General features: G+C 39.5%; 6 protein-coding genes across 10 annotated transcripts; 3 read left to right on the forward strand and 3 right to left on the reverse strand.

Moving 5' to 3' along the window:
- The first annotated feature begins 9,661 nt into the window (after nt 1-9,661).
- Nucleotides 9,662-14,389, forward strand: hpdb (4-hydroxyphenylpyruvate dioxygenase b). The gene is made up of 14 exons (XM_061037713.1): nt 9,662-9,730; nt 9,827-9,853; nt 10,048-10,110; nt 10,438-10,542; nt 10,836-10,878; nt 11,425-11,507; nt 11,597-11,686; nt 11,800-11,903; nt 12,014-12,091; nt 12,572-12,734; nt 12,822-12,893; nt 12,983-13,105; nt 13,582-13,698; nt 13,842-14,389. The coding sequence occupies exons 1-14, from the start codon at nt 9,728-9,730 to the stop codon at nt 13,950-13,952; spliced, it is 1,182 nt and encodes a 393-aa protein (XP_060893696.1). The 5' UTR covers nt 9,662-9,727; the 3' UTR covers nt 13,953-14,389.
- LOC132974769 (histone-lysine N-methyltransferase SETD1B-A-like) lies at nt 14,154-23,743 on the reverse strand. The gene is made up of 13 exons (XM_061039044.1): nt 23,598-23,743; nt 23,358-23,462; nt 22,294-22,564; nt 22,089-22,201; nt 19,976-21,637; nt 19,038-19,173; nt 18,518-18,934; nt 17,021-18,031; nt 16,203-16,369; nt 15,993-16,118; nt 15,453-15,572; nt 15,100-15,237; nt 14,154-14,996 (listed from the first exon to the last, which is right to left on the reverse strand). Exons 1-13 carry the CDS (start codon nt 23,733-23,735, stop codon nt 14,823-14,825), a joined length of 4,578 nt encoding a protein of 1,525 aa, XP_060895027.1. The 5' UTR covers nt 23,736-23,743; the 3' UTR covers nt 14,154-14,822.
- Nucleotides 23,744-26,417: 2,674 nt separating this feature from the next.
- On the reverse strand, nt 26,418-30,963 carry LOC132973979 (calcium release-activated calcium channel protein 1-like). Its single transcript, XM_061037721.1, has 2 exons — nt 30,606-30,963; nt 26,418-28,942 (listed from the first exon to the last, which is right to left on the reverse strand). The coding sequence occupies exons 1-2, from the start codon at nt 30,717-30,719 to the stop codon at nt 28,394-28,396; spliced, it is 663 nt and encodes a 220-aa protein (XP_060893704.1). The 5' UTR covers nt 30,720-30,963; the 3' UTR covers nt 26,418-28,393.
- A 3,810-nt stretch (nt 30,964-34,773) lies between these two features.
- kdm2ba (lysine (K)-specific demethylase 2Ba) lies at nt 34,774-44,681 on the forward strand. 2 transcript variants are annotated; one of them, XM_061037723.1, is made up of 10 exons: nt 34,774-34,923; nt 38,666-38,893; nt 39,032-39,175; nt 39,969-40,055; nt 40,443-40,721; nt 40,825-41,639; nt 41,794-41,957; nt 42,049-42,210; nt 42,348-42,566; nt 43,496-44,681. In XM_061037723.1, exons 1-10 carry the CDS (start codon nt 34,870-34,872, stop codon nt 43,675-43,677), a joined length of 2,334 nt encoding a protein of 777 aa, XP_060893706.1. In that variant the 5' UTR covers nt 34,774-34,869; the 3' UTR covers nt 43,678-44,681. The 2 variants fall into 2 exon arrangements, with proteins under 2 accessions (XP_060893706.1, XP_060893707.1); XM_061037724.1 differs by having other exon boundaries at nt 34,776-34,923; nt 38,669-38,893.
- A 1,051-nt stretch (nt 44,682-45,732) lies between these two features.
- Nucleotides 45,733-52,781, reverse strand: rnf34a (ring finger protein 34a). 3 transcript variants are annotated; one of them, XM_061037725.1, is made up of 8 exons: nt 52,629-52,781; nt 51,570-51,788; nt 50,258-50,644; nt 49,465-49,524; nt 48,615-48,816; nt 48,436-48,465; nt 48,196-48,243; nt 45,733-47,627 (listed from the first exon to the last, which is right to left on the reverse strand). In XM_061037725.1, exons 1-8 carry the CDS (start codon nt 52,632-52,634, stop codon nt 47,440-47,442), a joined length of 1,140 nt encoding a protein of 379 aa, XP_060893708.1. In that variant the 5' UTR covers nt 52,635-52,781; the 3' UTR covers nt 45,733-47,439. The 3 variants fall into 3 exon arrangements, with proteins under 3 accessions (XP_060893708.1, XP_060893711.1, XP_060893709.1); XM_061037728.1 differs by lacking the exon at nt 51,570-51,788; XM_061037726.1 differs by lacking the exon at nt 48,196-48,243.
- Nucleotides 52,782-56,731: 3,950 nt separating this feature from the next.
- On the forward strand, nt 56,732-60,304 carry c5h5orf34 (chromosome 5 C5orf34 homolog). Of its 2 annotated transcripts, XM_061037729.1 has the most exons (11): nt 56,732-57,017; nt 57,566-57,655; nt 57,731-58,096; nt 58,168-58,412; nt 58,513-58,611; nt 58,757-58,877; nt 59,001-59,092; nt 59,174-59,243; nt 59,338-59,435; nt 59,545-59,591; nt 59,725-60,304. In XM_061037729.1, the coding sequence occupies exons 1-11, from the start codon at nt 56,814-56,816 to the stop codon at nt 59,904-59,906; spliced, it is 1,614 nt and encodes a 537-aa protein (XP_060893712.1). In that variant the 5' UTR covers nt 56,732-56,813; the 3' UTR covers nt 59,907-60,304. The 2 variants fall into 2 exon arrangements, 1 of the variants encoding a protein (XP_060893712.1); XR_009673085.1 differs by lacking the exon at nt 59,725-60,304 and having other exon boundaries at nt 59,343-59,435.
- The last annotated feature ends 2,676 nt before the right edge of the window (nt 60,305-62,980 follow it).

Below are 62,980 nucleotides of genomic sequence, written 5' to 3' on the forward strand. Positions count from 1 at the left end.
TAGAGAGAGACAGGAAATGATTTAAGAGAGAGTTGGGGATGACATGTCACAAACAGCGTCAGGATTGGGAGTCAAACCTGCGATGACTGAGACAAGGAGTAAAGTCTCTGTAGATGGGACACCAGCTGAGCTACCTCATTGGTTGATAATAAAAGATGTAGAATTTCACCAGGCTTGTCCTTTAATAACTCTTATAGCAGCATCGCTCAGCATCCTCACTCTGAACTCTGAGAGAAACACCTTAAAGCAGCACACAGGTGTCACAGAAGCGTGCGCTCCGTCCTCAGTGTGAGCTGCCACACCCAAATGGTGCATCCGAACCACAACACAACTGCTCGCTTCCCCTCAGATGTCCCTGCTGTTCATCCCACCCAGGCGGCAACAAATGCACCCTGTCCTGGGTTCGTGTGTGTGTGTGTGTGTGTGTGTGTGTGTGTGTGTGTGTGTGTGTCCTTACAGTCACGTAAACAGAGATCTGACACATTCCACTGGTTGTCAACACTACTTTCTCTGTAGCATTCATCCACCTGTTGCCAGACGGTAACACACACACACACACACACACACACACACACACACACACACACACACACACACACACACACACACACACACACACTCACAATCAGACCCATAATCACACTTAAGACGAACGGCATTAGGTCAGGAAAATGTATCACACAACATGCAGTTAGTAAAAGTCTCTCTCCATACAATCCTTCCATTAGTTGGTTTAACACAGAGCAGGGGGTGGGGGTGTGTGGCTCCACCTACTTTCACCTGAAACTGATGTGTGACAGATCAGTGTCCCTCTCCCTGCCTGTTTGTTGTACCTCTGAATGTGGAGCTCAAACACAGACTGTAGACCCAAACACTTTCCTCATCAGAGGAAGTTAAGGATGATGAAGTGTGGCTGCAGTTGTTCCTATGTGTGAGTGGGTCTGTGTTAAGTGTTTGTGTGAGTGCATGTGGGTGGTTCGGTAGGTGGGCAAGAGTGTGTGTGGTACATTGTATGTTTGCTTTAGCAATTAGCCATGGGGGTTTATACATAAATACTGACCAGAGTTGGAACAACATAACTTTATTTCGGGTTGCTGAAGGCGGATCTAAAAGTGAAAAAGGTGATGTCACGTATCGCCACGCACCAATCAGAGTTCAGCACCTTTGCATGGGGGGTTGCATGTTTAGGCTGTCAGTCAGTTTTGATTAAATCAAACACACACCACCTGAGAGTTAATCATTCAACAGAAACAGTTTTAATTTCTCGAAAACGATAACACATAATGAAATCATATCCATGCATGATAATAAATTAAACCTGGAATTACTACTCTTTTAAATATACAAATAGACTTCCTCTCTGATGTAGTCTTATACACTTACTGCCAGAGACTAAACGAAGAAAATCCACCTGCATCTCAAATCCACTGTGGAATATGAATATGATGCTTAACATAAAACAACAGATTGGTTCAGCTCTATATGCCTTCCAGCTCTCCTTTAATGCAAAGTGATGCTTTGAATATAGATCAACTTGAAAGTTGCAGTTCCAGGTATAGCTAATGACTCTCTTGACACCTTGTGTTGCAATGCATGCTCCTTATCCCCTAATTCTAGCTCCAGTATAGGTTTTATCAGCTGTAATATTTGCAGGGCACTGTTTGTACTTCCTTTGTTTTTACAAAATCTGTCGTTATGGGATGTAACAAACACATTTATCCTCTTTAGAAAATGAACATTAGCACACAGGTGTGTTTTTCTATGAGAACAGACTTTAAAGCTCCACGTTGACAGCTTTGTGACGAGTAACTGTCCAGAGGATTAAGGCTCAAACTGTACAGTTAATAACATAAAGAGTCTGAGTCTGAGTTTGAGCACAGGATCAGTCTAGACAGCAGAGCCCCTGAGCCACAAAAAAAACCAAGTTAGTCCAACCTGACACAGACACCTGAAAGGTCTGTCAAAACAGACCCTTAATCCTCTTCCCCATTACAATCATGTCATGGCTGATTTACAGTCTTTCACAGCTTGAAGGATTTTTTAATACATTGATGTTGAGATCCTTTCAATACAAACACGTTATTGTTGTTGTTACAAATGGTTCTTTTAAAGATGAGCTATTTTGTTCCCATTGATCTCGAACGCTCCTCATCCTAAAATAATGGAGAGGCATGTTTATAAACTCTGAAAGCCAAAAGAATTTGAGTTTCTATTAAAGCTGCATGGAGCATTTTGTCATTATTTGAGTATGTGAAAAGAAAACCATTACACTTTTGATAATTAACTGCTAATTTGAGTTGTTTAGTATAAATGCCAACATTATATTGGTTCCAACCCTGCAAATATAAATATTTTAAATACTTTTTAAAAGTTTTATACAGTAATGCAGTGTGTTGAATATTTGAAGGTTTTAAACTTTTCCTTAGTCTTAATCTATGAATGACATTTTTACCATTTACTGTTATTTAGAGAGAAAATTGATGATGAAACCATTTGTATGTTGAACTCCAATATATGGAAACAGAAGAGGCTTTAATGTAAATAATCACACAAACTTGCTCCTAGGTTTAATTTCCATGAAGCTAATTATCTTGTGATCTTTTTTTTGCAGCGTTAGTGCTTCTTGATGTAAAATGAAACAAGTGTCAACTCATCTGTTTCTGCAGTCATTGAAAAGCACATTTGCCTTGAATCTGTGCTGGTCATCAATCAGTGATGTTTTTCACACAACTTGGACTCAGAGCCAAATCACCATGATTCTTATCAAGTCTCTAGAAGTCTCCCTGAAGATTTGGCGTAACATGTCTAATCATGCCTCAGTAAAGTGGCCTAATACTCAAGTACCAATACACACTAACAGCTCCGTCTCTCCCCTCTCTGTGACGGCTGTAAATCACTCAGAAATCACTATTGAAATCAGCTTTTCTCAGTAATCTGTCTGTCCTGGAAGTGGCCTCTCGAGGATCGTTCAAATTCTCAATAACAATGTGAGAGAACATTTACATGAGATCAGTGTTTCCATGGTAATGATGTTATCTTTTGGCACATTTGAGGAGGTGATTAGGAAATCAGGGCTTTCAAACTGGATCCATCCCCCATCTTTGTTATTCACTACTGTACCACCCGTTACACCACTAACTTCATGGGACTGCAAGGACTTTAGTCAGCTTAGTGAATATAAGAGGATCTATAGCACGCTGTAAAACTTCAGCTAACGTTCAAATATATGGAGCAAGAACATTTACAAATTTACACAAACAGTGATATCAGATGGTTGCATGTGTCTTTGTCCCATTCAGTGGACCCTACAGTATATTAAACATGTTTTAATATACTCTGTAGGGGCCCCAGCAGAGGGAACTCATGTGAAACACAATCACAATTAGAATAGATCTTATTAAATTGGATAACACCAGTTCAAGTGTTAAGCTAACACAAATACATGGCAACAGTATTTACATGATCAAAATAGCACATTTCTAGTTAATGGTGGCAATCGATGACACATGAAGGTTATTGTTGGCAGGTGGAATCATAAATACTGCTACATTATACATTCACACTAGATATTAGCTTATGTAGTTATCCTGTTTCCCCAAAATAAACATGATCTGCTAAAGGAACGTCATAGCCCTCGTAACTCATTGGTTTAGTTTGAATTACAACTTGTGAAATATTTTTTTAAAGATTGAACTTCTCCTTTTAAAGGAAGAATTTGTGACATTTTACACATAAATACAGCAAGATCAAGTCTATCCTGTGTAAATGTCTCTCTGAGTCACGACTGTCTACAATGAGGGAGGAATGCGAGTCCCTCAGCTGTACTGTTGTCAGAGCCGTGTTTACATCATGTTAACGTGGACGGGACGAGCTTGCGTATAAAACTGATTCAAGAAGAACAACATAGCTTACTCGCTGCTTATTTGGATGTCGCCTAAGTATGATTAAATCAGTCATTCCGTGTCGAGTTATATGTGCAATGTGAAGCTATGATTTAATCAAAGCGTGCTAACATTAGCCTGCTAACACAACAGTGCAGGCCACAGGCAATTGCAGCTCCAGCAAAGGACAAATTGTTTTCGCCCCTGTTGCTAAATGGTGCTTAATTATAGTGCGTTCTAATTCATAACTCCTTTGTGTGAACGCGAGTGGAGAGGGGTTGGAGGTGTGTCGCTGGAGAAGGATGGAGGCTTCAGAATAGCGCAGGTGTCGCCAAACATGTAGCAGTTTGTTTTCGTTTAATGCTGGTGCTCAAGGGCGACATCTACTGGATCTGAAAATCACACATTCTTCCTTTAAGGTTCCTCTAACACTTCAATAGTTCATTTAGGCTCTTCTGTATGAAAGTCACACTTTATGGTGTTTTTTATTCGAATGGGACCTCATGAGCTAATGTTAATGCTAATAGGGGTCCGTCTTAGTTGTGACTATCTGGTTGTGTGATCTATCTATCTATCTATCTATCTATCTATCTAGTTTTCTGTGATCCCTGGGTGAACATTTGAAGGACAAACCCTGCATGCTGCATGTCAATAAGCCTGCTGCTGCTGTTGGTGGACATCGTTAGGCGAGAGATGTTGCTTCCGTGCTCAGCGTGGTTTGGCCAGACCTGAATGTGCTGGGCTCTTGTCCCCTCCGGATATGGTCTCTCAGGGCTCATCGTCCCTGAGACACAAAGCTCCTCTTCACATCCTTCTCTATCCCGTCCATTGTGAAGGCCCCGCCTCGAGGCACACGGCTCCTGAGCCTGCTTCAGGGCTAAATGCTTCTCCTGTCACTTGCTGGTCCCCGTGCCAGTTCAGCTGCTGGAAATACTCAGGTGCTCAGGTTCCCTCGAGGAAATATCAGAGGTAAATGATGCAGTTTGGATCGCCTGAGCTTTAGTGATCAAGAAGTAAGCACTGTTCTGAGATATATTTGGGAGTATATCAGTTGCAAAATGTTCATTTGGACTGTGTGCTAAATGCTTTAATCCTTTTGACCTTCAACAACAGATAGAAAATGACACCATATAACATTTTACCAGCACTGAATGGATGCATATCAATGTATCTAAAGTGGGATGTCTGTCCTTTTCAGTAAACGTGGTGTGTGATTTAAGAGTATTTATAGCGAACACCAGGCATCATCTAGAATCATTCACGTGATGGACAGATGGTCAAGGTATTTAAAAAAAGTAATTTGCATACTTTACACTTCTTTTATCCCTCCATTTTAGTTCCATGTCTTCTTTCCTAAGTGCTGAGCAGCAGCAGCAGTCCCGCTGTTTGTCCACTGGGAGGCAGCAGACTGCTGAACTCAGTCAGAGAAGCAGATTACTGGTCTTCAACGTACAATGGAGACCTCTTCACTCAGAGAATCTACTCGTTTTCATCACATAGAGATTATGCAGTTTACTTAATTACGAAGTGTTTCTCACAAAAGTCTTCTAGGGTTCTTGTTTCAGCTTCAACAGTCATTAGGTGATGTTATAATGCGTCCTCACTGTCTGTAAAGAATATGCCAGGGAAGGTTTTTTGATCTACACGCGATTCAGGTGAAAACATTTAAGTGAACTGCTGCCATCTAGTGGTCAGGTTATACAAATACTTTTACTCCCAGTCACACTTTGTAGACCTACTAAAGTTTTCAACTGATGATTTATTATTTAATATATTATTATGATTACTTGAATTCTTGGTTTCTCCCAAAAATATTTGACCTTTACATTAAAGATAACTTTTTGCATGTCGAATTTGAACCGGTCAACATATTTCAGACATGTTGTTCGGTCTTGTTATACTTGTTATAAGTTGAGTGTTTATACAGATTCCTGTTAAGAACAAACTAACTGAGTTCAGGATGCCTCATAGTGCCTCGTATTTAATGAAAGCTAGTCGTTCAGCAAGGGCTCGTCGGAGCACAGATTTTGACTGCTGTTTTGCAGTTGCCATTTAAAACATCAACAACTTCTGTATTTCACTGAAGTAAGTCATGACAGTAGAGCAGTGTGAAAAAATGCCTGCAGATAAATAGCCTCAGCTGTCCTTCATTATTTTTGTCTGATCTTCTACAACTGAAAATATCTTGTCCCATTAAAATCATCACTTGTCATAAATCCTTTAACCAGTTCAGATGTGTACTTAAATGAATCACTTAATAAACTCTTTCAAAAGCTTGATCCCCAAAAAACTGAAATGAAAGTGAAGTAACACCTCAGACATGAAATCTTTACATGGACAAAAGTGTTTCAGGTGGAGTACCATAGGAAAAAGTAATGAAAACAAGTAAAATGTTCTCTTTATAATTGAATGTTTATGATTCAGCTGCAGAAACTTATCTGGTACAAACAAGTCACTTTTCTGTTTTAGCTTTTGTCTGGAGTGGCTTCTTGCGCTGGTGCAGTGGGGGGCACGTCGGGGGAAGCGGCCTGCGTCTCTGAACCGGCCTCTGGCCTGGCTGTGAGGGCCATGGATCTCTCCACAGAGGTCGAGAGCTTTCACCCTTCGAGGAGCTCAGAGTCTCTGATTTGGCACGAGGGCCGACGATGACGGGGATGCACGTCGTAGGGATGATGGTGGTCATGGTCCGGGTCAGTACTCTTCCTCTTCTGGAAGCCAGAGATGGAGCTGCTGAAGGTTTCTGTTTCTTGTCAGGACCTTTGCTCTCTTGTTGCTCTTTGAGTTGTGTCTGCTGTGAGGTTTGGGGTTGTTGGCTCTGCAGCTTGCACTCCAAGTCTTTCAGAGCCTGGTCTGTGTAGGCCTGCATGTCATTACGCACCTGAGAAATCTGCACTGCAAAGTCCTCCCTTAAGGCTTTTTCTCTTGCCTCAAGCTTCTCTTCAAAAATCGCACACATCTCCATCTCCTTCAGATCCATCTCATCTTTGCTGTCAAACATCTCAGCCGGTTTCTTCTCCTCACTGCTGACATCTTCACCTCCAGCTTCACTGTTCACCTGTGCACTCTCTCTGTCTTTGACTCTTTGCACCAGCTCCACTATGCTGCTCTTTGGAGCCTTCTGACCCACCTGAGATCTGATGCGGTCACGTACCTGTCGGAAAACAGCCTGCATCTTTGCCGCTTTCTCTGCAGCGACGCTGTCCTCCAAACGTTCATCTTCCAGACTGACGGAGGAGATCTGCTCGTCTCCTGCAGCAGAGACATCCTGCTGCTGCTCCTGGTGTTCACCGTTCACCAGTATCTGTGGATTGGTTTTAGATGAGAATTCACTCATTTTTACTTCTTGTCCTGACAAGGAGGTCTGCTTTCTTCAACTGAGCTACTATGATTACGTGAGCAGTGTTGTTGTGTGGATGGTTTTATCCCCAGTGAAACTCAATACCAGGGGAATCATGCAGCGTGATGTATGCAACATAGAAAACATTCTAGTCAGAAAATAGTTTTTCAAGTTAAAGGCAATAAAATCTGAAATCTATCAAAACAAACATTTTCAAGCAGAGGGATGATTAAGATTAATGATATGAAAAACAACTTCTTATCTGCAGATAAGAAGAAGAATTAAGATATTTAATGACCCCTTTAAGTTGCATTTGAAAGAGACTACAACAAAACCTCAAATATTACACTATTTAATTCTGCACATTGTGTTCCTCCGTCTCTCTCTGTGTGTGTGTGTGTGTGTGTGTGTGTGTGTGTGTGTGTGTGTGTGTGTGTGTGTGTGTGTGTGTGTGTGTGTGTGTGTGTGTGTGTGTGTGTGTGTGTGCGTGCGTGCGTGTGTGTGTGTGTGTGTGTGGACTGTGCCCCATAACAACAACAGAGCTCCTGGTGACAGGGTAAAAAACATGCATCTTCAGGGACGGTCTCCGAGGGAGCAGAGAGGGGCGGCTTGAAACCCTAATGAGCGAGCTGCTAGTAGATTACACAACTAACGAGTCTGTGTTAGTCTTGTAAGGATGTTTCACACCCACACATGAAAAGTGTGTGTAAGACTTAAACAAATGTGAATTGTTTGTACACAACAAGGAATACAACATACTGAAGAGTTACTAAATAAGCCTTTCTTTTCTTTTGATAACCTAACTATATAGTCTATATAGTTAGTTATATATAGTCAAGTCACAATCTCTTCTGAGTCTGACTTCATTTTCAGACTGTTCAGCAGTTTTTCCTGAAAGCTTAGACCTTTTAAAAATGTGTTTTGTGATTTATCTATCAAATTTAGATAATTTGACGTTATCTTTTATGGATATTTTTTTTTACTTTTTATGCTTGTACATCTACTAATGCTCTGACTCTATACTGCAGCCCATGCAAACCAGTGTCCTTCTTGATTAAGTCATTAAAATAAAATTACTTTTCTGCTCTTCTGTCTGGGTTGCTGGTAAGATTTTTTTTAGGATAAATGTTTAAATAGTCATTAAGTAAGACTTTCTCATGAACTTCTCATAGTTCTAAACTATTGCAGAGTTTATCAGGGAACAAAATGGAAACATTTAGAAAGTAATGAGAGAGGGTACGTTCAAACCAAACATGACAGAGCTTTATTGTCTGTTTTTTCATCTTTGGATTATAGTCGGTGCAGCAGCAGTGCTGTTCAATGTTTCACTCTGCTTTTCACACTAACTGAGTGTACTTTTATGTTCAACATTGTGGACGTATCATAGGGTACATAGATCCAAGAGAAAACTGCAATAAACAATACGTGTACGGTATATGTTTCTGTATATGGCTGCCAGGCTGTAGTACTGCAGCATATCTCAAGTATGCTGCACATGTATTAAATAACATCTACAACTAACCTCCTGTACAATATCTGGTCTGTTTTGAAAAAGATATTTTTCTAAATTCCCGATATCCTTTGCAGTCTTGGCAAAAATGTATAGCAAATTAAATATTATAGTTTGGTTCTGTCATTTTACCACATTTCTTCTGTCCTTCACATCACTCACATTATGTTGTGCATCGGTGTGCACAGAGTGAAGTCTTTCAGCTGCACACTGGTCACCAGCTGAAACCCATTAAGTCAGCCTACAACGTCCACACACAAAAAAAACAAAGCTTCAACCTCCTTTGGATGTATCACATTTTTTTAAAAATACACCACATGAGCTTTGTATCCTTTTTCCCTATACTTAACTGAAATAATCAAAATGAGTGGAATAATATCCGTGGATGAGGAGTGATGGGATGGGGGCATTTTAAGGCACATCACGGTTCACACAGCTCAACTCCAGTGAGCCAATCAGAGTCCATCAAGAGTGAGCCTCCTCTCCCGACTAAACACTAACATATGGACTTCTTCTTCTTCTTGAAAAGTGCAGCTGTAAATCTGACCCTTTAAGGAGAACCAGTTCTTCTCTAATCAGTGCAAATAACACTTTGGATTTGTTTATATTTAATCCTGATTATTTTTATGAATTATGAAAGAAAAAAGTCGTAAAAATAAGCTTCAGTGATTTTTTGGAGTGCAAAATAAGTTATCCCTAGTCTCTCAGCAGGAACATTTTACGCACAATCAAAGGGACAGGAATGAAGTGTTGAGGTCTAATCTGAGCTGTGGTATGTTGACATGTTTTCCCGAGTAATCATTGTATAACAGCAAAAATGCAACAAGCATCAATACTTTACCTCTTCTTCCTCCTCCTCCTTCTTCTCCTCCTCCTCCTCCTCCAACTTCTCCCCCCTCACTGGTGGGTGTGGACTCAGTGAACATCAATTTCAGCGTTTAAATTCTGAACTTCATTGTACATTTCATACTGACAGCCAGGTTAGGTCACCGGAGCAAAATGGTGAGTTACCCTTCACTGTTGAGTCGTTTTAAATGGCTTGCACTCGTCTTTTTTATTTGTAATTGGTTGACTTTTTGATGTTTTTCTTCATTTCAGACAACATACACAGATAAAGGAGAAAAGGTAGGTAACCTTAACATATTGCTTCCACTACTGAGCAGAGATGAAAAAGTATAGATTCAGCAATTATGCAGACAACAATAGAGAATGTCTTTTCCTTTGGGTTACTTGGTAACTTATTAACTTATTACAATAAAAGTGTGAAAAAAGAAGTAACTACTGTCAGTGACTACATTATCATTTCTTCCTGTCTTTAGCATGAGCAGGGCAGGTTCCTCTGCTTCGACCACTTAACATTTTGGGTTGGAAATGCAAAACAGGTAAGACACCTTTCTACTTTTTTGTTTAAGAAAGACTTTTTATTCAAGCATTTTTCCTCACAGATGGAGGGGTAGATGTTAGACACAGCAAGGCTATTGGTTCTCCTGAGGGGTGGCGGGGACTCAGTGTGGATAACCACAGAGCACTTTGTACATTTTAACACAGCACTAACTGAATACATCTCCACAAGTCACCAGGAGGTGGCGCTATGAGAATGTACAAGGCACTACCATATATATTTATGTATATTTTACCATATTCATGTATACTCTATAATATAACAGGCATTACTTGCTGCTGAATAAAATATAAATCATCTTTTTCAGGCTGCTTCATTTTACTGTAACAAGCTGGGATTTGAGCCTCTGGCTTACCAGGGTCTGGAGACAGGCAGTCGAGATGTGGTGTCCCACGCAGTCAGACAAGGAAAGGTAAAGAATACACAGAACCTGGAAGTTAAACACTTTAAACTGTGAGAACACAAATACATCTGAAGATTGTTTTAACTGTGACAAAACAAAAGTGTCAATGAGGTTTGAAGCAGGTTGAATTGATGTTTTACCAAGTGTTCACATTTGAAAAGGAAATGTGTGAAATGTAATGTCATACTGTATAGTTCTCTTTAGTATAAGGGATTATAGAGCAACATTTAGAGTTATCACATTGTAATTAAGTGGTAACAATCAAATAAATGGAACCATGTTTTTTCTGTTGTGTTTCACAGATCATTTATGTGTTCTCCTCCGCCCTGAATCCTGGAAACAAAGGTACAAAACTGATCAGGAGCTTTGTTCTCAATGTCATCAAACCATCTAAAATGTCATCATAATAAAAACAAGATCAGTGCAGTGCAAGTGTAAACTGAGTTTTACCCAGAATATTAAATCATCTAACAAAGCATCATTCGGACACAAAAAAATAATTGTGTGAGATTTTTTTTCTAACAATGCAAATCTCTATTTTATTATTGAACACTAATGGTTAGCAGGCCAGTGGAATTCCATTCATTATACTTGCATGTAATGGTCAGAAATCAAGCGCTATACTCCAGTGAGACATGATGAAAAATGACAGAATTATACCAAAACATCCTGATGTATTCTGACAAAAACTCTCTAGTGTGCAGAACAATACAAGTTATTTGTATCCAGTTAGTGGTGTGGGCTTTGCAACAGTCAAGTAGTATAATATTCATAAATACATTTTACTTACATTTAAGTTATTTTAGGTGCTGAGAAAGACACTTAACACATTCATTTATTAAGAATTGTTGATTTTGTGCAGCTAAAGAACATGTTGTGATCTTTTCTCAGAGATGGGAGATCATTTAGTGAAGCATGGGGATGGAGTGAAGGACATTGCATTTACAGTGCAGGACTGTGACTTCCTTGTGCAGGTAAAACTAACATTTTTAAGGTTGCATTTTTGCTATTGGATTCATATGTTCAAGTACATGATGCACTTTTCACACATCCTCTTCCACAGAAAGCCCGAGAGCGAGGTGCAGTTATTATAAAGGAGCCGCACACGCTGGAGGACAAGCAAGGCAAAGTCCGGCTGGCTGTGCTTCAGACCGTAAGAGACATTAGTCAGTGTGAATCCTTTGAACTAGGTGTGAATATTATGGTCTCTTTTTCAATTGAACACATCATGAAATTGACTCTCAAACTTTGTTTTGTTTTCTGCAGTACGGTGACACCACACACACATTTGTGGAGAGGACAGGTTACACCGGCTTGTTTCTGCCAGGCTTCAACCCCCCTCTGTTCAAGGACCCTCTATTATCCAAACTGTGAGTGTGAATCAGTTATTATGTTTCCTACAAGACAAATAAAAAAAAAAAGGGAGTATTACAACAAATGCAGTAACTCATTGTTTGCATGTGTCTGTTTTTCCACGCAGACCAAGTGGAAAGCTGGACTTCATTGATCACGTTGTAGGAAACCAACCAGATGATGAGATGGTTCCTGTGGTTGAATGGTAATTTACATTTTCTACACCTCTCTGTGTTGTGGTCTGTTGTGTTGGGATGTGATGGTGTGATGGGGGACAGGAGGGGTCAAACGGTGTCCAATTCTTGCATAACTCTGCTTTACTGGCGTCAGGGATCACAATGACTTTGCATTTTTTTAAGTGGGTCTCCAGCAGTTCTCTACATCTGGATCTTGTTTTTAGCCCATCATACAGGCATGAAAGGCGGAGGGGGAGGCAGCGCTCTAAATGAGGGAGCTCATTGGTCAATCCTAGAAAGAGGGGAGTAACAAAAGCCTGGAGCATTTTTGTGAAGAACCTCATGGAGCCGGCTCATAGCTCAAAATGTCAATCATTTTTGTTCAGTAGTCCACAGTGAAAAGCATAATGGCTGAAAGAGTTTGAATGATTATTTATTATAGATAATGTTTTACTTTTGCAGCCATGTTCAAACTTACATGTCTTATTCTATGGTTTCTGATCCTTTAGGTATCAAAGAAACCTCCTCTTCCACCGCTTCTGGTCGGTGGATGATAAGCAGCTCCAGACAGAGTTCAGTGCCCTTCGCTCCATCGTGGTTGCAAACTATGAGGAGACGGTGAAGATGCCCATCAACGAGCCGGCCATGGGGAAGAGAAAGTCTCAGATTCAGGTGTGATCACACACTTCAACAAGAAACAATTAGTCCCTCAGTAATGGTTAACTAACAGGCAGCATTTTCCTACATTTTCTTTACCAGGAGTATGTGGAGTACTATGGAGGTCCAGGAGTGCAGCATATCGCCATGAACACATCAGACATCATCACTGCAGTGAGTTTACTAAATATTCTTTAGCTTTAGTGTGTAGATTTATCCCTGAAGCAGCCCTGATGATGCTCTGATGAATCCCTGATTCACAGATCCGTAACCTGAAGGAGCGAGGGATGGAGTTCATGTGTGTACCGGACACTTACTACGACCAGCTGAGGGAGAACCTGAAAAACTCAAAGGTCAAAGTGTCAGAGGATCTGGATGTTTTGCAGGTCAGAACTAAGATCTTACTTTGACTGAATTGGAGGAATGATGCAGAGGGAACCTTATGTTTCAGTGTTTAGTTTCACAGTTGGATCCATTATGATTTTTGATCAATGGAAGTAATATAGTATTTCACAAATATACATTAAATGCTTATTGACAACACTGCTTTCTGCCTCCTCTTGTTAAACTGTTTTATCAAGGTATACATACAAACCATTAACTAGATGCTTACTGAAGCACATCAGTAGCAGGCAGACTCCTCTTTAGTCATTCAAAAGCATTTAACAGCTCCTTATTTTTCCTTATGTTCTACAAATACTTAAACCAATATGCATGCTAACAAGCAACCTGTTAATGGTGAAATGTACCTTAATGTTAAGTTTTTTTGTTTGTTATTTTACAACAGACATTCGCTCTAATGTAAGTAAAGTTTATTTTTAAAGCACCTTTCAAGAACAGATGTGATCTTATTCATTTCCAGGAGTTGAAGATCTTGGTGGACTTCGACGATAACGGCTATTTACTTCAGATCTTCACCAAGCCGGTTCAGGATCGGCCAACCGTGTTCTTGGAAGTCATTCAGAGACACAACCACCAGGTGAGGGCGCCACTGCACGGATGACAACTTGTGCAAGAGGGAACAGACAGTGCATGATTTGATGTCTTAATATGACAACACAAGTGATCACAGTTCGTACTAAAAAAAAAAAAAACTTACTTAAGTACATCCTTTCTTGACAGGGCTTTGGTGCAGGAAACTTCAAGTCTCTTTTTCAAGCCATTGAAGCGGACCAGCATGCGAGAGGAAACCTGACTGTCCTGACACCAAATGGAATTTCAAGGAACATTTGATACATGTTTAATCAGCAATAAATGTACTTTAAGAGTCTGTTTGTGGACTTATTTAGCTTTTAATTGGTATAATCGATCTTATATTGTTGGATACACAATACATGGAAGTGCACACAGCATGTTTATCAAAGCTGTTATTCTTTTAGTCTTTGAGTTACATGTTTTTTTTTACAATGTATCATTTAAAGAGATAAATGTGGATTGAACATGACTTCATTATAGTCTCTCCTGTTTCTTATTAAACATAATTTTCTTGATGTTCTTTTTACAATTGTAAAAAAAAAAGAGAATGTCACAAGTTTAACATTCATAATGCCAAACTATATATAAAATGTTGAAGAGAAAATCCATATTATCGATACAAGCTTGATTCAAGCAAAAACACAATTCAAGCTCTCGTAAATGAAAGACATTTTTGTTGTCATTTGAACAAAACAGACAATTAATCCTAACCGAGGGCTTCTGCATGATGTCCTTCCCTCCCACAGGATTAAGACAACAATATGGATGTTGACAAAGTGTTGCCATGTTTACGTAGACTGTAATGTGAAAATAAATGTGGTGATTTGTAATGTTTAGCCAGAAAATGAGGATGTTGTTTTTCACAGTAGTTGTAGGTGACACATTAAAAGTCATGTCAAACCTCCACTGATAAAGCTCCAGGTGTTTGTCCCATAAGGAAACCCTTCATCACTGAGCAGCAGCACCACTCCTCTGCTTCCATCAGCTCCAGTTTGGCCTCCAGACACTTAATGACTGCTTATTTTTCACATATTAAAAATGGATGCTTTCAAACATCTTCAGTGTCTGTGTTTACATTGTGCACTACCTCCGGGCTACTTTGGCTCTTGACATAATCAGGACACTTCTTCAGTTCAGGGAGCCACGGCAGCTATCTGCTCCACATAAACAAGGAATCTTTGTGTCCTCAATGGGAAACTTGTAGTCGTACGTGATCTCTTCGTCCACGCTTATCTGCTGCCTGGAGTAAATCACTATCTTTTTCTGAGAGTTCACAGTGATGATCTTTGCATAACAGTTGGGCTGCAAGACAGAATAAAAATCAGATGCAAGTCAAGCTTTGAGGATCATTTTTAACTAAATAGTGATCTCATCTAATCCTTTCTGATCTCCCTCCTTTACTTACATTGCAGCTGTGGTTGATAAATCTGGCCAAATTCCCACATTTAGTAGCATCAATGATGGTGTCCTGATCAACCCGGAACAAATAGCTGCTCCCAATGCCCTCCTCCTCGTACCTCTGCTCCCTCATGTCAGCAATGACCTGAAAGAAACGGATCACAGATTGTTATTCATCACTGTAGCTCATCTCACACTGCAGGAAAGTACCTCAGACAACCAGAGGACCCAAGATGAAAACTGAGCTAATCAGATGAAATACTTTTGGGAATAGCAGCTTGATTAAAAGCCCATCTGTGTTTTTTATCCAGATGGGTGTGTTGTGAACTTTTTTCTTGTTATCAGTTAGAGTTGTCTTACCTGTCTGACGATTTGGCCCACATACTCAATCACCATCTCATCCGCTGCTATGGGCTCCATCGCGAACAAGCCCCACTCGTGGATATGACTCCAGGTGAAACGAATTCTCTTCTTCCGGAACTGATTTAAAGAGATATGAGGAGTAACATGACCAAAAAGACGATCCATCCATCCATCCATCCTTATGCTGTTGCATATTTGTTATTTCTAAATCTTTGCTACCTGTGTTTTCATTATGTGTCTTTATGAAGCCTTTTGTAACTAAAAAAAGCTGTGAAATTTAAGGTTATTGTTATTATTATTACTATCATTATTATAATAATTACTTACTTTTGAGTTGTTTTATTTCAGGCTTTTTATGCCTTTTACTTGAGAGACAGGAGAGAGGATATAGTCGGACATTGAAGAGAGAGGGTGGGGAATGACATCTTAGATTCTAACCCAGGCTTCTGCTTTGAGGACAACATCCTCTGTACAAGGGGTTGACAAACTAATCACTAGGACACCCCTGCCCCTACTTTTGAGTTTAACCTGACTTACCTTTAGCTGGTTGAACTTGACCAGGTCACTGTCACAGCTGAACGAGGACAGCAGACGTCGCTGTTCAGACCTGAAGTCTGATCCAGCTCGCAGGGAGGTCGGCTGCTGGGCTGGGATGCACTTCCCCTGCAGATATACACACTGACATTATGCATTGACTGGATGATAATATCTGGGCACTGGATCATCAAACCCTACCCTCTTTCATACCTGAGTACTCCTACATGGAAGCTCAGTGGTCAGCTTTGTGTTGATGAGATACTTTAATTTATCTGTCTTGCTGATTCTGTAGAATCCTTCGCTGCGAGCAGAGCCAGTCCTGTGGTGGGGAAGCCAGGGATTGTGTTCATCACTTGTCTCAGGAACAACTTTGGTCAGTGAGAAGCGGTTAAGGATGTCAAATACAGTACATTAATTACACAGCACTGTTTACCAATCAAATAAGGTTATTCATGTGTTAAATGATGCTTTAAAAGCAGAACTTTCGATGACTCCACAACACAGTTTTTATACATTTCCAGTTACTTAAGACGCTTTCACACATGCACTACGCTTGTAAAATGTCATGTAACACTGTCCAGGTGGGGTGCATGTGTGAACGCAAATGACCAAATCTGTGAACTCTGACTTTATGCCAACTTTTTTCCTGCCAGCCCAATAGTAAAATGCTGAGTGGGCCCATGTGAGACCACAGCAGGTTGTAGTCTATGGGAAATAGGGAGGATGATACCATCGCTGAGTGAGGTTGTTCTGCTTTAAACTCTCACTTCAATTGCCTGTTTGTTTTCTTAAAAATTCCTCCTCCTGCACAAGCTACCTCCCCCCTAAAAAAAAGGCGTATTTAAGATCACGAGAGTGCATCTTACACAGATGATCTCCTGCTGTGACGAGCATGTCCTGTGTGAAAGGAAAGGCAGTTCCTGGAAATATTAGTTTATATAATTTCTGACACGGTCCTTAAATTAATGCTTTAAATTGAATTTAATCTAATATGCAATTAAAAAGTAAAACCATGTCATAAAGGATATGAGGGTGAGGTATCCACAGGGTGTCATTCAGCCACCCAAAGCCATTATCCTCCTCCTGTAACCTTTCGTATGTGCACTGCAGCAGCCTCGAATCTTCCTCATCCAGGCCCTCCTTCCAAACCCGATGAATTATCCTCCTCTCCTCACGGAGTGAACTCCACCTGTTAGGACGGCAACAAGAGGAACGAGGCGGACCTGTGATTCTTTTCAGGTATTTCTGTCTTTTAAAGATTCTCCTCTTTAGCCTCCTCAGATGTTTTCTCCTCAGTGAGGATTTCTCTGTCTCTCTCCTATTCTCCTCATCTAGAAGTCCGGGCATGTTTTCCAGTCCCTGCAGAGGCTTCATCCTCACACTTGACCTGACCCACATGGGCCTCCCATCAGCAGAGTCAGATGAGGACTCAGATGGGCTCAAGGGAGAGGAACCCATGAGGGACTCGCAGAACAGAGGCTGTGAGGTGGTTGTTTGAGTTTTCCTTCTGTGGACTATGGCTCTTGGAGGTAGGATTATGTCCCGTCCTGGAGTCTTTGGGGCTGTGATGTATGGGTTGGATGGCACAGGAGGGGCGCTGCAAAGATTTTGGCACATCACTGTGCTACTTCCTGACAAGATGGTCTCTCTGCCTGGTGTTGCTGGAGCTCTAACTGAGCTGCAGAGAGTCCATCTTCTGTCCTCTCTACCAGGAGTTTTAGGCCTTTCCTGATATGATGGGTATGATGGCAGGGGATCAGAGGGAGCAAGAACAAGCTCAGAGCTTGTTGGAGAGAGAGAGAGGACTTCTTCTGCAGAGTCCTCCCTTTCCAGTACTTCCACTATCCCCCTGCCCGGTGTTTGTGGTCGTTCCACCTCCTCCACAGCTGGAGATGTTGGCTTACTTCCTAACAGAAGGTCAGGGTCACTGTCCAATACGTAGCCTGAAGGGGTTAGAGGCCTCAGGTTTTCTATGTTCTCAAGTGGCTCTATCCTCCATTCAGGGCTCTCCATTTCCACATCGAGGTGTGGCTCTGCTGCTGCACAGATAAATCACAAAAAAAACTTTAAAATAACAAAACATTAATACATTTGGAAGCTTCAGATTGTTTTTCTCTATTGCTTTCTTAAAGCTACAGAGAGAACCCCTGTGCTAAAAGCTTTATGTCTTATCAATTAGCTTAACCTGTCCTTAACATGCATAGGTTGTGTTTCTGACAAAACATAACCCTGCTGTCTTTTAACAGCCAATCATGTCACATCATTGTGAATGTTTTTTGCAGAAAAATGGAACAAATTCGGTTTTCTGCGGCATGCTGTCAAATAGCCTTGACGACACAGACCCATTCAGGCTTTAACAATAATTATAGATAATCAATCTTGTTGCTGATGGTTTGATTTGGAGGTCATATAGATGCATCAGAATTAATTTCAGTCTTTTTGAATCCCTATTTAGTATATTTCTTAACTGTCCTAAGGTATGAAATATTTCCATTTACTGCTCAAAAACATACAAGACTGATAACCTGGGAGTCCAATAGGCGACAGGGGATGAAGAATCTCCTGGGGTTTGCTGGTTTGGAGCTCCATCATGGTATCTAAATCACATATTTCTTGCTGAAAGGATGTGAACTCGTTCTCCTCAGTTTCTTCCCTATGAGATGGAGTAGACCAGTCCTGCAGCTCCAGCTCCAGCTCCAGCTGAGCACCAGGTGTTAACGGGGCAGAGGGTGTGACGGGTGGTTCAAGCTCCATTGACTCTTCATCTGACGATATAATGATACAGTCACCGCTCCTGTCGTCCCCACTGCCCTCTGTGTCTTCTTCGGGACTGAGGTCTGAGTCTGACGAGTCCTCGAAGCTCTCTGAGGTGAACGAGTCAGAGGAGTCCAAGTTTGATGAGCACTCGCTTTCCTCCGACAAGCTGCTCTCTGAACAAGTCTCTGTAGTAGAAATAATAGAAAAGAAACAAAGCCATACTGTACTTAAAGGTGTGTGATCATACACAAGTGTTCAGTGTTGCAACTGAATGACCTTTAAACATACCACTGCCTAAACTCTGTTCTCCTTCACTAGTTTGGCAGATGACAGCATCTTCATCCTCCGTGTGTTGTTGTGCAAACTCCTCATCTTCCTCGGGTTGATTTCTATCATCACTTGCGTCATGATCCTCTCTGTTGGACTAATCGCAACACCAGTTATTGACTCTTTCATCATTTCAATATACAGACATACTTTTTAACGCAATATCTCTATTTACCGTGATCTGAGGATCATCATCAACTGGCAAAATATCCTCAACTTTGTTTGATGTTATTTCTTTATCTTGAAGTGTGCCTTCTTCTGAGTTCCCCTCATCTCCATCATCATCATCTTCACTATCCAGCTCATGTGGTCTTGCATGTCTGCGTTTGGCTCTCTCAGATGCAGGTCTACATGTGTTCACCCCCTGCTGCACTTCTAAAAACCACATGGAAAGAGCACCGCACACATCAAATCAAGCAACAGGCTACAATAGAAAGTTAAAGTTAAATGAAGCCTCACTGTGTTATCATACTCACCAGACCGTTCATGATTAGAACACAAAACATTATCTGTCTTTTCTGATGAAGCTGGATCATCTTCTTTTTTCCTTTTTACCTGCACAACAAGATATCATTTTGCATTACATCATGCCATGCATAACTCAGAGATCAATGATGAGTTTACTTCATGTTAAGGTAATCAGAACAGCTACCTTGAAGGACGGCAGAGGAGGTTTTCTGCCTTGGCCCCTGATGTGACTGACTGGATCTGTTAGTTTGGTTCTCTTTTCAGCACTCAGTGACCCATTTTTCAAAGGAGAAACTAGTATCTTAGTTGTAAAAAAAAAAGTAAAAATTAAGAAACTTTTGGCTCCAAAAGTGCATTAACATTAAGCACACAAAAATGACTCCTTTATTTGATTTGGTTGACCACAGTGAAAAAACAAGTAAAGAACTCACCTTTGTTTTCTCCTCTAGACAATCCCACCAGTCCTCAAACGCCTTGAAAGCGACACCTTCAATCATTCGTCGTGTTATGTCCTTCTTAATGATGGACTTCAGTTCATCCATAAATACTTCTAGAACTTTTTCTATTGTGACCTTGTGAGGATTTTCCCGCAGGAGTGGGAAGCCTGGAGGTGGCACAAAGGGGTTAAACCTGGGAAAAGGTGGAGCTGGCCAGGGAGGTCGAGGTAAAGGTAAAGGTGTGCTGCCAGGCCTGAGAGCAGTCCCCTTATCCAAACCTCCTATAGGCTGAATGGGTAAGGGGAAGGTGGGCGCAGGAGGGGGAACAGAAGGAAGCAGCATTAAAGGTGGAGGGGGTCTTAGAAAAGGTAGTGGAGGGGGGATTGAAGGAGGGGGAGGAATGGGGATGGGGGGGTGATGACCTGGAGGTGGGATCCAGCCTGGAGGTGGGATGGGGATGGTACCATTTGGCAGGCGAGGTGGGACAGGTGGAGGAAAGGGAGGGATAGGGAAGGGAAAAGGGGGGACTGGTGGATGGCAAGATCCGGGTCTAATGACAGGAGGAGCATGAAGAGGAGTGGTGCTCTTAAGAGAAGAGAAAGGTGGAGGCAGAGGACGAGAGAGGATCTCTGGTGTGGGTGTCAAAGCTCCAGGTGGTCCTTCGTCTTCATTTTTTGCCCGATGTTCATTGTTTATGTGAGCCCTCCTTTCCAAATGTTTGAAATCAGAAGGATTTGGAGACTGGGAGTTCCTTGTGAGAAATGAAACAGCATCAGCAGTTTCATCGTCTTCATTTTCTAGCCAAGCTGAACTGACATCCCCTGTGTTGTTGCAGAAGTGCTGATGGTCTGCTTTGTAGGATCCACAAGGAGACCCTGGTGAGCAGGGCGATGCTGGGCTGTCCTCAGAGTCCAAATCTGTCCTTCTAACAAAGTATGAAGGATTAGTATTCTGGCTGTTTATTAGTAAACTTTCAATGCGAGAGTCCAAACTCTCAACCTCTGGATGAGGGCTGACAGAGGAAAAGTCAGCATCAGGTGGAGACAAGTTTGTTATGTAACTACTTTCATTATTTGCTGTCTGCTGGTTAGCCGTTAATTGAATGCTCATGATGCTGAAAGACTTGTGGTTTAAAGACTTGGATGTAGTGCTGAGTACTCCTCTGGACTCCTCAAAAGGGGAGACAATGTCAAAGGAAGGCTCTGTATCATCCAGAGAAGATGATTTCTCATTTTGACCCCACAGTGTGAGCTGCTGCCTGCTGGTTGGTATCTGAGTCGTGTTTGGTGTGTGTGTTGGCTGTGGTTGCCAATGCTTTAAAATGAAGTTGGCATCTGAGACTTCGCCGGATCCCCTGTGATACCTCGCAGGTTTACCATGGCAGAGCTCTCGTCTTATTGACGGTTTGTGAACACTATATGTAGAGGGCTCCCCCAGGAGGACTGGAGTCGCCTGAAGACTGGAGTAGCAGGAGTCCTGGGAGAGAGGAGTAGCAGACAAGCAAGGAGTGCGGGGGGTTCCCTGAGAACGCGGCGTGAGCCCAAAGCTGCAGGGTGTATCGTGCCAAATACCCGAGTAAGCGGTGTCCAAAGACAAGGGGGTAGCGATGCTGGTGGGGCTGGAGATACTCGCCTGTCTCTGGGCAGCTGTGCCCCCCTATGTGGATGCAGAATGGATGGATAAGAAAGGCAACATGACATGAATACAGGGCATGAAAACAGACACATTTGATCATGTTTTTTTTACAGATGATATTATTATGTATCTGTCCAGAATATGTGTTATTTCTCCTGTGTTGACCAAATTCTTGATGATTTAATTACATCTTTTGGGGAATCCAAGGTAAATAATTCTAAATCTGCCACTAAAGAAGGTTTTCCATGCTTATTTTGACCTTAAAATGAATTGCTGAGGGAGTGGGACAATGATTGTAAATTTTAATCTATGTTCCAATTTGTGGTTTTTTTATACAAAAGAAAAATACAAAACACATTTGTTTTAAATAACAGATGGGAAACATGATGCCTAACAAATGTATTTGTTTAAAAATACTAAATTCCATTATTCCTTGAAATTCAAATCAGAAATGATAGCAGTAAATGTTTACCAGTAAGCTGTCGATTAAGCTTTGAAGAGCTCCCTCACTGCTGCCCACTGGCAACGTCCACGGAGTGTAGAGGCCATGTAAGAGGAGCTGGAGGTATCGAGCCCTGTTTTCTCCTGAGGAAGGATATACGTTTCAATGATCATACAATTCCACAAAATGTCTACTGAGTACATAAATTGCAAGTTATTCATAAAGCCAATGTTACCTTTGGGATCGATTTCCACATGAATAATATTTCCCATCACTGATGTCTGATGCAGGTGCTGAACAGCTTCTTTAGCAGCCTTCACTGTGTCGAAGACGACCTTTGCGAGCCCTAAGTGCTTGTTGTTCTTTGGACTGAAAAATATTTGCACTTCTTCAACGTTCCCATGTTTTTTGCACAAATTAGTCAAGAACGCCTCCCTTACATTGTCGTTCAACCTGGAGAATGTCACTTCTTTGGGAGGAACAGGGTCGATATACCACCCATCAACCTGAAAAGAAAAGGGTAAACAACTATTGTCTCTCTTTTTTAAAGGTTTATTTTTTGGAGCTTTTTATGCCTTTATTTAGAGAACAGATAGTGGATATAGTCAGCAATCGGGGAGAGACAGAGTGGAGAATGAAATGAGGCAATTGTCCCGCTTGGAGGGCCACAGCCTCCATACATGGGGCAGGTACACGATTTTTCCATGCAACTTTAGAAATTTTGCTAACGTCATATCAGAAGTTAATACTGTTTATTTACACATCCAAACGTATTAGATACTTGTTATTGGAAACTATACCTACCATATGGGAGCCTACGTGTCATGAATTAAACGCAACAAGACAAAATAAAGCTTTATGATGCCTTTAGAAATGGATTAATATAATGATAATCACAAGGAGTTTGTCACTTGTGCTTTTTCAATTGCTGTATTATCTTTGAGTTGGAGAGCAAACAAGCATTTGAAAAGTGTTGCTTTTCTAGTTAATGTGATAATAATTGATCATTTTGATGAGCATTTATCAGTATTAACTGAAGTTAAGAACTCAATATATCAGGAAAATTATATGTAAATAATCTATAATTTAAAATTATCACCTATACAAAACGGGTTATATCAGCTCTTAACCATTTAGCCGGTGAATTAGCAATGAATGTATTATTAATCTGACAGTGACCATTCTTCTGATTTAATTACTTTAACTTTAAAACTTTTTTTTTTTTACAATGCAGTAGGCTATTAGTAACAAAAACAAACATTAAGAAAGGGTTTGGAATTCTCCAACCTACAAAATTACCTTAAATTTAGGAAGTAAAAGGTCAGTCTTGATGAATTTGCTCCACAGGCGGCAGATACGAGGATCTCTGAGTGTAACCACAGGAAACAGCCCTAAGTCCTCCACCTGTTCAGGTAAACAACATCCATTATTGTGATGGAAAACGTGCCGTTGTTCAGGGCAATACAAAAGCAGGAACATATTTTTACTGGCAATTGTCCATGCAGCACAAACAATAAACAGATATTAAAAAGTGCTCACGGGTATGTTATAATATTGTCCATCATAACGGTACACTTTGTACAGTCCTTTTGTCAATGCGGGATCAATAATCAACTTGCAGCTCGTCCAGTGCTGAGGCTGTGTCTCTTTTTCAGAAGTTTGTTTGTCGATTTCCATTACATTCGTCAAATCCTGGAAAGACAGCAAAATAAACACGGTAAGTTGTCATTTGTTCCTGGGTAAAGAGGCTACAGCTGTTAGCTGACATCAGCAGCCCACTGGAGGTTAACACGCCCCGACAGGTGATGGAGAGCATCACCTGTAACGTTATCCTTCTCTAAAGATAACAGGCTGTCAAATAAAATACTTACAAAAAAACTCAAAGAAAAAGTACTTAAATAGTTCAATCTTCCCCACCTGTACCAAAGGAGTATCCTCTGATGGAGTAACATTGTGAAAAAGCTGTTGTTATTTTCGGTCTCTTCGCAGTTGCTTCGCCCTTGTTACAGATTGTATCCATCCGCATGCAAAAAGAAGTCCTAAAATAGATCCTAGAAAGGCGGAAGAACACAAAATGTGAGAGGAAGGTAGGTTTACAGGTAGATCTAACAGGTGTGAATTTTCTGCTTCAGCAGAAGAGTGTATGCACTTTGTTTTTTGTTTTTAAATGAATTATCGTCACAAAAATAAATAAATAGGCTAAATCTATAGAAACCGTGAAGGCCTTTTATTTGTATTATCACAGTTTATCATGACATAAAACTTTGACTACATGCTAACAATAGCCTACATCAAATTAAAACATTCATCTTTTTAAATGTAGCACGTTGGAATTATTAATTGGATATGTTCAATTAAAGTTTTAAGCATTTCAAATGGAAGTGAAATAAAATGCCTTAAGATTAATGTTTTATAGTTTATAAAAGGTAAGTAAAGATATCATTACATAACATAGATGAAATATAATTTATACCAAATGCAAAACATATCGTGCAGTATCTGATTATTCGAATGATGAAAGGTAGATACAGTATATTTGGACTGTGTATTTTTGATAAAGATTCAATTCTATGTCTATAAATTATTAGTATTTCAATGTATTTCAATAGTTGTAAATTTGTACATTGTACTTTTATTTTATTCCTATCTATTATTTTATGCACGCTCTTCTTGTCTTTTTACTGCTGCAGCGCTTGAATTTCCCCACTGGGGATAATAAACGATTATCTTATCTTATAATGAATATAATAGGACATAATGTGAACAAATAAATCACTATCATATGAACCAGATGAAAGTATTTTACATTTTATATAAGTCAAATAAAAAAAAAAAACACTAAATAGCACAACGATGAAAACAATTGCATATAGTATAAGAACATGACATAATATTGATGTATAGTTAGTTATATTCTTTATAGTTATATAAAATACTGTAGAGGAGGAGAGAATGTGGAGGAGCTGATTAAGTGAAGGTGGGACTATTTATAGATGTGTTTAAAGGTATGAGTGTTTCACATCAACATCTCTATCATGACTGTGTAATAACTAATGCAGCCTCAGTTTCTGTTTATCTCTGGGTGATCTCTTCAGTAGATACAGTGCCAGGACCAATATACACTTGAAGCTTCCTTCCTCATCAATCCTAGAAAAGCTAAGCATGGCCGACAAAGCATCAGGAGGAGCAAACAGAGGTAACAGCAGCCAGAGAGAGGAGTTCAAGCCTGCTATTTCAGGAGACATTTGTGCAAGATTTTCATTTGAAACTAAAACCCATTTAAATCTTTTTACTCAAACAAACATCAGAGAACAGGTATTGGTGGACAAAAAATAATTCACAGCCAGGAATATATCTCTTCTGTGTTTGATTTTTTTTGATTGAAGGTCCAACAACCTGCAAGTAAGTTCTTTTTTTTTCTCACTCATGACTCAGAAACTTCCTTGTTAAACAGGAAGCCCAGGTCCGTGGAAGGCATGTAGCAACATTCCTCTTGATGAGGGAAATGTGTACATACCCATTTGTCTTCAGTTAATCTAAAGATAATTATGTTGGTTATCCGAGAGCCTTTCTTTACTTTAGCTTTCAGGATCATTGGTCTTAATTTAATAACATGAGTCACTGATTTTTTTGGTTGTGGCTGAGTTTGTTAGTCAGGATCTAGGTTGTGACACTTGTTAAAGTTCTAGTTTCCATTGCAGGTTTAAATCTAATCAAGATAAGTATTATCTCCTGTTGAATTTATCCAGACACATTATTAACAGATCTGTGTCCAACAGGATTTAACATATCGTCACAGACATACAGTATGTTTCTTCAGTGTTTTGGTTGAGCACGGCTTGGCAGGTTTAAATTCCCTTTAACCTACTCCAATTGATGTTATTAGTCTGAGTATTTGAGCAACACACAGGAGAAATAACACCTATTCAGCTTTAATATCGGACTCGGGTGACCTTCCATCTTGACCTTTGTTTTATTTTGAATTTGCAATCTTCCCATAATATGACACTTTCACCAATAAAATGTTTTCATGAGGACAGAATGATGTAATGGTGCAGGAACACTGAAGCTAAACAAACTCATGGAGACTAACCATGCTCTCTTACAAACGTAAACGTCATACTTTTGACAAAACATACCGTTTGTTACTCAAGAGAATGGCACACACGTGAATGAGTCACAGTTCATTTGGATGCCCGTTGCTCTTACAGTAGGCTAACCTCACATTTGTGCGTATTTCCTGTGTGGTTTTCCTTTTGAGCTCATAGTTTAAAACACAAGATAAATAATGTTTCCTTATTTGGTTTGGGTTTTGTTTGTGTTGTTTCTAATGCAAGTCTAAAATAAATAACACAAAAATCCTCTGGTCTGTTTTATTCTCAAACAAGCAACTAAAAACATCCTGGTGACAAACCCGCAGCTCTGTGGGCTGCTTACAACACACACACACACACACACACACACACACACACACACACACACACACACACTAAAAGTTCACTTTTAGCGTGTGTATGAACACAAGCAGTGATACTTCTCTATACAAAGTAACACAACACTGGATTAAATAAATACACAGCAAAGGTGAAACAAAGAAACATGTCCCCTCTTTTGCACTTATCTGTGCTGAACGGTTGAAGTGGCAGTTCACATGAGAAGAGTCCCAGAGTGTGAGCAGGTGACGAAAACAAGGCTGACACTAATTTATTCTTTGTTTTTAAAAAATGTTATCGCTTTAGAAAAACCAAAAACAGCACTTTGGAGCAACAGTAAAAATCCTTTAAAATGATGGCTTGTCAAAGATATAACCATTGTTCATGTACAACCTGAATACATAGTTTGGAGTCTGTAACATAACAATGACACAGTATAAGATTCATGTATGTGGACGGTAAACAAATAATATTGCAATAATGACCACAGCATCTCCATCATTTAAATACAGTTTAGAATAGATATACTGTGTGTTTAATGACCTGATTAATGATGAACAGAATGTATACATTCTCAGGTGTAGTGACAGGTTTAACATACAGTATTTAAAGAGTTTATTAAAGGATGGTAGCCTATATATCAATAAGAATATGCTGTCATCATAACACTGTGACATGTTTGTACCTATGTAAAGAATCGTTTCTCAAAGCAAACACATGCAAACAAACTCAGCAATGTACCACAGGACAAAAAGAACAAACCAAACTTCACACTTAAACATCTTTGGGCCTCAAAATGTGTAACCTAAACAACATGTCAACATGCTGTGACCCGTGATCTACAAAAAGTACAAAGCACAAGTGTTTCAATACGTGAGTGCTTTATACTAACGCTCTAGGAGTACAAAGCCAGTAACTATTTTATACGTAAGCGGATAGTAGAATTAAAAAAGCAATGGGAAATGTAGCAGAGATCTCTTTTTTTTACCCAAGATTGATTTCATGAGAAGATGACTCCTCTGAAGGAAGAAAATGAATCTCAAACACATAAAACAACAACCTAACTAATTCTCCCTTACTATAAATAATAAAAAATGGAGGACAACAGAAATAGAGGAAGATATATTGAGTTTTCAGAGGACTGGAAATCTAGGTGAGGGAAATTGAATGTAAACATTTGATAGACCAAAACCAACCGTTAAGAGCTACGTAAAAAAGAAAAGTCACTAAGAAACGCTTCAGTGCAATAACACATTTTGGGTTTACAGCATGCATAGCCTTTCTGATGATATTAAAACAAGATCATTGAATAATGTATTGATAATTAAGGCTTGGTTCAGCTCCATTCAAAGCCTCATCTGAAGCCAGGTACATGTGACAACTAGAGACACCAAGTTTATCAACCGTATGAACGTTTCAACATGAGGTTGCAATGGAGCTAAGTTCAATAGTTAACCTCCATCAAAAAAAGAAAATTCAGCCTTCACATTCTGAAAATATTTCACCTCACAGACAGAGGGCATTTAAACCAGCTCTGTTCTTTTGTGTGGAAGAAGCATGCTGTCACTTAATCATTGTCACTGTTTTGATCTGATGGGATGTCCTCAGGTTCACAAGTGACACAGATTTTCCCAAGTGTCATGATATGCCACCATTAAAACCACTAAAATACAAATGCCTGAGAGCAAAAGATGTACCTTCAGGAAAAAGGTAAACTACTTCCTAAACATGCACCATCCAAGCATTGGTTTGAAAACTGTAACACTCCACATATGACGCTTTCAAATTAAAAAAATAAGCCCAGTCCATAGACATTAAAAAATAAAGCTTTACAGTAAAAAGAGATTTCCGGAGAAAACCCTTGCTCAATGTCAGCTGCAGTTATATTCTCATTGGCTCTTATCAAGGGAAATGGACAGAAGACTTCAGGTCTTCGTTCTCGGTCCGGTGATCGAGCTGGTTCTGCAGCCGGATGACTTGCTCCAGCTCTCGGATCTGACGGTCCGTTTTGTGACTGACGAGCGTGCGGTAAAAGTGCACAGCGAACATGATGAAAACGATCCCAAAGGGCACCATGATGCAGGTGGAGGCGATGGCTGCAGCCTGACCAGAGCTTATGGTGTTGTTTTTGTCTTCCGTGTTGCTTTTGAGGGGCAAGAACTTGACCCAGCACAGGAGCATCACCTCGGTGAGAAAGAGGAGGGTGCCGATGACCGTGGAGAAGGCCCAGGCCAGCTCTATGTGGTGATGCATGCGCTCATGGGGAGACTCATTGACAGAGTTGAGGTTGTGAACGTTGCTGACCGCCTCGAGATTTGGCAGGATGCAGGTGCTGATCATGAGGGCGAAGAGGTGAACCGCAACAAGAACAGTGGTGCAGGCGCTGAAGGCTATCAGCAGCCCGGGGGGGTACGTAAAATCCCGCTCCAGCTGTACCTCCACCATGGCAACCTGGAAAATAAGACCGGAAAAATGTCACTTTTTGCTGCTTATAGTTCAAATAGTGGAAGTGTCTTTATTCAGGCAGTTTAGTTATGATTGCTTTACATCTTTAATAGCAATATATTTGTTACCTGCACTTTTGGTGGTTCTGTGGTGTTTGTTAGAATTTAGAAAACGTGTAGGTCTGTAGGTAACCTTCAATACCTGATTGTTTAACATTAACCTATGACTCTGTGATAATATAGGCCTACTATTTTAATACAGATTTCATGTTTGTATTACTGTCCATGTTTCTACATCAAAAGCAAAAAACCAAATCAACTACACACAGTAATGATCGCTTTCTACGTTATGTCTGTTCATACAACAGTTTGCTCAAAACGTTTTTTCTAATTCTGTTATCATGTGCAAACATGTCCCTAACAGACAGCAACAGACCAGCCACTGTTCTGTCACTTTATGTTGATATTGAAGTACTGCAGATAGTACGCCTATGTGTTGTTGCCAACCAGGTGTGTTACTCTGACATGTTCTGTTTCTGTGCAGTGCTGTGTGTTTTAGTTTTAAGTGTTGTATCATTGCATGAAAATATTTGAACCTGTCACATTACATGCTCTTTTTTTTGTAAAACTTGGATTTGAACCCTTGGACTCTTGGAGTTTTTATTTTGATATTAAAGAGCTAAAGTAACCCTTCAGGTGGGCTTAGGTATCCAGTGTCAGTTAAAACATTTAGGACAATAAGATGAAGGACACTACTCCAGATGAAAAAAAACCACACATTTTGACCATTTTGGTTTTACAGAAAGGAATGTGTCATTTAGGAGCCATTGAATATTGACACAGTAACCTGCTGTTGACAATAGTTACAGCAGAGCTACTGATACAAATCACAACAACTGGTATCCTTATTATCCATTTGCAATAAGAGTTCAGAAACAGTTGTACTAAACCTGTAACTAAAATGCCTTCTTACAGATAAACACACCAATATATGATTGTTATTATCAGATTTGTTGTTTTCTTTTGTTTACTTTTCAAAGTTAAAAGAATGGAGTCATAGTTGATACTCTGCATATTATAACCCTAAGTTTCATAAATGAAGTAGGCTGTTGCTGTTTTATACTCACAAATATTAGCAATATTTTGCATTATGACAATTTATGAATTTTATGTAGGCTATTTAGCCTAGTCTATGAAAATAAATCAAATTAGGAAATAAAATAATCATATGCTTTGGCATTGCTCTTGTGCGGTCTACTTGTTCACGCGGAGGATAGAACCGGGATTATAAAAAGGTGTGTGGGCAATCCCTAAAGTTTACATAAACTTCAGATGCTTTGTTGAAGCACAGGGACACATCGAGTCAAAACGACTGAACGGAAGACTGCAGCTTCGTTTGCTTCCGTGACCTTTAACTTTCCACTTGGTGTAGCCTACCGTCCTTAATGAAATAAAGCAGTTTTTAAACCATATTCTTTGAAAGTGTGCACAAAGGCTGTCATTAGGCCTGAAAAGTGTCAGGATCAATCCAGCTCTTACGAACAATAATCTGCGTCACTTTCTATAACAGCGTTTGGAGCCTACGGCCTATACAGAGTTTACAGTCATGTAGGCTAATAAACACTGAGATCACTGCGAGATGAAGTATGTGGGTCAAAACTTTCACTTACCATCGCAAACCCAGACAACAGAGCTGAAGTCCGGCTGGTGGCTTTCAGTTTAGCTCGACTCAAGTAGAGTTTCCTCCACGACAGAGCCTGCATGGAGTGCTCGTTTAAACTCATCCCAAAAGTTGATCCAAGTCACGACACTTATGTTTTATAAATGTTTTACAAATAGTTAATACGTTATTAACCGAATAGAGTCACAAGTTAGAGACCGCTGAATTAGACGGAAGAGAAAAGAAAAAAAAAAACCTTCGCAGGAAATGTGTTTCGGAAGCGATGCGACATTTACCAAACACGAAGGAGACGAGCTGTGACACTATCAAAACTTTTCTACAGCAGCTGACTGGCTGGCTGTCAGAGTCTGTCAGGAAACACCACATACCCACAATCCAATGCTCTCTCCGGGTGGTGCAACAGGTCGCCCCCTGGCGGCTATAGAGGAGTACTACTCTTCACATGTGATGCCTCGTACTCAAGCCAATTAATGAGTAGGGTTAAAGTAATATGTTCATACTATATCTACAATATCAGAAGGATAAACATAAATATTCATTGTAGTTTTTTTTATTTATCCCAAACAGATAGGCTATTCAACTTTAATATAGGCTACATTTCTCACAGTTGTTTCAATCAGGGTATATTTAGCCTAAGCCTACCACAAGTCATCATTTTGCTGTTTAATGCTTTCGATTTCATTTCTTATTCTATTGGTTATTAAGCACCACATGGTATTAGCCTACATTTTTCTTGCAGTATGTGTAAACCTACTTGATAATTAACCCTGCATTACAAAAGCAGTAACCCATTTATAACACACAATTAAAAACATATCCATTTAAAAGCGTGAGACTAATAACACAGGTGAAGACAATGATGGCAATCAACACGGAGGCAAACACAGGATTAAACACAAGAAACACTGAGGACAAAATAAATCAGGAAACACTGAAGACGGAGAACTCAAGAATAACAAAACACACTAGAACATGGAGAGGCACGAGGATAAGGAATGACAAAATAAAACAGGAAACACTGAAGACAAAACTAGGAACCCATCAACACAAGGAATCATGAACACACAAGGGAAACAAGCAACACGGGGAAAAAACGGGAAACTCAGAAAATCTACAAAATACAAAACCAATTCATGACACTCGACATCTTTTGCTCAGGAACATGTGCTTGATAGTAAAAGATAATGTTGACACTGCTTGGTAAACAAGAGGATGCAACATAGCAGTTATAAAAGCAACAAACATCAGAGGGTAAGAATCAGAAACCAGGATACTGTGTTTTGCAAATTCAAAAATAGTTACAAGCACACCTAATGCATTCATCAAATCATTACAGGGGGAAAAAAAGAATGGAACAATGGTTACCACTTGATCCAGCCGTTGAGGACCAAATCATTTATTTTAGTCACTCGCTCGTCACCTCTGAGACCAGGATTAAATCATAGTCTGCGATGCTTTTGGTTTGGGCATACCAGTAACAACTGCCGATGTTGGTGGAAAGCTGGTAAAGGATCCAGTCTTTAGTTTGTCCATTTCAATGACATCACTGAATCAGTGACTGAGACTGTGTGTGACATCATCACAACTGTCTGTTGTAATGTACATTTTATAGACATTGTATGTAGTATCACATCTTGCATATACTGAGTTTGTTAGAGTTTTGTTTTGTGTTGTCAAACACTTCCATATCAGTGATAATGAAGCATACATTGTTTGAGTAGCCAGATTAGATTAAGAAATACAATTACTCAATAATGCAAAATCCACTTTAAGTCTTGATGAAGTGAATGCCACTAAAACACATGTATAGTTCTTTTCAGCACATGAGCATATTGATTACTTATAGTGATACTCTGATGTTTTTTAAGAACATTGCAGTCTGATATCACATCAATCAAGGCCAGAAGTTAAATGGAGCATGTATTTCTGCATGGTTGGAAATATTATTTTCTCCAGAGACAATTTCAGAAGCTGGCTGGGCATATTAAAGCAACTCTAATAGATAAAATAATCACGTAGAAGCAAAACAATATATCTTTGTTTCTATTCTTATTATGGTCTTCAGGTAATGAAATTAATCATTTGAATTCCACTTTTATTAAAGTCTTTGTGGAAAGTTTTTCATACAACTGAATGAGGTGACGTCAGCTAAAAAGGGCCAGTTTGTGGTAAACGCTCTATTTGACCAGCAAATAAGCTACGCACAAGATCCATTGATTGTTTTTAAATGGTCACCAACCTCTTAGATATTTAAATGCTAACAAATGTTGAAAAAATACAATCGTTTTTTAATTATGACAGCTGGAGTATCAGCATGTCCACTTCTGAGCTACACCACAATATAAAATGGGGCAACTGTGATTTCATATGAAATCTAATTCATAATGTATCACTAATCATGTTGTAGTGGTTTCTGTGGGTTGGTGTCATTCTTTATGTGATTGTTAATTTCAATGCTTGAAATATTGTCAACCTTTTTTTGTTTGTTTGACAAAACCTCCAAATACATCCAGAGCCAGAGCCAGCAACTTTGCTGCTAATGCATCTTTATAAAATGGTCTCAAACTTTTTATTTTTTCACTTGTTGTATTGTACTCGTCATTCCTTTCCTTTGTTTTTCTAATGTCTGATCTGTACTTTTCCCTTCTCTTCCCATCCCAAAGCCTAACTGTATGCAATGCATGTTTCCTGTATAAGAGTGTTTCTTTATGTGGCACATTTAAGATGAAAATTGGTTCTCTTTTATCTTGCTGTTTATGATCAAATGGGCCAGTGTCTAAAACTACTTTTCTCCCCCCAAAAAATCAAAGTTTTGTTTCAGTTGTTATTCTTTCTATTTTAAAGAGTCTTTCAAATAATTGATCATTAACACATTGCTTTGTTGATAGACTTTCTTTAAATAGCTCTACCCCCTTTTGCTATGCCATGCTCACTTTCTGTACAATTGCTCTCCTTTACTTCATGTACACTCTGCCCTGCTCATCTCAGAAACCTCAATCACCATTGTGATTTAAAAAATAAAATAAATGATTGAATATAAATGATTTTTTTAAACTATGATGCTCCAACCTTCTGTGGACCATTTTACATGATGGCCCATTTTAGCTGACTTCAACCTACAGTTAAAAAATGAGGAGCACATCCTGATTTCTCACACTGTGGACTTATTTGTACACTAACCATATAAGACACTGACTCTAGTTACTACCACTGGATGACAAACTCAATCCTGTGTGTCATGATGATAATGATTCATTATAATTTCATCATTATCATGCACTGAGTAAGCTACTGACACATTTATTGTTTTATCACAGGCTCTATAACGAAACCCTGAGGTTAAAGTGCTCACTGTGTTGCTTTCGCACTTTGTCATCACACCTCTTCTGCAGGAAGTACTTTGAACTGCCTTGTTGCAGAAATGTGCCTTTTAATTAAACTATGTCTTCTCTACCTTCTAATTTCAGCATGAGAAGAATAATGTGAGACTGGCTGTAAGCCTACTTAAATATGAGAGGAACACCAGATTTCACATCTTGTATTATCAGTGAAGAGGTACTTTATTAATCAGTTAACACTACACGAACTCCTTTTTGTTCAGAAGGTAAAACAACAGCTTGGGTGAACCGAGATATGTATAAAACATAGATTAAACATCATAATTGAGTCATTAAAGTAGACTAATAGCCCCAAACTTCAGAATTGACATTCTGAATTATCGTAGGCCAACTTAAATAAATCATTACTGGGTAAAATGATCACTATCAAATACCACAACTAAACCAATAAGTACCTCAGGGTTAATATATCAAATAAAAGCAAACAGTCCGAAGCAAAGACTGACGTGTATAGCATTTGTCTATCTTGTGCTACCTGCCAATCTTTACTTCCTGTTAGCATGGATGATGCTCTCAATACCCTCGTTAATCACCGTTGCAAAGTATGGTAAAAATAATTTGATCGTCATATACGATAAATACGTAAATTATTTTAATAAGACGTCACATTTAAAGTGTACGGTTGTATTTTCCCGTATGTACTTCTTTCAGACGTAAATACTTTGTTAGTTAGAAAAATACCTCGGCGGCTTAAGTGTGTAGCAAAGAGTTGCTTTTGAATTTTACCATGTTTCCTGAACGCAGCATAATGAACATTATGTGAAGGGAGGGAGGGGAGGGGGGGTCGATCTGGAGGAGCCTTGTTCAGCCATGTTAGTTTTCTCTGCTGTTCACAAACGATGAGAGAGAGGAGCCATGGCCTTGTCATTGAGCGGAGACGATGAGGAATATGATTCAGAGTCTGAGCAGGTCAGAGCTCCTACATTTCATTACATAACCTCTGTGTGTTGTTGTGTTTTAGTTTAAACCGTGTGCTCTGGGGAAGAAGTGTTTTTGTGAGCGGAGTACTGTAGATATCTTCTGCTGCTTCAGGGTAACGCTGGGCATTTAGCCGCTCTTCTGTTTTCCTGGTCGAGTCAAAAGGTGAAATGTTTCTTTAAAAACCTCCTTCAGTGTTTAACCACGACAAAGAGACCTGTAGTGTTCAGTTCACACTGTTTTATTGACCTGGCTGTGTTGATACACTGTACAAACACACCGTGTCCTCTCCACATTACACATCTTTTATGTTAGCCACAACTCACCCATTTTTTTTTAATGTACTGACCATAAATAATCACAAACCACTTCAGTCCAGTAATATCACTTATACGTGTTTGTGACGGATATTTCTTTAAACCTCAGAGGGTTTAACTTTAGACTTGTAAAAGATATGATATACTCATGTACACTTACGCTACCACATGTCCCCTTCACAAAATGCTTCTCCTGTGATTAATTTCCTCTCACTTCCTTTACATTTCCTCTCTAGCCTGTGCCTAAAATACGACTTAAAGGCATATTGTTGTTTAGACTGGGACTGACTTGTGGAGGGGGGGGGGGATGGGGAGAGGGAACAATGAAGGGGCTCTACTTGTGTTTCTTGGTTGTCCAGTGGGTCCCCTAAACTACTCAGCAGATTGAGTTAAGTCTCACAGCAGAGGAGATTTAAACACTCCAGACAAAGTTTTTGATATGTGGCTTTACTGCTTCTAACAAGGCTTAGGGATATTGCACAAGTCTCCACTGGACATATGAGAAGTGCTGACATAAGAGCCAACTCCTTGTGCTTACACAATGTTTACACCAACAACACCCACCAACAGCTCAGAAGAGAAGGTATTCTGATCTCTTCTGTTGTGCCACAAGACAGACACGTTATTTATTACTGGTGTTGAAGAACATTGTGCATGAGTAGCAAATGATAAGCCTCGTGACTTTCTTCTCCCCACTGAAACCCACTCTGAAGCTGAGTCAGAGGACCATGCTGAAAAGAATATAAGGCCATGTTTTTGTTCACAGGCCTCGGCAACCAATCCCAAATTCCTGACATATTACTGCACAGGGTTACAGTAAAGGAGGGTCAGCTGATGTCGGCTGCTCTGATTTGTTCTCAGCCACAGATTTATTTATTTATTTATCAGAGGGAAAGACGAGGTAGTAGTCTGTCTTTTATTAGTTGTGGTTAAAACTTTGCCGGGACACTTGCATTCAATATTGATGTGATGTGATATTTGGACAATTCTTGGTGTCAGATAATTCAGGAACAAAAAAATAAAATAAAAAGGTGATGTTGACAGTCTCAGCCGCCCCTGAAGTTGGAGTAGACCTTCCTTTTTCATGTGTCCCTTAAGTTTTTACACCAGTCGTATGGATTTATGGAAAGCTCTCACGGGATAGAAGCCCGTCTCCACTAAATTATCAGACAGGAAATACAAATATACATTAAATTAAATATTAATAATCTACTACTGAGTTGTTTCTTTGTTCTTGTCATCAGATTCATGACAAGTTTCTCTTCTTGGTTTGTGTTATTGTCATTCAGAAAGTATCAGTCTGAATAGTTTGGTACGTCTTGTTCTACGTGCATATTTATTTGACCTGTTAGACCAGTCTATAGCACCCTAGCATCAGTATACAGAAAATCAATAATATGGGATTAAATAAATGCTTTCTATTAGTAATCGACAATAGAATGAGAATAAAGCGCTCACGGATTCCCACTTCATCATAACCTCCTCATGTGAGCCTATTTTTATCCACCTCTTGCAGTCTTCTATTCAAACTGTTGCCACCGCCGATGGCAAACGTGTTGCCAAGGTAATCGCTCCTGTAATAACAAGAATCAGCGTAATGCTTTTTGATTTGTCTTGCTCTGCCGTAGCGTTGCGATCCTGCCATAGCAACAGGGAAGTTGCTAAAAATACATGGGAGAGAATAAAAAGAGAAAATTTTGCAAACATGAATTTGGGATCAGAGATCTCAAAGCTGTGGGTGTGTGCTGAGTCTGTGCCCTCACAAAGGCTCATCTTTTGTTGCCTTTAATTTGCTCCTGTGAGTCAGACGGAGAGTATGTGTGAACATGGAGGTTAAATGTTGATTACAGAAATCTGTGGGTTTGGTCTGATAACATCTGACATATAGTTTGAGTTTCTCTTTCCTGTTTTTTGATTATTTATTGAACATGAGAGCATTTGCTGCTTCTGGCTTGTCAATGATCAAGTCTCTCTTGAAATATACCACATCTGAGTGTTTGACTCTTTTTTTATCTACAAAACAGACATTTGAAGGTCCCCTCTTTGGCTTTTATATCATCTTTTAGCAGTGTTAACTTGGACAAAGGTGTCAGAAAATTAGAAAATGTTATCAATAGATCAACAGATAATGAAGTGTACTGTTTTTGAAGAGCACTAAAAAAATAGTGTTTATTTAAATACCAGTCCATTATTTGATTAAACTGTTACAATAGGTGCAGATATCTAAACCATTATTTTGTATTAAACTGTTTCACTGACTGAACAAGATGATGATGACCTGGGTAAAAAAAACAACAACATTAAAAACATGTTTTGTCTTGAGTTGTTTTTTTGTGAGCCTATCACTGAAAGCCTCCGATGCAACAGCGATAGTTAGATAGAAATAATTACAACTTGAGCTTTTAGATTGTCTTGTTGGAACAGGAACAGCATACTATGACTAAAGTTGACAAATGAATCATCAGTTTATTGTGTTTTTGCAACATGTCGGGCATGACTTTGATATCTGTCCTGATGCAGCTCAATACACAAAAGATGACAAAAGAAAAACAAAAAAATGCACCGGCTGTTTAGCTGACAGGTTTGAGGTTTACAGGTATAAACTTGTCCACCTCCACTGACTGTCTCTTTATAGAATAGAATTACTTTATTGATCCCAAACTGGGAAATTGTAGTGTTACAGCAGCATGTTATCAGAGCAAATTAAACAATATAAGAATAGATACATAGTAAATAAGCACTTAAAATATAAAAAAAGTAAGAGTTAGAAGAGATTTATACATTAAGGATTTAACTTAACATTCTTACATTCTTACTTACTAAAAAAAAATGAAACATTAAATACAACATTTATTCAGGCTTGTCAGCTGAATGTAAAAATACTTGCTGGAGGTCAGAGATGTAAGTTTGCAAAAACAGTGATGACAGTTGTAAATATGTAATAACAATATAAGGGGTTCTCCAGAGCTGTGCAAATTCATGGCTGTGCAATCAAAGATACATATGTTAAAGTGCAGGAGTGTAGCTACGTTATCAGTTGAAACTATTCACTATAATGATGAGCAGTCAGGCAATGTTGTTAACTTAAATGTAAGGATAGTGTGTCAATTTTTCAAGTAGCATGAGCAGAACAGATTACAGTATGGAGAGACAGATATTATCATGATGATGACAGTTCTCTGCTTGCAAGAGGTGAGCTGTTGTAAAGGGTTATGGCCTTTGGTAGGAAAGATCTCCTGTATCTGTCCGGCTTGTGACAGCGCAGCTGGATCAGTCTGTTGGAGAAGCTGCTCCGCTGTTTGTCCAGTAGGTGGTGCAGAGGGTGCTCAGTATTATCCATAATGGATAACAGTTTGTTCAGAGTCCTCCTCTCTGTCACCACTACAATGGTTTATGTTCTGTCCATTGTCTTCCAGCAGCGGGCAGCCAACCGGCCAAAGCCCCCAAAGATGGGGACAACGTCAACGGTTAAGCTGCCATCCAACCGGAGCTCCTCAGGAGCGAGACGCAGGAGGACACGCTGCAGAAAGTGTGAGGCGTGTCTCCGGACCGAGTGTGGCGAGTGTCACTTCTGCAAAGACATGAAAAAGTTTGGAGGCCCGGGACGCATGAAGCAGTCGTGCATTATGAGGCAATGCATCGCGGTAAGTTAGTTGTTATATTCCATTCACCCTCCTGTTTAAATAAGAAGAGGTTTACTACAAAGACAAAGACACCACTGTGATGTCAGCACCTTACCTGAAAAGTCAACACGATGTGTTTTTTCTTCCCCATCCACGCAGCCTGTTCTGCCCCACACGGCGGTGTGCGTTGTGTGTAAAGAGGCGGGGAAAGAGGACACACTGGAGGAAGAGGAGGACAAGTTCAACTTCATGCTGATGGAGTGCTCCATCTGCAACGAGATCGTCCATCCAAACTGTCTCAAGGTAAAGAGATACAGAACAGTTTTAACACCCCCACCTCAGTCGACTCATTCATACCTTGACTCATTCCTGTTAAAGTCGAGTTGCCAGGAATCCCAGGACATCCAATCATGCTGTGAGTGAGTCAGACACTTGGACTGTACTCACTGAAGCTAGTTAAAGTTAGAATTGGCGTTGCTTATTTAACACTGAGCACACTCATGGTTCTCGAGGTTCAGGAGGTTTTATGGCTCATGTGTGACATCATCATGTTTTGAGGATTTGACTCCCACCACATGCTGCAGAGTGCAAACCATTACAGGGATTAAATGATTAATGAATACACTTATTGCCAAACAAGTATGTGAGACAGTAGAGCTGAGAGAAATACTAAAACAAAATGTAAAGCAGCACACACCCTGTTTGTTTTTAGCTGCAAAAACACAACAGATGGTTGCTGCAACATGCTCGATCAAACCGGTTTCTCGGACAAGCGCTGTCTAGTAGTTTTGCATGCAACAACAAAATGTTTTATATTCATGCCATCCCCAAAATACAACAATTTGGACATTACAATTACTTGGAAGTGCAGATTTATGCTACTCAAGTACAAGTCATTAGCTCTACTTCCTTTCATTACTTTGTGCGGGAAGCAAGAGTGTGCATGTTGACTCTGACTGAGGTTAAACTCTGCTGACCTGCACAGCTGAAACACATCAACACAGTCACTTTCACTTCCCTTGTCTAGTTTGTATTCAACAAACTGAACAGTGGAGCTTCTCATTGGCGTCTGGCTCATTTTCTCATTGTTCATCAGGTGAGCGACGCCTCAGGAGTGGTGAACGACGAGCTCCCAAACTGCTGGGAATGTCCTAAATGCAACCACGCTGGCAAGAGTGGAAAAGTGAGTACAAATATGTGTGAGTCAGAAGATTCAGATTATGTAATAGCTTACTAAGTGTGTGTTGGAAATATTCTTGGCTTGGCAACAACCACCAAAAGATTCCTGAGATTTTCAGAGTATTGGTATCACTCATAACTGTAATTATCCTAATTCAGTATCGGTAATTGTATTTATTGTATGTTGATTAGTTTTCCACTTCTGATTTAAACTTGTCTAGTGGCTGTGTGTCACAGAAGCAGGAAACCACTCACATACTTCATGTGTTGGTCACAGTGTTGATGTTTATTAAACCTCAGGTACTCTTGGATTGCAGTTGGTTTCACTTGTCACCATAAGCTTAAGGTATAAAGTTGTCTCGCAATTTTTTTGTCCCCTCTGGCATTGAAGCAAAAAAGGGGTCCGGGGTTCAAGTACGCCTCCAACCTCCCCGGCTCTCTGCTGAGGGAACAGAAGCCCGTGAAGGAGGAGGGGGACGTCTCTGCTGCAGCCAAGAGGAGACCAGACAGAGAGGAGACGCCCAGGTTCAGACCAGAGGAGTCTCTCCATCGACAGCCGCCTCTGCTGTCCCCCTGCAACCTGCTGCGGCCCAGGCCGGAGGACAAACTGAGGAAGAAGAGGAAGCTGTTTGACGACGATGATGAGGAAGATCTGGGTGTGAGGAAGAAGGTTTGTTAAATTTACAGTGACATTTTAGAACAAAGTATTTGGTTTGGCACGAGCAGGATCACTCCCACAGTAATGTAAATAATATTCATGTTTGTTCTTACAGGAAAGACCAGATGAGCCTTATTTTTCCAAATTCCTGCACCAAATCAAGAAAGAAGAGGATGATGAAGAGGCATATGAGGAGAATGAAAGAGGAAGGGAGTCTCACTTCAGGAGTAGTGTAGAAAGGAGAGCGCGTTTTGGAGACCCTGGAGAAGAAGGGGATGAAAAAGATTTAAGGAATGAATTCTTGAATCCCTGCATTAAAACACCTGTCGGAGACAGCGACCAGTCTCTCTGCAGCTCTCCTCAGGCCGGCCCCAGCAGCGAGGGTGGGAGCGAGACCCAGGAAAAAGGCCCGCGTCCAAAAGCCCGCCGTAAGCGGCGTTTACCTAACAGAGAGCTGAGCCGAGAGCTGAGCAAAGCACTGAACCAGGAGATCCAGAAGACAGAGGACTGCCTGGCCAACGAGAACCGCCAACCCCTCAAGGTGGAGCCGGAGTCTGAAAACGAGGAACCCAAGAGGTTGTTTCGCAACGGCAGCGACCTCGGGGATCAGAGGTCCCACCTCAAGACCAAAGAGATGAATGGCACGCCCTGGGAGCTTCGTCACTTCTACCCGAGTCAGATCACTCCGCTGGGCTTCAACAGAAGCACCCCGACCAACCGGCCAGCACCCCCACACTCTCCACCGAAATGTGTTCAAATGGAGCGGCACGTTATCAGGCCCCCTCCAATCAGCCCGCCACCCGACAGACTGCCACTAAAAGATGGAAAAACACATGTCATACAGCGTGAGGTGTGGATGAAGATCTTTGGCCACCTTACACACCAGGAGCTGTGTGTCTGCATGAGAGTTTGCAAGACTTGGAATAGATGGTAAACAAACTTAAATCAGCATCAGGCTATTCAATAGAAAAAAAATCAAGTATTGCTCAGGATTTATTGTTTTATTTTTTGTATGGACTGCTCTGCTTCATAGTGTAACACAAAGACCAAACATGCAACACAAATCTCTCTCTCTGATGTCTAGGTGTTGTGATAAGAGACTTTGGATGAAGATCGATCTGAACCGCTGCACATCCATCACACCACTCATGCTAAGTGGGATTATACGCCGACAGCCGGTTTCCTTGGACCTCAGTTGGACAAACATTTCCAAGAAGCAATTAAGCTGGCTTATTAATAGATTACCAGGTGACTATGAGTGATTCCAGATCAGTTGTCAACTGTTGTTCGATGCCATTTGTTCTGCGTCAGTATTTTAAAGTTCTGCTGTGATTTTCAGGTCTGCGAGTGTTAAAGCTATCTGGCTGTTCTTGGGCTGCTGTATCTGCGCTCTGCACCTCCAGCTGTCCCCTGCTGCGCACCTTGGACGTGCAGTGGGTGGAGGGACTCAAAGATGCACAGATGAGAGACCTCCTCTCCCCCCCCACAGACAACAGACCAGGTAACTCAAAGCACAAACACTTCCTTAGGCGTAGTCTTGATTCCTGACTTCTGTGTTAAAATATATCAGGGCACTGTGACAGTTTTGAAGATTTGAATGAATTGATTACTGACGCTCCTGATGTGAACGTTCGACAGGTCAGCTAGATAACCGCTGCAAGTTGAGGAACGTGGAGGACCTGCGGCTGGCGGGGCTGGACATCACTGACACATCTCTACGCCTCATCTGTCGGCAGATGCCTTTTCTGTCAAGTCTGGACCTGAGCTACTGCAACCACATCAACGACCAGTCAGTTAACCTGCTGACCGCAGCCGGGACCACAACTAGAGACTCGCTCACAGACATCAACCTGTCAGGTGAGGACAAGGAACCACAGCTCTGTTTGCTTAGAAATCCTCAGCAATCCATGTAGCCTGCAACAGATGATAGTTCGAAACAAAGGGGGCAGAGGAAACTCCAAAAAAAACACAACAAAAACATCAGAATCAAGAGTAAAGTAGGCTTGATAAAAAGACAGATAACGATGTTGTAACTGTGTCCTCGAATCAAAAAGTTTGAAACTCAAACTGAACCTCACTAAAGTGTTAAAAAACATGTTTTAACTAAAAAGTTCTTTCTTAGACGTTTTGCTGTCAAGGTAGAGAAATGCAGTTTCATACATGACATCAGGATCCTTAAAACATGGCAGATGTTTAACTAAGTACTTGTTAAATTCATCTGTGATTCTGGGTTATTGCCCCTGTGAGGCTGTACTTAAATTGATCAATAATCTGAGGCATGTAGGCCAAATCTTTTCATACCTGGCACTCTGATTTTGGATCAATTCAAGCAGTTTTTCACTAACGTGCCGTCAATTTTTGTATCTTCAGAGTGTTTCTGTTTTAAAAGCAGACGAAATGAATTGAGTATTTTTGCGTTATGAGTCGCAGACGAGATGAATCACAGCTGAATCACAGAATGATTTGAATGTTGCACTTTATTGATCCAGTAAAATGTTGTTATGCACTCATGTATCTGCAGAAACAGTTTGAGCATAATAAGATTAAAAATAAATAATTAAATAAAAAAGATGAGTTTCTATTCCCTATAAGCTCTCTTGAAACTAAACGAGTTGCCTACTCGGTCTGATTTAAATTGAAGAACCCTTGAGCGACAAAATCATGTCAGTTAGTTTTTTTTTTAGATAAAGACTGGAGGAAGGAGAAAATGAAACGCCAATGTACACAAATACACTTTTTTAAAATGAAGTTTGTGACTGGTTCTTGTTTTCTCTCTCTTCCTTCAGTGTGTAACAGGGTCACGGACCATTCCCTAAACTTTTTTAAGCGCTGTGGGAGCATCTGTCAGATCGACCTCCGCTTCTGTAAGCAGGTGTCAAAGACGGCCTGCGAGAGGTTCATCGCAGAGATGTCTGTCAGCGTGCCGTTCAGACTGAAAGAGGAAAAACTGCTAGAGAAGTCCAGCTAGTTGCTGACGGGACAAAACTGATTCTTTTTGCACTTAATGGAACAATTTTTTTTAATTTTTATTTGACTGGCCCTGTGAAGCCTCTGAGTCGATGTCACAGTAAACGGACTAAAGGGAGAGGCAGATCGCTGGATGGAGATCTCAGAAGGATTCTGTTTGAACATTCTCTGAAAAGAAAAGGCATGCGTTTACTTGCATTGATATCTTACTTTTTGTAATTGACTTTCTGGTTGTTTATTTTTATTCTTTAAATATTTGAAAGCAGTATTTTTATAAAGCATCATTTCATGAGTTTACAGTGTCTCAGGAGCGACATATGAGAGGCCACACTGCATGAGAACTGAAAATAGCCCCCTTTCTTAGCTCGCCTTCATACGTGTGCCAAAATTACACATTCATATAACCTGACTAAAATGTACAGACATAAACATCTGATAAAAACAATTCCTGAATATTTAGAATGTATTTCAAGAATGATGAAACAGAGTAAACAAAATGTCCTGATACACCCTCATGTCTTCACTTTAATACTTAAATAGATCATTGTTGTGTTTGACGGGGGCTTCTCCAACATTTCAACATTAATTTATTGACTTTCTTTTTGTAACAGTTTGTATTTATTCACTTATTCAGTAACTTGACATAAATGTCTCACAGCTGGGTCAAATAATGCAACAAATAATTTATCTCTTATGGTCTCAGTTGTTGAGGTTTCTCTACCAGTGCCAGAGAGTTGACAGTGGAAAGACAAGGTGTTACTGACAGCTGACCAAACACTGACTGTCTATGATAAATGTCATGAAGCCACCAAGTGACAGACTTATGCAAAAAAAAAACTGCGTTGCATATCTTGAGTCATAACTCCATACAGTAGGTGTTGTGTGTATTTTGGGGTGTGTTGTGCTGTAATCTATCACCTCAGGTGAATGTGATAATGTTTATATTTGTAAATGCAAAAAAAGTATGTGCAAATATGCATTAAAAGAATTTCATTTGTACCATCACTGTTTCATGCTTTATTGCCAGTCTGATGGAAAAAGGAAACATTGGTTTTGTAAATGAGGGTGAATTTGAATCCCGTCTTTAGTGATGGGGGAATCAGTCTGAGAGTTCATGGTCCTCAGAAGATGATCTACTGATTTTCCCCTCTAGTACTAATGTGAGTTTTTGGTTTTGATTTAACACTTGGGAGCAGTTGGGGCTGTCTTAGCTCAGTATGTAGAGCAGGGCCCGATATACAGAAGCGAGAGTACTGGTTGCACTGGTTGCAGGTTTGACTTCCCAATCTGACACTTTGTGGTGCATGTCATCCCCCACACACACTTTGTTATATTTCCTGTCTTATCTTCAGCTCTCCTGTCCAGATGAAAAGGCAGATAGATTGTTGGATAAGAAATGTATCATTAGGTGAATTTGTAACATAGCATCATAATCAATGTAACACTTCCACTACTTCAAAAATACTGATTTCCTCTCTGCTTCAAATGTACGACTTTCCCACCATCCTAAATGGACTTAGTGTTTAAGATGAGATCAACCTTTATTCATCCCACAACTGATAAATGTAGTGTTACAGCAGCTAAGAGCACAAAGTGCCAGTGAATCCAATAAATGATAAAAACAGTTGATAATTTGATGCTCGTTATGACATTACATCTAAGTAAATATATTGAAGCTGTAATGTGGAAAATCCATACTTAGGCTGCATCTGCATCTTGAGCCTGTTCTTTATTTTTAAAAGTCAACAATTTCACGCCACCTCGTTCTTTTCTTTTACGATTTTTTCAATTACCAGTAGTCATCAAAAACCCCGTGTGAAATGATAATAGAGAAGTGTAAGTACTTATATTAGACATTATACCATCAAATGTTTTCTGTTGTCATGATTTACATTTTTGTTTTTTGCCATATCACTTCTCTATTACTTATTTCCATTCTGTCAGATATTTAAGTCATGTGCTGATAAATTGATGGAAAGATCCTTTTTTACTCAAATCATTCAATACCTAAGGTAAAACAGTGACAGCGCTTATGATTCATGAGTGTACAAAAACAGACTTTCATTAAAATCTTTAATTACCAAAATAAAAAGTTTAACATTCCCAAATACAAAGAACAAACCTTGCACACAATAACACCCTCTAAAGGAAAAGTGCCACTTCTCCGCTCCTGTCCAAATGGGTGGGGGACTTTAATCTGTAATAGCAGCAATGATGACTTTGTGTGGTGCATCAAAGAGCTGAACACTTCTGAATGAGCAGGATCAGTAGAGAAGAAAACCAGGAAATGGAGTTTGAAAGGTGGAAGAGATAGAGATATTATAACCAGTGTCATAAAGGTGGGTGTCATGCTCTGGCTTTAGAGGGGACAAAATGTTCAATCAGATCAATGAAGATTAAACATGTTTCAATTCACTTGACAGAAAAATTAAGTCATTAATTATAAACTAACCCAAGGCCAGGGACAGTTTCATTATTTCATATTACACCATTCAAATCAAATGGAAAAAATATAGATATATACATCTCATATGGATAAATATATGCAAATGTACATTAGCAAGTCATTATTTCTATATACTTTCTATACCACAGGTGTCAGTAAACTTGTAGCTATAGCTTCGAATGGTTAATTCAATACATTACTCCTACATGAGAGAAATTTACTCAAACGCATTAAGACACTTCATTCCAGCCCCAACAATATACAACTACACTAACAAGAACATTCAGAGTTTCACATCCACAATTGAGCTGAAGTCAGGGAAGATGGTCGGATGAGTTAGCACCGGTTTTTCGTCTCCACTTAAGACAGAGGTGACAGCGGAGGTTAGCTATTGCCGTAAAGACAGACTTTGCATGACCCTTTAGATTTTTTTTTAATGCATTACAATAAGAGCTTTAATAGCAAAACAAAGAAGAACGTGAAAATAATAAAACTGACCAACTTCATTTTATATCACCAATGTCAAGCTCAGTTATTTCTGATTAGCCTTTTTTTTTTTCCTGACCTCAACAGAGTCCGTGTCCTCCCAAACTGGAGCAATCAAGCTGCAGTCTGGACGAGTAAACAACACCTTGTACAAATGCTACCTCAGCTGTCATTACTGGTCATAGTTTGCAGTTGGTTGTGAGAAGTGGTGCATTAAACACACGGTGTGAACAAAGTGCATTCTGTTAAAACGTGCTGGAGAATTGACGTGCACACACCGGACCACACAGTCGAGGGGAAATAAATGGGTGAGAATAATAAGGGCATGATCCATCTTTTGGCACCGAGTCCACTATCACCCCCTCTCCCGCGGTGAGGTCCAGTGTGTGTCAGTCCACTGTGCTATTAAGATATGTAGTCACTTGCAGCAGTTGTAAAGCGAGGGGCTCTTAAGAGTCCGTAGCAGAGCCGAGTGTCAGCTACAGTTAATGGTTACATCTGAGGGTGAACAGTTGTGTCAAACAAGACTGCACGTGGCTGAGTGCCACACATTCTTTGCTTTAAAAAAACATTAAGAAAAGTAAAACAGACACTTCGGAATAAACACAGTTAGAGATATGTTTACTGAAGGAATGACTCAGAGGAGGGTCAATAGCACGCTCTGCCCACTGGTGAAACTCAGGAGTCAAATTCTTAAGAAAAAAAATCATTATATATCAATGTGCAAACAAACATGGAACATCCACAAAGTAAGTCTTTAATGGATTCAAAGGTGATGAGCTGCATGGTTGATTGAAGTCTCAGTCCAATCAGAAGTGTTGCATTGGTGTATTAAGACTTAAAAACATGCACTGCCCTCACGACGTACTGCCGGCAGATCGGACACTCGTTCATTCGCTTGCCGCATTTAGTGCATGTGACCATGTGACCGCATTCCAGGAGAACGCAGTCGATCATGGCGTCCATGCAGATCCTGCAGAGGTTGTCGTCATTGATCATCAGAGGGCCCTTCTCCCCATCTGCAAGGTGAAGACGGATAGAGAGACGGAGTGTGGTGACTGGTGACTCTTAAGAAAACTGCTTTTTCTTTTAAAGCTGTGAAACTTGAAGCAGTGAGGAGGGATAAGAGGGTCATAAAAATACAGAGCATCTTAATAAAACACCTCGTCTTATCAGTCAGGTCATGCTCACGATCTCTTCAAAAATGGCATTGACACAATGGCTGTGTCAAGATGTTTCCATGGCAACCACAGAGTCTTTATCACAGGAGGCATGCTGGTAAGTGAGTGAATATACACATGTGACACACTGCAGGTCTCGGTATAATAAGCTTCACACGATTAACACATGAATAGACGACAGAGGAAGATTGATCTCAAGGTGGAGCAGTGTTTCTGGAGCATGAAAAAATTAAACTGAAACTTCAGTTTGAAACATGAACATCAATGAAACTAATTAGACTAGATGACACATGAGAATGGGGTCGAGTGAAAATACTGATGTGACACACGATTGCACGATGGAGAAGCGAGCCACAGATGGTGTATGTGACCACGGCAACAGCGACGGGCAATCTACAAGCCTTACCTCTGATGGCACCGTTGCAGATGGGAGGGGAGGGAGGGAAGGCCACCACTTTAATGTGGGGGGGGAAGTAAAGCAAGCAAGAGACATTTCAGCATGATTCTCTGAACTCTGCTTGGGAGAAGTGCAGCAAATTGAATGGCACTATTATTAGCTACATTCTGATACTGTCAGAAGAAACAGGTTTCTATAGGTTCAAAACAGGATGTGGTATTGAATACTGACATCTGAGTGACAGCTTACCTGTGGTTACAGTACTGCTCACATTTTCCACTGCAAGAAAAAAGATTTTAGAGTTCAATGATTACAGAAACCTTTATTACAAAAAATCCCATTTTCTGTGTTAAGACCATATGTTTTAGTTCATCTTCAAAATGTAAAGATGACTAATATTAGGTCAGAGTGACAAAGTTTATACCCACTTGATTTCCTGTTCTCCTCCGTCTCTCTGTACAATCTGCTGACGCGCTCCACCAGCTCCCACTTCTCACAGCACCCTGAATAGTTGACAAAGTTCCTGGCCAGGATCTCCTTCAGCTGCCTGACCGACAAGTCTTCGATGTCCCTCAAGCTGGAGAGGTCTGAGAGAGACGCTCTGGCCCGGCATCGCGTCTGAGGACTGACCTGAAAGAGCAGAAATCAAAACATGAGTGACAGAAAGAAAAAAAAAAGCATAAAGAAGCACCCAAATAACAAACCTCACCACATCAGAGTTGAGTTATATCTAATAAATAAGCATGCACACTACATTACATGCAGTAAAAATTACATTAAGAAGCGTTGTTAGATTTAAATACAGCTTATATGTCCCAGAATCCTCTGTGTTGCGTTTTATTATACAAATGCATCAGCACTTGATACTTTTTGTAACTGAATGTCAAATTAAGAAGGGGTTTCTTTCTGCTTATTTTGTCTTAAGTTCAAGTTTGTAGCATACTGCATTGTGCAAAACAATGCATTTTTTTCAGCAGGGCAGGAAGCCACTTCAGAGAGCTTACTTAGCAAAAAATATCCCAGTGCTGAGTAGAGTATCTGGCCAACAAATTATGTTTCATTGTCTTTAGTTTTATATCCAACACAGAAAATGTATGCATTAGCATCTCATTTCCAACACATGTATTGCTTTCCTTGCGCTATTCTAAATGGATTTGCAACACAAATACATATAGCTTTGCCACAAAATGTTTCTATGTCTACTCAAGTATCAGCATTCAGAACAGAACTAAAAAGCATTCATTAAATCCTTCATATACAACTGATTTCACTGATCACCTCAGGAGTGTGATCACTGGGGTCCAAGTTGAGAAGAGACACAGACGTTGCATCACCATCCTGCAACACAACAGCAGCAGCAGCAACAACAAACATTAGTTTGCACCTCATGCAGGGAACGTTGCCAGGTAATTGAGGATAAGGATTAGACACTCCTCATCCAGCCGATTGACGCCGCGGGAACAACAATGTCTCATACATTACAGTCAAAGAAAGGCTTACTGCTCCTAAAGCAGGCCAAGTACAAGTATTTATAGTGGATCCTTGCTGCTTGGAGCTGAGGTCCTATTTCAGTGCCAGTTGTGGCACTTCTTATGATCTCTTTCTGCCTCTCTGCTTTCTTAAATCCCGATCAGTTTCCCTTCTGTTGGCTTATACATTTTTGTAAATCCAGGATGAAAGGATGAACAATACATTTTACTTCATCACTTTGTTTCTGTGTGTGTTTTTGGTGACATGACAAGTGGTTCCCACAGACTCATTTAAGGACGCACAACAAAAGTCTGCCAGAAGTGTTGACTTGGTGTACTAAGTCCTACACAAATAACCTGAAGACACACGTTTTGACTGCTCAGAAATTTAGGATTGTTGTCTGAAGGCCAGTACTTAAAAATTCTAATTTTCCCATAGGAGGAAACGATCATTCCTGCAGAATAAGTTGTAAGAACAACCAAAGAGGGTAATGCAATAGCTAGTCAAACACACAACATCTTGTGTTGCTCTACAAATAAGAATCATCTGACTTAAGTGGAGCATTATTAAAAATCATAAATCATTATAAGTGTGTCCTGACCTGGTTGGTATCTGAACTGTCACTCCTGCTGAGCCGCTCCTCCTGAGAGACGACAAAAGCTGACAGCTCAGAGGCAGACTGTGTGGTGGAGGATGTTTGTGTATACAGGGAATGAGAGTGCAGGCTGCTCATGTCGGGGTCCTCCTCTTCCTCGATTCCTCGGTGAGAGAGCACCAAGTCCACCAGGTCCTCTTTTTCCCTGCATGTGTCCGTGGGAATGTTGTGGAGCAGCAGGTACTGACGCAGGTCCCTGACTCGTAGGCGCATGAGGCGCGGCCGCTGGAAGGCTGTTGCCTTTAACAAATGACATGTTGCACAAATGCGCAGATTCTCCTGAAGCACGGAGCACAGAGAGCAGTAGCTCTTCTTGCAGTCACAGCAAATGTACTGCAGAAACAGAGTAAAAGGAAAAAGATCAGGATAATAAGGAAATTTGTGTATCGATCTTCTACCATCTGCCGCTGCCAAAATGTCCTCTTTAAAAGAATGCTGCATTTAACAATATGGCTTAATGTCATTATTTTGAATTGAAATATTAAAACATTGTATTATCATATTTAACACATTTTACCAGATAGCATTTCCAAGTTAGGAGATGTTTTGTGCATTTTCCCTCACATCTGCTCTACCTCTCCAGGCACAGAGATGGAGGCAGCACATGTCTTTAATTGATAAACATCAAACAGTAATGAATGCAAGAGGTGGGATTCGACTGGCACAGAGAGCTAGTAAAGTGCAAGGCTCAAACAGAATGAGAACTGCATGAACACTCAGTGAAGGTGACATTAGAGAACCATGTCCATGTTGTCCATCTGTCTCTTCAATCAGCCAGAACAAATTATTTTATGGAGAAATTAGTAGCCTGCAGGTGTAAATTCAATTAATTCCCCTTCCGCACCAAAAAAAAACAAGTTACAATTTCAGATTTTTAGAAAACATGCATCAGTTATTCTCTGCTCTATAAAAGTGTGTCACTATTTCAGCTTTTACTTTATAAACACTTTGTACATTATCTTGAAGATTGAAGAATATTTCAAAGATTAGGGCTTCATACTTAGAGACTGACTGAATCAATTTCACTTTTAACTTTAGGTTCATTGGCCTGGCAGCAACAAAAACATGCACATTATCTTCATGCCAAAAGTAAGATGACTCGGTTTTTAACAGCCAACGACAGCAAGTGATTAACACTTCTGGCTGAAAAATTCATATCATGTCCCCCTCGACTTCTGCATGAGCACCTCCTCCCTCTCATTAAGTCAGTATAGCAATTAACATGAAGCGCCATCATAACAAACATCTAAATACACACCTTCCTCCTGAAGACGGAGAACGCCTGACCACAGGCCTTACATACAAGACCAGGAGTCCCTGAGCTGGTGGGCGGGTATGTAGAGTATCCTGCACTGGGGGCAAATCTGAAGGGTCCCGCACTGGCCCCAAACCCTGGCTGCTGGCCTCGGACAGCCCCAGTACCCATGACTTCATTCAGCAAACCACAGCATGAAGCCCACATAGACGAGGCCCCTGCCTGTACGTCACAAAACACCTTCACTTCAGTATGTGCTATCTTCACATTAAACTGGTAAGTACTGAGGGTACACAAATATACATGCAGAAAAAAAACTTCAAATATTTAAACAAATAAGTATACAGATATAAACATATAATACACATATATACACACCCACACATATAGAAATATATACATACACACCCACACATATAGAAATATATATGTGCGCACACACACACTCACACAGACACGCAAAGACACACACACACAGACACACACAGACACACACACACACACACACACACACACACACACACACACACACACAATAACATATTGGATTTAGTCATTTCTAGTTTTGAATATTTCCAATAATTAATGAAAATTTATTTTTGACGCTTTAGCAAAATTGTAAATAAAGCTTTTCATTGGCTCTGTTAAGTGAAAATGAAAATAAATAAGTTATATTAAACAGAATGAATGCATCTCCAACAGCATTATGTTAATAATAGAGAGATTAGTTAAACTAACTTAAGCTCAAACCTCGCAGGTGAACCAGTGATAATAAAACTACAACAAAAGCGATCCAATAAACTGACAACACATTTTCTAATTATAATCAGATGAAAGCAGAAAACACGACTCCACGAATATTCATGACCCTCATCATTATTATTATGTTGGACATTACTGTCGTTGTTTACAGTCAGCTGACACAGCTAGCACAGGCGAGGTAACTATCGTCCTCTCCCAGCGACGCGAAGCTTTCATTTAATTAGCTTTCGTTAGCTAGCAGCTGGTAGCGATAGTCTAAGCAGAGCTAAAGATGGAGAAGAAATGTAAAGAAACCCGTACCTTCATTGCAGCTCCGGCGTGTCTATTACGAAATGACAGATCGACCGTGTTATCATTGCAAAATGGAGCGTCTCTTGTTTTTTACTGAACTGTCTGTCTGCGTCTTTCTGTGTTGTGGGCACCGATACTGCTGCTCCGGTCTACTTCTTCTTCTTCGTCATGATACTGCAGTAGACTACAATGTTCTACATTATAACACCGCCCCCACAGGTCAGATATAGAACCGAGGATACCATCATTATCTATTTATGTGTAGCCTAGTATTTAGGGTAACATAATGATATCTCAAATACCCAACATTAATCCATCAGGAGCACAGCACTAAGCAACATTTAACACAGTTACAGTGGAAAACTCAGTGAAGAACTAAAACGAAGATGCAGAAACCTTGTTATGTGCTGTGGTGCACAGCTGAGGTGTAACATAGGACATCTTTGAATTGGCTTTTCAATTTAGACTTCACATTTGAGGAAGAGGATGACCCGCCTGATTTAAGACATGAAGGGGTGCTTCATTGACAAGAGCATGTACCCCACCATATTTTTAGAATCTGTGAATCTCTACCTAGCCTATATTAATTTTATTTTCTAACTATCATTTTCTATAAAGCATTTTCATCTACACATGTAGCCTACCAGACAAAACTTATGTTATTTCGGGTGAGATAATATTTTGTTGTAAAGACGTGTTATTTGGGAACGTGACTTGGATCATTTGTTAAAAAAGAAAACATCTGACAGTCCTGCTTTCAAAACATTGTTCATATAGCCTAAATGTCATAGCATTAAAATATGGCTTAACAATGAGTACACATTTATATTATGCTGAATGGGTCATAACAAAATAATAAGTGTACTATTAATCTATACTCTATTATAATAATGTATGCATACATGTCTTTATGACTTGAGGTGATTTCCCCACACAGCCAAATACATTATTATTTTAATAAAATATAGCCCAATATTTTGTTGTGAAAATTATTAGCCTATATAATAATAATAGCTTTATTTATATAGCACCTTTTAAAAACACAGGTTTACAAAGTGCTTTGACAAACAGCAAAAACAAGAACAAAGCAAGTTAAACCAAACACAGAAGAACATAAACAACAGCAAGAACATAACAATGCAAAATACTAAAAATAATTAAATACAATTCAACAGAAAAGAACCCATATTGCACGATACAGTTGAGGACGATATATGTCTCTATAGGATGACTATAGATATATGTCTCTATAGGATGACTATAGATATATGTCTCTATAGGATGACTATAGATATATGTCTCTGGATGACTATAGATATATGTCTCTATATGATGACTATAGATATATGTCTCTGGATGACTATAGATATATGTCTCTATAGGATGACTATAGATATATGTCTCTATATGATGACTATAGATATATGTCTCTATATGATGACTATAGATATATGTCTCTGGATGACTATAGATATATGTCTCTATATGATGACTATAGATATATGTCTCTATATGATGATTATAGATATATGTCTCTATAGGATGACTATAGATATATGTCTCTATATGATGACTATAGATATATGTCTCTATATGATGACTATAGATATATGTCTCTGGATGACTATAGATATATGTCTCTATATGATGACTATAGATATATGTCTCTATATGATGACTATAGATATATGTCTCTATATGATGACTATAGATATATGTCTCTATAGGATGACTATAGATATATGTCTCTATATGATGACTATAGATATATGTCTCTATATGATGACTATAGATATATGTCTCTGGATGACTATAGATATATGTCTCTATATGATGACTATAGATATATGTCTCTGGATGACTATAGATATATGTCTCTATATGATGACTATAAATATATGTCTCTGGATGACTATAGATATATGTCTCTATAGGATGACTATAGATATATGTCTCTGGATGACTATAGATATATGTCTCTATATGATGACTATAGATATATGTCTCTGGATGACTATAGATATATGTCTCTATAGGATGACTATAGATATATGTCTCTATATGATGACTATAGATATATGTCTCTATATGATGACTATAGATATATGTCTCTATAGGATGACTATAGATATATGTCTCTATATGATGACTATAGATATATGTCTCTGGATGACTATAGATATATGTCTCTATATGATGACTATAGATATATGTCTCTATATGATGACTATAGATATATGTCTCTATATGATGACTATAGATATATGTCTCTGGATGACTATAGATATATGTCTCTGGATGACTATAGATATATGTCTCTATAGGATGACTATAGATATATGTCTCTATAGGATGACTATAGATATATGTCTCTGGATGACTATAGATATATGTCTCTATATGATGACTATAGATATATGTCTCTATATGATGACTATAGATATATGTCTCTGGATGACTATAGATATATGTCTCTGGATGACTATAGATATATGTCTCTATATGATGACTATAGATATATGTCTCTATATGATGACTATAGATATATGTCTCTATATGATGACTATATGTCTCTATATGATGACTATATGTCTCTATATGATGACTATAGATATATGTCTCTATATGATGACTATAGATATATGTCTCTATAGGATGACTATAGATATATGTCTCTATATGATGACTATAGATATATGTCTCTATATGATGACTATAGATATATGTCTCTATAGGATGACTATAGATATATGTCTCTATATGATGACTATAGATATATGTCTCTATATGATGACTATAGATATATGTCTCTGGATGACTATAGATATATGTCTCTATATGATGACTATAGATATATGTCTCTGGATGACTATAGATATATGTCTCTATAGGATAACTATAGATATAAGTTTCTGGATGACTATAGATATATGTCTCTATAGGATGACTATAGATATATGTCTCTATAGGATGACTATAGATATATGTCTCTATAGGATGACTATAGATATATGTCTCTGGATGACTATAGATATATGTCTCTATAGGATGACTCAAGAACTAAAACAAATAGGCCTATATTTCTTTTTTTTAATCTCAAAATTGTATTGAGTAGGCTACTGTAACAATGCAAGCACTTAACATAAACTTTCACCACTGGTGGATTTTTAGATGTGTTCCCTATATATCAGGGGAGAATGTGATGGTGATGTTCATCATGCAGGTAAAGGTGCTGATTCGTGGAAGGCAGGTCAACATAAGTAAAAATCCAAATGATGATGGAAACTACAAGATTATGATGATGACATGCAAAATGCAAAAACAGCATCTCAAAGGTATATTTTGTGGGGTAAAGTTCAGTCGACTTAGTATTTTTTGTTGTAAGTTATAATGTAATTTAAAGGAAAATATTTCTTGTTGTTCAGTGTCCAGAGTTTTAGCAGAAGGATTGAACACGGGAACAGTGGCATACTTTACCATCAGGCATAGGCAATTGCCATGGTATCAAAGTAATATGGGAGGTACCATGGTATGTACCATGGTATACCATGATTTTATGTGAGCTACTATGGTATATAACGTGGAGTACAATACTAATATGGGGGTACTATGGTATGTACCATTGTATACCATAGTTATTTGGGAGTTACTATGGTATTTGGTAATATGTAAGGTACTATAGTACTACATGTATAGTACTACATGCCTACATGTACCAGAGTAATACTCTGGTACATGTAGGCTACTATAGTACCACTATGGTAGAGTATCATGGTGAACGTTCTTCCTCAAATGTAAAGTCTAAATTGAATAGCCAATTCAAAGAAGGAGGAAGTCGACTTCCTCCTTGGACCCTCCAATGACTTAATCTCCACTGGAGGTAACTTCATGTCACAAACTGTTCAGGTCAGGAGCTGCAGCACCCTTTAAGTTCTGATTCTAAAATCTGTTATGCAATATAACATTTAAAAAATGTTGACATCTGACAGCAATGTTATACAATGTAGTTTAAAAAGTTGACAGAGAGTGGCACTACTATCACTTTGCTCCCTCTAGTTGCAAACTCTCAGGTGAGCGCGCCAACAACAGACGTCTCCAACTGATGACGTCGACCCTGCGTCACCATGTTTTGAGTTTCAGCGCGTCCACAACCCGGGAAAGAGAGATTGCAGGTCCCTGTTTACAGGTTTTACGATGGAAAACCAAACCAGTGTCCGTTTAATGATCATGTATGAGGATCAGTCGGTAGATGTGCGTTGCAGTAATGGAGCTCAGTTACAGCTGTCGCCGTGTGGCTGTGAATTCATGCTGGTCAAACCCCCAGAGCCCTGCGACCATCCTCTGCAGCCTCCAGAGAGAGTCCGACAGAGGACCAGGTTTACTGTCAGCGCTCACAAGGTACACTGAACTTATTAAGAACATTTTAGCCTCTCTTTCACTTTTGGTATTTTTCCTTTTAGTGCCTTTATTTAAAGAAACGTGGCCTTTGGACAGTGTAGGACAAAACGCATAGAGCCTACCAGTAAATAATACAAAAAAGAAAACTCTGTTTCAATTGAAAATCTTTTTCAGAATTATTTTCACTCTATTCCCGGATTGTGATCAGTGATTGATAAAAGCGCAAGATTTTCTCATGTATCAGCTGGTAGTATTTGAGCTCATCCCCTTTGGGTAGCTTTATCTATGACATTAACTAGAGTTTATTAGTTAGTAGTTAGTTTTTATTATTATTTTAATCCAGCAAAAATAACCTTACTTACCAAATAACTGCAGAAAAGTAAAAAGTATGATCATTGTCTGATAGTAGGCTAATTCACAAGGCATACATTAAAATTATACTTCTGAATAGTGAAAATGTACAACTCTATGAATGGCTTTAGGCTGTTATTTGCTTTGATGAATACTGACTTGCTCACTGGATTCAAAGTTATATTGCCACTTTTCAGGAGTTGATGGTGGCTGCATTAGCGTTTAGGAATAAATATGCAAGTCGCCCATATTTGCCAGAGGAACTCATCCCTGTGGACCACAAGAAGGTAAGATGATCAGTTCCTAGAAAAACATCTTGCCCCTAAGTTATGTTCGGGAAGTTTGAGTATTTCCTCTTTCAGCCATTTTTCAGCATTGACTCAGACGTCCAGTGGCCTGAGTGGTCTTCCTGTGATAAAGAGCGTGCACCAAGAGGTCCGAGAGGCGAGACCATCGTCAGGTCAGAGGAGGGACGAGCTATGTTGATGCTGTCACCCTCAGGTGAAGAATTCTCTGTGGAGTACACGTGCAACCTCAGTCAGAATAAAAATCAGCAACCCAGCACCGAAGGCATCCAAGGCAGTCAGCAGCAGCATGAAAGCAATCTGATCTGCCAGAGCAGCTGTGATGAGACCAAAGACATTAATGAGGGCAGAGGAAGCAGAAGGAATGAGTCTGTTAGATCAACGTCTTGCTCTCCTCAGATTTCCAGCAAAGCTTTGCCGAAGGTAATGCTTCTGAGTAATATTTCTGTACTTAAAATCAAAGCTTTGAATAAATATTTCACTCCCCTTCCCAGCCAGAGGAGATGTTCCAATCCACCACAGTGGTCCAGCATCACTCCTGCTTTGATGTTGACCCCATCTGGCGCTACCCCGTCTACTTGGCTCGCCATCTTTGGACCGCTCTTTTCTCTAAACCTGAAGATGTAACGGCAGAAGGCGTTGGCAATCTCCAGCGAATGTTTGATCCATCCAACGTAGAGAGCAGGTCTCGGCTTCCACAGGGGCTGCCTCTCACGTGTCCATCTCCTCATTGGCACAGGTTAAACAATTTACTGACTTGCACTGATAACAGACATGTGGAGCACTTTTTTTAACCTTGTTCACTAACCGAGTTAATCTTCATTTCCTATGTATTTAAGATGGAAGCTCAAAGATCCTCTGGTCAAAAAAGAACATTCAGACCAAGATCTTCCAACAGAGCTGGTAAAAGTGATGTGGTGTCAAGGAGTCACATACAGGTAAGATACCTTAATAAAATTACATCTTTAACAAACAAAAATAAGGCTGTAACATGACATTTAAGGGGAATATTATTTTAGATTATCACTTTATTACATAACACGATATTTTAACTGTGTGTTTCCCTGAATGCTACTTGTGTAGGATACTGAGCGGGGTTGTCTCAGTCGTAGAGGTTTCTCCAGGGGATGGATCCGTCATGCGGTCTAATGGTGTCCTCAACACTTACTTCACCCATCACAAACCTGAACCTCTGTCTGGACGGGTACGTCTTAATTTCTCCTCATTTCACTTTATTAATCTGCTATATTTAGAATAGCATTTGGGCTACAGTAAAGTAAAGTGCATCTCTGCTTGAAAGCTATACTGAACTTATTCTGTCTCACAGGTGACAGAAGTAACATACCATCTGAACAACCTTCCACCTGATGTACCCGGACAGCCGTACTCTATTTGCTCTGTTGTGAGTCGTGCGAGCAGGTGAGCCAACGCTTCGTCAAAGTCTGTTCGATTTGATGACTTTATCCCATCAGTCTTGACCAGCATACCTCTGTTTGGCAGGATCCTGACATGCTACAACGAGGCCAGGCAGTCACTAAAGCTCCCTGTAACACCTAGCTGTTTGGAAGATGTAAAAGAAGTTCCTTGTCACGACTGTTGATGTCTTTGTCTACAGTATTCACACCAAATTCCAGCCTTTGAATTGATCATGGTTTTGTTTTTAGGGCAGATGTTTTTATAAACCAGCAATGTTTGAAGGAGATCTGTCCAACCCTGTATCTATAGAGCAGTGTGTGAATGTCGCACAATCAATAGAAAGCCGGTGAGTCATAATTTTGTGATCGCTCTGTTGGTCTTATTATTATTTTCCAAAGATGGATATGTTTAACCGCTTTTTAAAAAAACATCCTTTTTCTTTCTATGACACTCAGGTCAGATCTTGTAGCTGCAGAGTTGGAGAAGATTAAACGATTCAACTGTATCCTTTACCATGAAGATGATGGCACTAATGGATATTGAGAAGTAAAATGATGATCTAATGAGATGTATGTCTAGATACATAAACTGTCACTACACTAGGCAGAGTGAATTCTTTGACTCTCTGTGTCCAGATCTGCTAGAAAACAACTGGCTGCTAAGAAGAGAGAAAGGTTGTTCAGAAGTTGGGAGTAACTCTGCAGAAGAGGTGACGCACGAGTCAATGAGTGAGAACTGCATCGCTGAAGCTCTACAGAGGACGTCCAAAGCCATCCAGGACATTGATGCTCTCATATCTGCAGCCACACTGACGTGAAAGCAAAACATGTTTCAGAAGAAAACACCTAAAGTAGAGACTCCACTTTTGAGACTACAAATATGAAATGTGGGTTTACTGTGCAGAGACTGACTACGTGTTGATTCTCTGGAACAAATTAATACAAGAAGGTAACAAAATTAACTTAACCACAGAAAGGGAACACCTTACGGATCAAAATCTAAATGAAAACAGCTAAAGGGAACCTTAAAGAGGTGAAATGCTGGATGTCAAAAAGTGGATACACTTTCGACTCTTAGCTGAGAGAGAGTTTTCTTTTTTTTTCAGGTCAATCTAAAATGACCTGAAGGGAAAAACACACCTCCCACAATGCACTGGGGTTGGGGAGAGGGAAGGGTCAAAGTACAGGAATCAAGACATTGAAAGATGCAGCAGTGTCGTTCTATTCCATCACTGTAACTACAGGGAGACACTGGAGGCTTATCCACCGTGCGCCTAAAGAAAAAAATAGCATGCTATTAATCGCGATTAATGCAATCATTTCAGATTTTAATTAATTGTGATTTACTAGTTAATGTTGACAGCCTTAATTAGAATCACCAACAAAAGTCACAGAGAGTGTTGTTGATTGTATAGTCTTTATGGCCTCACAGTACCTTCCTGTCAGAGGAAAGATCTTTGGTGCTAAATGACTTTTAACACCTTAAAGGTTCCTCCAAAGACTAATGACAAACTGGTCCTAATGTAGAAGATGTGACTGATGGCAAAAAAACATTATGAAAGTTAACTGCAGCTGCATGAACTGAACACTGATCCACAAAACAAACACAAAAAATACTGAAAGTTCTCGATTGAGCCGACATGATTGAGTTTAAAAATAACAAAACTATTTTCATTGTAATTTTTATCAAATGTTTATGAAGTTCCCTTCCTCAGTCTCTTATTTTTGACACTTTGTGCTGTTTTCTTTTTTCCTTTTTATATATTAAGCTTGTTTATAGTTTTGGTTGTTTAAATGTTCAGAGTTTGTGCTTTATGTGAAGAAGAGGGGTCTTGTATAAAATATGTAATCTAAATAAACTTGTGCAGTTTTTGATTTCAAAGCCTATTGATTCCTTGATAATCCTTTTATGCGTTGTACTTATAACAAAACAGGGCTTAGTTTTTCAGTTTGAGCATTATCTTTAATTCAAGTTGGATTATTTTCTGTAGCAGTTATTTTTACATTTTATGTTTGTTAAAACGTGGTTGCACTTAATAAGGGAGACGTTAAGATGCTTGGATGCATGGAATGTGCCTCAAACACTTTTGTCTTTTTTCTGGTTGCAGGCAGAGCAGAATGTAAGTTTGGAGTTTTACCGTTTCAAGTGTACAAAGCAGGCCATTCTTTCCTATTCCACCGGATACGGGTCAAACACTTCCTTTGTCAAAGCATTTGGATTGGTTTCTGTATCACAGTCTCTGCACCTACACTGGCTTACACACCACTTACATCAGATGAGCCGTTACCAACTTTTCTCAAGCAGTGGATGCTGTTTGTGTATGCTTTAGTCACATTTTTCTTACTTTTTTTGATTCATTAAGTGTGCATGTAATGAAGTTATTATTATCATACTTGTTTCATTCATTGGGACATCTTTCTTAACTTTCTGCCCTTTTCTAAAAAAAGAAAAATGCTAAAGACAAGAACGCAAAATAATCTTGTCTTAGCTATAATAATTATTTGATTTCTTCTTTATTCAGGAACAAATAGATGGAGGGATTCATAGATCGGTCCAACACAAGGCGAAGCTTTGTGACAATCTCTTCCCTTAAACTGCATCCTATGTCCTCTATAAAGCCAGAACAGCAGCCACCTGATAGAGGAGAATCTATCAGGTGTTACACACACACACACACACACACACACACACACTCCTAAACCTGACAATCAGACACTCAAAGAACATCTCTGTCTGCTTTCACACAAAACAGAAGACCATCAGCACTCAGAACACCATCATCTAAACTTGCTGAGACAAAAGAGAGACACTGAATCCTTTCCAATCAAAACCACAATGAGGCAAACTCAGATTCTTTAAGAAACCACAACCAGGCCAGCATAGATTAATAACAGAACACCAGACACCATTACAAACAAGAAAATAAATCAGGTGGTTAGTATTGATGCATTATCTGTTGCCTTGTCACAGAACATCCTTTGAAAAGGAGAGTTAATCCATACATAAATGTACTATACCAAGATGGTGTCTTAAATTAACATTTTGAAACCGTAATTATCAGTAGCTAAAAACAAACAATTAATTAAATAAAAAGAAAAGGTAGGATATCTTATTTAATGCATTGTACATGGCTACCAACAAACATCTAAATAAGAAAACCAGTTTTTTTTTAAAATGGAGCACTATGATCGCCCCATCCCATCTAGATTAAAGGAAAATGTAGATTGTGTTTGAGTGACACCTAGTGGTTAACATTATTATCGCAAGTATCACATCTGCTGCCCTGCTGGTTCAACTATAACTTTTTTTCTTAGACTAAATCCGATGCTGCTTTAATCACACACTAATGTATCTTCATAATGTCTTTACTTTTCTTCCCGGATTCTTTTCTCTGCTGCGACCCAAAACTTCAAATGATATGTCACCATTTCTCCTGATATGTCTTTAACTCCCCTTATATTTCAACGCTGTTTGTGCAACAAAAATAAAACATATTTTAATTGATCCACAGATGTGTATGTTTATGAGGATCTTTATTCCCTGAGTAATTATATTCCTGCGGTTTATTCAGGTCTTAAACATTAACAGACAGGGAAATTCTTTGAGTAATTTATTTTCACTCTTTTTCCATACTACAAATAGACAACTGCCACCACATTTTGTATACAGTAATATCTGCATGATAATATCTCATATATATAAGTTTACAAAGGTATATTTATGTTGACATCAGAGGAGGTATGTTCTTGTAACTTGAAATATGTGCGAGCAGACCAGTAGTGTTTGAACACATCTGCGATAACCATTTATTGTTCTAGTTACGAGGGAGAGCTTTTGGGCTTTTAAGTCAATTCAAGCTAAAATAGTTACTCTACAGTTGGGAGTGTTTGA

The sequence above is a fragment of the Labrus mixtus genome, chromosome 5 (genome assembly GCF_963584025.1).
Source record: "Labrus mixtus chromosome 5, fLabMix1.1, whole genome shotgun sequence".
Lineage (NCBI taxonomy): Eukaryota > Metazoa > Chordata > Actinopteri > Labriformes > Labridae > Labrus > Labrus mixtus.

What these genes read in the sequence shown, in the direction of transcription:
- kdm2ba (XM_061037723.1), top strand. Translation starts at nt 34,870, where the DNA reads ATGGCCTTGTCATTGAGCGGAGACGATGAGGAATATGATTCAGAGTCT. An exon ending in ACGCTGGCAAGAGTGGAAAA is followed by an intron (nt 40,056 to 40,442) that starts GTGAGTACAAAT and finishes CTGGCATTGAAG; the next exon opens with CAAAAAAGGGGTCCGGGGTT. An exon ending in CCCCACAGACAACAGACCAG is followed by an intron (nt 42,211 to 42,347) that starts GTAACTCAAAGC and finishes AACGTTCGACAG; the next exon opens with GTCAGCTAGATAACCGCTGC.
- hpdb (XM_061037713.1), top strand. An exon ending in ATGGTTCCTGTGGTTGAATG is followed by an intron (nt 12,092 to 12,571) that starts GTAATTTACATT and finishes CTGATCCTTTAG; the next exon opens with GTATCAAAGAAACCTCCTCT. An exon ending in AGAGAAAGTCTCAGATTCAG is followed by an intron (nt 12,735 to 12,821) that starts GTGTGATCACAC and finishes TTTCTTTACCAG; the next exon opens with GAGTATGTGGAGTACTATGG.
- LOC132973979 (XM_061037721.1), bottom strand. Translation starts at nt 30,719, where the DNA reads ATGAGTTTAAACGAGCACTCCATGCAGGCTCTGTCGTGGAGGAAACTC. An exon ending in TGTTGTCTGGGTTTGCGATG is followed by an intron (nt 28,943 to 30,605) that starts GTAAGTGAAAGT and finishes CTTATTTTCCAG; the next exon opens with GTTGCCATGGTGGAGGTACA.
- c5h5orf34 (XM_061037729.1), top strand. Translation starts at nt 56,814, where the DNA reads ATGGAAAACCAAACCAGTGTCCGTTTAATGATCATGTATGAGGATCAG. An exon ending in TTACTGTCAGCGCTCACAAG is followed by an intron (nt 57,018 to 57,565) that starts GTACACTGAACT and finishes GCCACTTTTCAG; the next exon opens with GAGTTGATGGTGGCTGCATT. An exon ending in GTTGTGAGTCGTGCGAGCAG is followed by an intron (nt 59,093 to 59,173) that starts GTGAGCCAACGC and finishes TCTGTTTGGCAG; the next exon opens with GATCCTGACATGCTACAACG.
- LOC132974769 (XM_061039044.1), bottom strand. Translation starts at nt 23,735, where the DNA reads ATGGAAATCGACAAACAAACTTCTGAAAAAGAGACACAGCCTCAGCAC. An exon ending in TTCCATGTAGGAGTACTCAG is followed by an intron (nt 16,119 to 16,202) that starts GTATGAAAGAGG and finishes GTATATCTGCAG; the next exon opens with GGGAAGTGCATCCCAGCCCA. An exon ending in TGGGCCAAATCGTCAGACAG is followed by an intron (nt 15,238 to 15,452) that starts GTAAGACAACTC and finishes CGTTTCTTTCAG; the next exon opens with GTCATTGCTGACATGAGGGA.
- rnf34a (XM_061037725.1), bottom strand. An exon ending in ACAGTTCAGATACCAACCAG is followed by an intron (nt 49,525 to 50,257) that starts GTCAGGACACAC and finishes GTTGTGTTGCAG; the next exon opens with GATGGTGATGCAACGTCTGT. An exon ending in GAGCAGTACTGTAACCACAG is followed by an intron (nt 48,244 to 48,435) that starts GTAAGCTGTCAC and finishes CCCACATTAAAG; the next exon opens with TGGTGGCCTTCCCTCCCTCC.